This window comes from Neoarius graeffei, chromosome 9 (genome assembly GCF_027579695.1).
Source record: "Neoarius graeffei isolate fNeoGra1 chromosome 9, fNeoGra1.pri, whole genome shotgun sequence".
Lineage (NCBI taxonomy): Eukaryota > Metazoa > Chordata > Actinopteri > Siluriformes > Ariidae > Neoarius > Neoarius graeffei.
In genome coordinates, this window is record NC_083577.1 from 90,863,499 (window position 1) to 90,935,587 (window position 72,089).

Here is a 72,089-nt window from a genome sequence, read left to right on the forward strand (position 1 = left end):
GTATCGGCAGGCCAGGCGTGCTGCAGCTCGGGCAGTTGCGGAGGCAAAAACTTGGAACTGGGAGGAGTTTGGGGAGGCCATGGAGAAGGACTATCGGTCAGCCTCGAAGAAATTCTGGCAAACCGTCCGGCGCCTCAGGAGGGGGAAGCAGTACCCTGCCAACACTGTTTACAGTGCGGGTGGGGAGCTGTTAACCTCGACTGGGGACATTGTCGGGCGGTGGAAGGAATACTTTGAGGATCTCCTCAATCCCACCATCATGTCTTCCACTGAGGAGACTGAGGCTGATGACTCAGAGGTGGACTTGTCCATTACCCAAGCTGAAGTCACTGAGGTGGTTTGCAAGCTCCTTGATGGCAAGGCACCAGGGGTGGATGAGATCCGCCCTGAGTATCTCAAGTCTCTGGATGTTGTGGGGCTGTCTTGGTTGACACGCCTCTGCAACATTGCGTGGCGGTCGGGGACAGTGCCTCTGGAGTGGCAGACTGGGGTGGTGGTCCCTCTTTTTAAGAAAGGGGACCGGAGAGTGTGCTCCAATTATAGGGGAATCACACTTCTCAGCCTCCCAGGGAAGGTTTACTCCAGGGCACTGGAGAGGAGAATTCGAACGATAGTCGAACCTCGGATCCAGGAGGAACAATGCGGTTTTCGTCCTGGTCGCAGAACACTGGACCAGCTCTATACCCTTCATAGGGTGCTCGAGGGTTCATGGGAGTTTGCAACCAGTCCACATGTGCTTTGTGGATCTGGAGAAGGCATTCGACCGTGTCCCCCATGGTATTCTGTGGGGGGTGCTTCGGGGCTCTTTGCTAAGGGCTGTCCAGTCCCTGTACGAACGGAGCAGGAGTCTAGTTCGCATTGCCGGCAGTAAGTCAGACCTGTTCCCAGTGCCCGTTGGACTCCGGCAGGGCTGCCCTTTGTCACCGGTTCTGTTCATAATTTTTATGGACAGAATTTCTAGGCGCAGCCAGGGGCCAGAAGGAATCCTGTTTGGGAACCACAGGATTTCATCTCTGCTTTTTGCAGATGATGTTGTCCTGTTGGCTTCTTCAAACCAGGACCTTCAGCATGCACTGGGGCGGTTTGCAGTCGAGTGTGAAGCGGCTGGGATGAGAATCAGCACCTCCAAGTCCAAGGCCATGGTTCTCAACCGGAAAAGGGTGGCTTGCCCTCTCCAGGTTGGTGGAGAAGTCCTGCCTCAAGTGGAGGAGTTTAAGTATCTCGGGATCTTGTTCACGAGTGAGGGAAGGATGGAGCGCGAGATCGACAGGCGGATCGGTGCAGCCTCCGCAGTGATGGTCGCTTTACCGGTCCGTCGTGGTGAAGAAGGAGCTGAGCCAAAAGGCGAAGCTCTCAATTTACCGGTCGATCTACATTCCGACTCTCACCTATGGTCATGAGCTTTGGGTAATGACCGAAAGAACAAGATCACGGATACAAGTGGCAGAAATGAGTTTCCTTCGCAGGGTGGCTGGGCGCTCCCTTAGAGATAGGGTGAGAAGCACAGTCACTCGGGAGGAGCTCGGAGTAGAGCCGCTGCTCCTCCACATCGAGAGGAATCAGCTGAGGTGGCTCGGGCATCTTTTTCGGATGCCTCCTGGACGCCTCCCTGGGGAGGTGTTCCAGGCATGTCCCCCCAGGAAGAGGCCCTGGGGAAGACCCAGGACACGCTGGAGTGACTATGTCTCTCGGCTGGCCTGGGAACACCTCGGTGTTCTTCCCGAGGAGTTGGCCGAGGTGTCTGGGGAAAGGGAAGTTTGGGCTTCCATGCTTAGACTGCTGCCTCCACAACCCGGTCCCGGATAAACGGAAGAAGATGAGATGAGACGAGATCTATGTTCTATTCTGAATAAAATATGGAATTTTGAAACTTCCACATCATTGCATTCCATTTTTATTTACAACTTGTACTTTGTCCCAACTTTTTTGGAATCGGGGTTGTAGTTCATCCTACAGTATTGCAAAGCCTCTTCTCAGGTCATCTTCTCCATGGTCAACGTGATGTTTTGCAATTTGTAGCCATTTGAGTTAGATGAAATGATAGATGAACCAGATGACCAGGTAGGTGAGTTAAATGACAAGATATATGAGCTAGATGACTAAGACTATGTTCACACTGCAAGGCTTAATGCTCAATTCCGATTTTTTTGTGAAATCCGATTTTTTTGTGAGGTCGTTCACATTAACAAATATATGCGACTTGTATGTGATCCTCAGTATGAACGAAAAGCGACCTAAAAGTGTTCCGCATGCGCATTGCAGGATACGACAATGTCACACGCAGTGAGCATGGCCAGTGTTTATGGAAGTAACCTAAAGTTTCCTGTGTATGACAGTAGCCAGCATGGAGTACCTGGCGATGATGCAGTTGTTGTTGCGATGGAGCCAGAACATGCACAATAGCCTGATGTTAAGGAGGAGGTTGAGAAGGGAGAGGGCAAGGGTTTTGGCTCAGGCGTTCTGCGGGGTAGTGACTGAAACCTCCGTTCAAAGGCACATCAAAGCCATGTTGTTGTAACTTTTTTTGAGAGACCCGCCGCCTACTTCAGCGCAGAATAGTGACGTTTGTGGCTTGTTGATGATGTGTAAGTCAGATGAATGCGACCTGGTGGTTCAGACTGAAGTCACATATGAAAAGATCGGATAGGAATCAGAATTAGGACCACATATCCAAACGGCCTGGGTCGGATTTGAAAAAATCGGATCTGTGTCGTTCATATTGTCAATAAAAGATCGGATACAGGTCACATATGGGCGAAAAAATCGTATTTGAGTCACTTCAGCCTGCAGTGTGAACGTAGTGTAAGTAGGTGAGTGAGATGAAATGGTAGATGAACCAGATGACTTGTCATTTGAGTCAGTAGTTACCATATGTGAATGATCCTACATGGAAGTAGGAATTAAATAACAATTTAATCTCTGCTCTGAGTTCTGTAAATCTTCATGTCTCTGTCAGCTCAGCTCACATTTTCCAAATCCTAGCTCAAAAGTTATTTAAACTTATTTAAAATACATGCAAAATAAGACCAAATCATTCAAACTGAGAGAAAATGGACCAAAAAAGCATAAACCTTAAACAGTGCTAAAGAGATTAAGTGCTCAACTCTAGTGCCCTCTTGTCATGTCCGGCTTCATCACCACACTCTAGGAGTAGGGATATCAGGGTTAAATGGGCCAATGCAGAGTCACAGTTCAGACAAAATTGGACAAAGCAGTGCAAATTAATATCTGGTATATAAAGTTGGTCAGAATTCAGGTGAGGGTGATCTTCAATGGACAGTGTGGGTAGTATGAGTAATGACTATTAAAGTTAAACAAAACCAAAAAAAAACCCCACCATTTCGCAACTGCCCTGATGTGCCCTCCGCACATTTAAAAATAAAACTTTGTAACAATTTATCCACTATAAAAGTTATAATTATGATATTACTAAAATTAGGCTAACCTGGACACATCCATTTGCACTGAACCTCGGAGAGAGTGAGATGGCAGCACCCAGGGACATTGTTTTTCTTTTAAAATATAATCTGGACACAATATACAGATATAAATATGAACAAGTCAACACTTGAACATGTCTTATATGGATATTATTGGTCAGTATGAAGGAGTTTATTTTTGGATTTTGTTAATCTTTAAAGACCAACCTCTTGAGGTGCAGCTCTTGATGTGTTTTTAAAGTGCAACATAGGTCATTTCCCAGGATGAGGGGCAGGGCAATTTGGATGATCCCTTGGTTACGTTGAGGTCTAGTACAGTGTCTTGCAAAAGTATTCATCCCCTTGATGTTTGTCCTGTTTTGTCGCATTACAAGCTGGAATTAAAATATATATTTGGAGAGTTAGCACAATTTGATTTACACATGCTTTGGGGAGTTAGCACCATTTGATTTACACAACTTTAAAGATGCAATTATTTTATTGTGAATAACAAAAATTAAGATGAATGTGATGTGTGCATAGGTATCCCCCCCCCCAAGTCAATACTTTGTAGAGGCACCTTTTGCTGCAATTACAGCTGCAAGTCTCTTGGGGGTATGTCTCGATTAACTTGGCACATCTAGCCACTGGGATTTTTGCCCATTCCTCAAGGAAAAACTGCTCCAACTCCTTCAAAGTTAGATGGGTTGTGTTGGTGTACAGCAAATCTTCAAGTTATGCCACAGATTCTCAATTGGATTGAGGTCTGGGCTTTGACGAGGCCATTCCAAGACATTTAAACGTTCCCCTTTAAACCACTCCAGTGTACTGTAGCTTTAGCAGTATGTTTAGGCTCATTGTCCTGCTAGAATGTCAACTTTTGTCCCAGTCTCAATCCTCTGGCTGACTCAAACATGTTTTCCTCCAGAATTGCCCTGTATTCAGTGCCATCCATATTTCCTTCAGTCCCGACCAGCATTCCTGTCGCTGCAGATGAAAAACATCCCCAAAGCATGATGCCGCCACCACCCTGCTTCACTGTAGGAATGGTGTTCTCAGGGTGATGGGAAGTGTTGGGTTTGTGCCACACATGGCATTTCCCATGATGGCCAAAAAGATCAGTTTTAATCTCATCTGACCAGAGAATCATCTTCCATGTGTTTGGGGAGTATGTCACATGCTGTTGGGCAAACTCCAAACATGTTTCCTTAAGCAATTACTTTTTCGAGCCACTCTTCCATAAAGTCCCGCTCTGTGGAATATACAGCTGTGTATAATATACAGTTAATATACAGTTGTGCTTGAAAGTTTGTGGACCCTTTAGAATTTTCTATAGTTCTGCATAAATATGACCTAAAACATCAGATTTTCACACAAGTCCTAAAAGTAGATAAAGAGAACCCAGTTAAACAAATGAGACAAATATTACACTTGGTCATTTATTAATTGAGGAAAATGATCCAATATTACATATCTGAGAGTGGCAAAAGTATGTGTACCTTTGCTTTCAGTATCTGGTGTGACTCCCTTGTGCAGCAATAACTACAACTAAACAGTTCTGGTAACTGTTAATCAGTCCTGCACACCAGCTTGGAGGAATTTTAGCCCATTCCTCCGTACAGAACAGCTTCAACTCTGGGATGTTGGTGGGTTTCCTCACATGAACTGCTCGCTTCAGGTCCTTCCACAACATTTCCATTGGATTAAGGTCAGGACTTTGACTTGGCCATTCCAATAACATTAACTTTATTCTTCTTTAACCATTCTTTGGTAGAACAACTTGTGTGCTTAGGGTCGTCATCTTGCTGCATGACCCACCTTCTCTTGAGATTCAGTTCATGGACAGATGTCCTGAAATTTTCCTTTAGAATTCGCTGGTATAATTCACAATTCATTGTTCCATCAATGATAGCAAGCCGTCCTGGCCCAGATGCAGCAAAACAGGCCTAAACCATGATACTACCACCACCATGTTTCACAGATGGGATAAGGTTCTTATGCTGGAATGCAGTGTTTTCCTTTCTCCAAACATAACACTTCTCATTTCAACCAAAAAGTTCTATTTTGGTCTCATCCGTCCACGAAACATTTTTCCAATAGCCTTCTGGCTTGTCCATGTGATCTTTAGCAAACTGTAGATGAACAGCAATGTTCTTTTTGGAGAGCAGTGGCTTTCTCCTTGCAACCCTGCCATGCACACAATTGCTGTTCAGTGTTCTCCTGATGGTGGACTCATGAACATTAGCCGATGTGAGAGAGGCCTTCAGTTGCTTAGAAGTTACCCTGGGGGGTCCTTTGTGACCTCGCCAACTATTACACGCCTTGCTCTTGGAGTGATCTTTGTTGGCCGACCACATCTGGGGAGGGTAACAATGGTCTTGAATTTCCTCCATTTGTACACAATGTCTGACTGTGGATTGGTGGAGTCCAAACTCTTTTGAGATGGTTTTGTAACCTTTTCCAGCCTGATGAGCATCAACAACGCTTTTTCTGGGGTCCTCAGAAATCTCCTTTATTCGTGCTATGATACACTTCCACAAACGTGTTGTGAAGATCAGACTTTGATAGATCCCTGTTCTTTAAATAAAACAGGGTGCCCACTCACACCTGATTGTCATCCCATTGATTGAAGACATCGGACTAATTTCACCTTCAAATTAACTGCTAGTCATAGAGGTTCACATACTTTTGCCACTCACAGATATGTAATATTGTATCATTTTCCTCAATAAATAAATGACCAAGTATAATATTTTTCTCTCATTTGTTTAACTGGGTTCTCTTTATCTACTTTTAGGACTTGTGTGAAAATCTGATATTTTTGGTCATATTTATGCAGAAATATAGAAAATTCTAAAGGGCTCACAAACTTTCAAGCACCACTGTGCTTCCATCTCTCCTGTGGATCTTTGCAGCTCCTTCAGTGTTCTCTTTGGTGTCTTTGTTGCATCTCTGATTAATGCCCTCCTTGCCTGGTCTATGAGTTTTGGTGGGCGGGGTCTTCTCGTCAGGTTTGTAGTGGTGCCATATTCTTTCCATTTTGCTATAATGGATTTAATGGTGCTCCATGGGATATTCAAAGTTTGGGATATTTTTATCACCCAATCCTGATCTATACTTCTCCACAACTTTGTCTCTGACCTGTTTGGAGGTTCCTTGTTTTCCATGTTGCTTGTTTAGTAGCGCTGCAGAGTCAGGGTCCTTCCAGAACAGGTTGCTTTATACAGACATCATATGACAGATCAAGTGACACTTTGATTGCACACAAGTGGATCTTAATTACGTATATGACTTTTGAATTGAACTGGTTGGACCAGCTCTTATTTAGGGGTTTCATATGACAAGGTGTGAATACCTATGCACACTCCAGATTTCTGTTTTTTCATCTTAATTATTGTTTGTGTCACAATAAAACAACAATATCCACATTTAAAGTGGTAGGCATGTTGTGTAAATCAAATGGTGCTAACCACCAAAAATCCACTTTTATTCCAGCTTGTAGTGTGACAAAACAGGACAAACACCAAGGGGGAAGAATACTTTTGCAAGACACTATAGTAGGACAAGATACAGATATATTAAGCTTGATTTAGAAAATATATAACATAATTTGAAGCAATTTGTAGATGCATAACACTGGAACAATTTGTTATAATACAGTATCAGTCAGGATTTAGACCTCATCAGAGCACAGAGAGAGAACTTGTTAAAGTAGTAAACGACCTACTTTTGGCGTCTGATTAGGGGTGTGTCTCACTGCTTGTGTTGCTTGCCCTTAGTGCAGCATTTGATACCACTGATTATTCCATTCTTCTGGATAGACTAGAAAATGTTGTGGGAGTTAAGGGAACGGCCCTCTCCTGGCTCAGCTCTTATTTAACTGATCGCTATCAGCATGTTGAAGTAAATGGTTAATTTTCTCGACATACTGAAATAAAGTTTGTTCTTACACTTTTTTTTTTCTTTTAGATATATGTTACCTCTGGCTGATATTTGTATGCATGGTAATAGTTTCCGCTGTTATGCTGATGACACACAGTTGTATGTTTCTGAAAAACCAGATGAGAGACACTGGATTAATAGAATTGAGGAATGTGTAAAGGATATTAGACACTGGATGCTTATTAACTTCCTTCTGCTTAACTCTGACAAGACCGAAGTACTTGTACTAGGACCACATGCAGCTAGAACTAGGTTTTCTGATTACATCGTAACTCTGGATGACCTTTCTGTTTCTTCACGTGCAGCAGTGAAAGACCTCGGAGTGATTATTGACCCCAGTCTTTCATTCAAAACTCACATCGATAACATTACCCGGATAGCTTTCTTTCATCTCAGAAATATTGCTCGGATAAGAAATTTAATGTCACTACATGACACATAAAAACCAGTTCATGCTTTTATTCCCTCCAGGTTGGATTATTGTAATGCCTTACTGTCTGGATGTACCAATAAGTGCATAAACAAGCTCCAGTTAGTTCAAAATGCAGCAGGAAGAGTCCTTACTAGAACTAGAAGATATGACCCCATCACCCCTGTGTTATCCACACTGCATTTGCTCCCAATCAAATTTCATACTGTTTATAAAATACTACTATTGACTTTTAAAGCACTGAATGGTCTCGCGCCACAGTACTGGAGCAAACTTCTGGTCCTTTATGACCCACCACGCCTACTTACCGGTAGATCAAAAGGTGCAGGCTATCTACTGGTACCTCATATAGTGAAGGCTACATCGGGGGCAGAGCCTTTTTCTTTACAAAGCCCCACAGTTATAGAACAGCCTTCCATGTTGTGTTCGGGATTCAGACACAGTCTCAGCCTTTAAGTCTTGGCTGAAAACATATCTGTTTAGTCAAGCCTTTTGTTAATAGTTTTTTTTTTAAGTAAAGAAGTAGATCTGGAGGGTTGTGGCAGCAGGGGCATGGTCAAGTGGGAAAGGTGAGTAGCAAAGTGGAAGCACCTGCTGTAAATGAATGTGCTGTCTGTGTGTGTGTGTGTGTGTGTGTAGTGAGAAGGAGCAGATAAAAGGGGAGAGGAGTAGAGAGGGAGGAGCTGTTCTGCTGGCTGAAATCACATTTATGCAGTGGCACACCAAAGTTTATTTTGAAACTGCTGAAAAGTGTGTTGTGTGTTAACCATTAAAAAATAAAAACAAAAGTCACTTTGATCCCACCTGCCTGTTTCAGTGCCTTCTGTACTAGGGAAGCCATTACAAGGGTCCTCAGGCATCGAGTGTTTGGTAAACTGGGATGTATGGATGCTGTCAGTCCCCCACTTGCTTGCTCACTCGAGTTTGTTGACAGTGTAGTGGCTGCTGCTTTATGTCCCGGGGCTCCCTCATGCCTGTGTTACCTTCTGGCTCTCCCCTTTTAGTTATGCTGTCATCGTTAGTTTTGCCGAAGTCCCTCCTTGCACTTACTGCAAAATGTATACTGTTCCTACTCATCGGGTGACATTGGGCATACCTAACAATCTGTGTTCTCTCTCTTCCCCCTTCACTCTGTTGGTCCACCTGAGCTACATATCAATCTTGAGATCAAGGGGGGGCGGAGCCTGTAGGCAATGGAGTAGGTCAAGTTTTGTTTGAGTTCTCGTTGAACTTGTTTTAAGTTAATAAGCGTTTTTCATAAAATACTGGTAAACCTGCTTCAAACACATTCTTTAAGTTAAAATGTACGTGTATGCATGTAGATGGTGGCAAATCTGCGTAAATATAAATTTGCCGAGTTAACTAAAACTAGGCCCAACACTGCCTCATCCACGAGTTTTACCATCTCTCTGGGCCTGAAGCCCCCGCCCCTGCCAAACAGCCAAGAGATGGATGTTGAAACCCTGAAGTCAGATATCCTGCTTTCACTAAGGACTGACATTGCAGCAGTAATAAAAACTGAGCTGAAAGGTGCACTTGCATTCTTAAGAATGAGTTGCAAGCGGTGAAAGTAAAGAACACAGCCGCAATTCACTCCGAAATTGACCAGATGAAAGCTACAATTAAAAGAGGTGGAAGGTGGGCTAACGACCTGGTCGGACGAGGGGGCAGTTTTACAGACTACGGCGAGTGACCTGGCAGCAGAGGTGGCTGGACTCAGAAATAAGTGTGAGGACATGGAGGGAAGTCTGAGGAGATGTAACATCAGGATCCTGGGGGTGGTGGAAATAAACGGATCAAGCTCTACAACATTGGTCTCAAAGCTACTGAGAGAAGCGCTGCAGATGGATAGAGATGTGCTTGTGGACTGCTCTCACAGAAGTCTGGGTCCTGAAAGGAAGGATGGGAAACCACATGCCATCATAGCCAAACTCCACTACCAGGACTGCGTCGAGGTACTGAGCCGGGCACACTCCAGAGCCCCACGCCGGCTCAATGGTGTGGCAATTGCTATCTTTCCTGATTATACTATGAGTGTCACTAAGGCCAGGACAGCATTTAATGAGGTCAGGAAGCTGCTCTGTAACTGGCAGGGGGTCTGATATGGCATCCTGTTCCCAGCCTGTCTCCGCATCACGTTCAACGGAGAAAGAGTTCACAGATGCAAGCAAAGTGATGAGCTACGTCAAGAAGAATATCATCTCTAGAGTTGAGGGTTGAGTGAGTAATATAGCCCTAGATAAATCATTGTCTCTGAACTTTGACTGGACAATATTTGTTTAAACAGACTTTTGAAGTAGAATGATCAACACTGCTGTTTAATATTTGTTATATATGGACTGATGAGAGGAGTTTTCCAGGCCTTCATTTTATTTTTTATACAGTAATGTATGGACATGCAGTTGTTTTCATTTATACAGTTATAAGGCCTTGGCACAGTCTTGGATTTAACTTGGGTTGTACAGTATTTACATGAACATCGTGGCTTCATTTATTTTCTATTTGGGCTATTGGTTGGGAATTTTCCAGGCCCTATTTCATATGCAGCAGGTTATTTTTGAAGTGACTTTTTGAAGTGATTTTTGTTTATAGTTATTCTCATCCACATTATTGGTTCATGTGCTGCTGCTAGTTGTTTTGTGATAGGATGCACTTTTTGAATTTACTTTCTATATCAGGGGTTCGACGGGAGCCATAGGCTCTATAGAATTTCTCCACACAAGCACTAAATGTGCGGATTTGTTTTGGAAGGGTACGGTGTGCACCTTGTTCCTGTAGGTGCTGAGGGGGGGTGGGATGGGTGTGGGTTTATGGGGAGGGTGTACCAGACTGTTGTTTATTACACTTAACTTACCAGAAATCTGTTTTATGGCTCATCTGCTGTCATGTTGGGCTCCCTGTAGGGCTCAGATATTCAACTTTTTCCCCTCACTATGTCTGATATCAATAGTCTCAGAGAGTCAGATGGTAGTATGGTTAACTTCGTGAGCTGGAATGTCAAGTCACTTAATCATCCTTTAAAGCAAAAAAAAAAAGTATTTACACATCTGAAGCAGCTTAATATAAACATTGCATTTCTTCAGTGTTACGGCATGGCTCGTAAACTCGCCGCAGCATAAAAAGGGAGACCACACAAAAGGTTATGGATTGAATTGTAAACTTTTATTTATAATTACCAGTTTTCCAAACGTCTAGGGTAAATATATGTGGTGCAAAGTATGGCATGGACTGTGTGGATGAGTGAAGGTGTATGTCATGTGGTCAATATAGAGGGAAAGAAAGAGGGGGGGAAGAAAGTAAGAGAGAGTGCAGATAAAATTACTGTGCATCCACACACACAGCCAGTAGGTGCCTGCCTGAGGGAGAGCAAAGCTCCACCTTATATTCCAGGTACGCCACCCAGGTGTAACGAATGATATTAATTATCCCGCCTGACACCAGCCTTGCCCGTGCACTGGCGAGCTGATGCCAGGAGGGGGCTCAGGATGTAACACCTCCATCCCTAAGAGATTTGTTCCAGACAAATCTAAAACAAAAAATCTTGTGTTTCCTTAAAAACACTCCCATCCTCCTTCATCCCAGTACCAAGGAGAAGACAACAGGACTAGAGGGGAAAAAAACAAACACAAAACACTATACCCTAGAGACAAAAAGATAAAACTAAGTCCTGGTCAGGGCATCCGCTTTAATATTATCCTTACCCCTGATGTGTTTAATATGGAGCAGATAGCGCTGCAGGATTAGACTCCAACGCATAATGCGTTGATTCTGATTTCTCATACGATCAATAAAAACCAAAGGATTGTGGTCTGTGTAAACAACAATTGGAACAGAGGAAGACCCCAAATACACTTCAACGTGTTGAATGGCAAGAATCAACACAAGGGCCTCTCGTTCCACAGTAGAATAAGCTTGTTGTTGTTGGTTAAATTTCTTTGAGAAATAACACACCAGATGTTCTATGTCCTCTGACTCAGTCTGTAGCAAGACGGCACCAACACTGCCCTCACTGGCATTGACTGCAAGGCAAAAAGGTATGTTAAAGTTTGGGGCTTGCAATACAGGTGAGGTAGCTAACAGGAACTTCGCATTGTCAAAGGCTTCCTGACAGTTACTGGACCACAGGTAGGGGGCCTTAGGACTGAGGAGCCGAGTTAAGGGTGCCACAACAGAGGCAAAGTTCTTACAAAATGCCCTATAATAACCAGCCATTCCCAAAAATCTCCTCAGCTCCCGACGGGTACCTGGTACAGGAAAGTTACATATGGATTTGATCTTTGCCTGAACAGGCCTAACCTCTCCACCCCCGACAACCTTACCCAAATATGTCACTCTTGCCTTACTGAACTCACACTTTGCGAGATTTATTGTTAAACTAGCAGCAGACAACCGGGTAAACAACTCCCTTATCTGGGTCAGATGTTCAGTCCAGGTAGCACTATGGATAATCAGATCATCAAGATAGACATCACAACCCTGCATCCCTGCTAAAACACGGTTGACCAGCCTTTGAAATGTAGCAGGTGCATTTCTAACACCAAAAGGCATAACGTGATACTGTAAGAAATTGTCAGGTGTAACAAACACAGACAGTTCTTTTGCTCTAGGTCAGGGGTGTCAAACCTGATCCATAAAGGGCCTTGTGGCTGCAGGTTTTCATTCCAGCCATGCAGCAGCACACCTGACTTGGCTCATTCAATCAACTGAACTGTCTTCACACAGTCAAATACTTGCAGCCACACCCACCCTTGATTAAAGGGTGGGTGTGTCAGTTGATTGAATAAGCCAAATCAGGGTGCTGCTGCATGGCTGGAATGAAAACCTGCAGCCACACGGCCCTTTATGGATCAGGTTTGACACCCCTGCTCTAGGTGTTAAAGGGATTTGCCAATAACCTTTTAACAAATCAAATTTACTAACAAATGTTGCAGCACCCACACGATCTACACAATCATCACACTGTGGAAGGGGGAAACAATCAGGTTTTGTTACAGAGTTGAGCTTCCTGTAATCGGTACAGAAACGATGTGTGCCATCTGGCTTATCAACCAACAGACAGGGAGAGCTCCAGGCAATGAAACTAGGTTCTGCAAGATTATTAGCCAACAAGTAACTCACTTCTTTCTGTAACAACTCCCTCTTCCTTGGGTTGACTCGGTAAACATGCTGTTTAATGGGCGTCGCCCCTGCCACGTCAATATCATGTTCAACAAGGGAGGTACGAGTTGGTATGTCTGAGAATAATGAGGGAAAACACTGTATTAACTCAACAATGTCATTTTTCTCCTTACTAGAGAGATGAGAAAGAAATGATGGCAGATCTGCCAGAAGCTCAGAGTTTCTAAGACGCCCCACCACAATTTCCACCGGTGGCGCACCAACTCCCTCCTCAGAATCCTCACTACCAAAACCCAGACCATTCTCACCTACCACAGAAGAAACAGCAACAGCACAATCACCAGAATTTTCAACAGGCTTAATAGCCTTCAACCCAAGTGGTTTAGATGGAAAATATGGCTTCAACAAATTGATATGGCAAACCTGCACCTTTTTACACTGGTCAGGAGTGTTCAACAAATAGTTGTGGTCTGGTAAGCATTTAGCAATTTCATAAGGACCACTAAACTTAGCCTAGAAAGGACTACTCAACAAAGGCAACAATGCCAAAACCTGGTCACCAGGTTGAAACTGATGGTACTCTGCTTTACGATTAAACAGGGACTGCATCCTAGCCTGGGATTTCCCCAAGTGGCGCCTAGCAGCAGCCCTGGCCTCAAACAGACGATACCTAAAGCCAGACACATAATCCAACACATTTACCGGTGGTTCAGCAGCACACCACTCATCTGCCAAAACTGCCATCGGACCCATCACTGTATGCCCAAAAACAAGTTCATTAGGACTAAAGCCTGTGCTCTCTTGCACCACCTCACGAATAGCCAACAACAACCAGGGTAACCCCTCCTCCCAATCTGCTCCAAGCACAACACAATAAGACCTTAGAAGGGATTTCAAGGTTTGATGGAAACGCTCAAGAGCACCCTGGCTTTGAGGATGGTATGCACTAGAGATGTTATGTTTCGATCTTAACTGTTGCAGAGCACGGGCAAACTGCTTGGACATAAAGTTCGAGCCTTGGTCACTTTGAACAACTTTGGGAATACCAAACGTAGACATAAAAGTAGCGAGGGCCTTCAAAACAGACTTGGTCATAATAGACCTAAGAGGGTATGCTGCAGGGTATCTTGTAGATTGACACATTACAGTTAACAGGTAACAATAACCAGATTTGGATCGAGGCAATGGTCCCACACAATCAACAATTAAATGCTCAAATGGACTACTCACAACTGGTATAGGTCACAATGGGGCTACTGGAATCTTCTGGTTAGGTTTTCCTATTAACTGACATACATGACAAGATTTCACAAAAGATGCCACATCTCGCTTTAACCCTGGCCAGAAGAACCGGCGCACCACCCAGTCATATGTTTTCCTAACCCCAGTATGTCCTGCCAGTCCATTATGATGTGGGTGCAATCAGTTAATTATTGAAATTAAGTGATCAATCTCATTACATCAGTCTCATTAAATTTGAAGGTTAATAATTAAAATGAATCAATCCCATTGAATCATTTAATTTGACTCATTTGAATTGAATCATACCATAGATTCAGTCTCATTTGAAGTGAATCATTCAGTGAATCATTTAGTGAATCGTTCAATGAATCATTTAGTGAATCATACCATTGAATCATTTAGTGAATCATACCATTAATCCTGGATAAATTACCAAACAGCTAGATTATGGTATATTTCCAAATTATTATTGATCACTTACCATATTACATAACTTATATGCACCTTTTTGAATTCTTTGAGAGATTGGGGACTTCAGATATTGTTCACCAACAAGATGAATACACACAGCTTTGATAATAAATGGATTTATTATAACAAGGATAAAAATGGATAATCAATATATACAAATATGATATGGTGTGTGTGTGTGTGTGTGTATGGCCTAGCTTGTTGCTAGCTAAAACAAAGGAATGTTATCTAAATAGAACAAAGGATTAGCTCTGTTGCTAATGTGTGTGTGTGTGTGGGAAGGACTTGACCATGTGTTTAGCCTCGTGTAGCTAACTACACATGGTGGAGGCCTAGATTAGCCTTGTGTTGCTAGTGTGTGTTTGTGAAAGGCCCTATGGCCTAGCTAAAGTGTGTTTGTTAGGCCTGGTGAGGCCTACTGAGCACATGGTAGGCCTTGATTAGCTTTGTGTTGCTAAGCAGACAAAGGGAAGCTGTAGCTAACCCACTAGCTCATAACCATACTGAATCCACTGAAATCTTGATGAGATCAAGATGTATAATAATGAAATTAAAATGCTAGTAAGAATAATAAGAGAGAGACATGCACAGCCTATTAAAACAATTGAGATTAAAACAAAACAGAACAATTCAACATGCTGCATGTTTAACAGTGAAACAGATAAACCTGGGTTTAAATTCACACTATTTCAATAAAGCTAAATTCCTAAGACTATCTTAATTATGCCCAAATGCCAAAATCTTACTTAATCCTGCCTTTAGCAAGATATGAAGAAATATTCGCCGTTGTAGTTTCGGGCCTCGCCGTTGGAGCACGTGAGCCGCTCGTGATGGAGGCGTAGAGAACTTTCTGGTCCAGCGGAGCACTTGGGTGGTTCCCGTGGAAAGCAGAGGATTCTTGGTCCGAACTTCAGCGTTCGTGAGGAAAAGTCTCTGATCAGAATAAGATGCACAGCGCTTTTGAGTTAAAAAGGATTCAATCGCTTCTTAACTTTTAACTGCCTGGGCTGCAGTCATGACGTCACTTCTAATACGAATAAACCGGTTGTAACTCAGGTTGAGTTTAAAGATCGCGCTATTCTGGACTTTTACCTTGGCCAGTGGTAAGAAATTGCGCTGAATGATGGATCTTGCAAGAAAAAGGTGTTTTCGGGTTTGAGAGCATCTCTTTTGTGCGTCTAGATTCCTCGGAATCCGGACGCGAGAGACAAAGAGCAGAGCTTCCGCCTGGACTTATGCGCGCATGGTGGACTGACGTAGATGATCCCGCCCACGCATGACGTAGGTCACGCGGAAGAGGACTGGGCGTTGTAGTTCTTAGACACAGAATGGCGGCATGATACCTACAATGACATAACTCCAAAACAGCATTCCTAAATTTACATGGGACTACCACCTGTAACCCAGGGTTAGTAAATGTGTCACACAGTGGTGGCTCCTGAATTTTTTTTTTCGGGGGGGGCAATTTTCCCCCATTATGTCTACACGGACCGTAAATGTCCACAGGACTGAAGTAAATTGACCTAGGTAGCAAATCAACTGGCCGAACTTGTTTTTGCCTGGTAAATTCAGATATCAATATAGACAATATCTCTTCTCTCCACTAGGTAGCAACACAACAAGTTAAAGGTGGCAAACTAAGGTAACCTAGTAAACTAGACCCACCCGCCTAGCGGCCAAAAATATTTTTGCCTACGAGTGGCAAATATTCACATTTAGTCTGGCTTGCCAGGCTAAAACTAAGGAAGATTCATTGTGAAGCCTTCAAAGCAAAACATTTGGCATCACAATCAATTAATATTACATTACTCATTTATTTTCTCATATTATTCCAGTATTCTATAATAAGTAGACACAAATTCTTAATTATAAACATATTCTAATTTCTTTATTCTAAAGAATGCAATTAAAGTGGCAGGATATAAATCCAAAACAAGTGTTTAAATTTTGAAAAAGATGAAGAAAAGCATAACCATCAAACAAACATGTGCAGCTTATGTGTTTTTTTTTTTATGGAATTGCACCATTTTAACAACAAATAATAATTCTAAATAAATTCTGCAGTTTTTTTTCCCCAAGAATTCCTCCAGAAAGCCATGCCTTAAAAGGAAATTTAAAGTATTATAAGCATGTCAATGAACACAAAAGGCTTTAGTTATTTAGCTATATACACACAAGGTTACACAAGGTTTTGTAGTCAGTGCAACTTGGCTTAACAAGTTGGAAAAAAGGTAAGGTGCTGCTGGCTCCAATGAACACATACTGTACAATATATAAAAAGTGAAAATATGCTTAATTTACACCAAGTCAGAGAGAACTTGAGGCTACTGAAATATTCCAAGCATGGCAATGTTAAACTGCCATTGGTAAAACAAAAACATGGCAATGTTAAACTGCCATTGGTAACTAACACACACACACACACACACACACACACACACACACACACACACAAACAACTTTTGCCTAGTAAATTCAAATATCAGATATCACTGTACTGTCTGCTGTGCTACTTCCAGGGTGGAAGAGAACGCAAGGGTAGCAAAAAAAAAAGAGCATTGACTACATCACAGCCAGCTAGCCAAGTTTTCCGGTGGTACCAGTTCTTGTTAAAACCTCTTGAGTAGGTCTTCTCCCCCTTCGTAGACACTTGCTTGATGTTTAAATTCAGTCTAGGAGGTCCTAGCTGTTTGATTGCCGTTTTCTCCTCATTGGTACGACGACTAAAGGGAACTTCTTTCAGAGACGCTATCGTATTGTTGCACTCAACACTCACCATCTTCTTCATAGAATGTTCACACATTTCCCGCGTAAGTTGCGTTTTCCAGCCCAATATTATGTTCAAAACCCGCCCAATCTGGCAACACTTGCGCGGCGCAACAGGCGTATGATGTAAGCACGCTGCTTGTGTGAGCACATAAAACCTAATAGAAAATGCATTGGGAGCATGATTTTCGAAAAAAACGTACGTACCATTACTGTCAGTGGGAGATTTTGGGGCAAATCTGAACCTGACAGAAATCGCACCAAAAGGGCGTGGCTACACCAGGCGCGACCTTAGCCTGATTGGACAATGACATTACTGTTGCCGTGGTAGTAGGAGTAGATAAAAAAAAAAATCTCCCTCCCTGTTTGGGAGTGCGTCGCCCAAAACGCCCCTATTAACGAGCTGCCAGTGGTGTCACACTTAAATACCCAACGTCTACACAAAAGCCCATCCCAGATACAATATTGTGCTTGTGTATCACCAGCATCACGCTCAGCAATTGCTAAGGTTAACAAAGATTGGAGTGTGGAGTCAGCTGCCTGTTCCCTAATCAGTTCTTCTCGGGAAACTTTAAACAAATCAGACAGAAAACCAATGACCTTGTCAGAGTCCACTTCTGTATCTAGAAGTTTGCCACCACCCACTAGATTATCAGAAGGACCTACTTTTGGCTCAACTGCCACCTTTGAACCTTCTGAGAGACTGTCAGACTCAACATCACATGTCAGCTGTTCTTCTACTGGTGGCTTTGAGGGACTACAGTCTACCTTCTCAGGTGTACTGAAAAATGTGTCTTCCAACACTACATAGGTGTCAGGATTTCCACGCCTAGCCATGGCATGGGTAACAGCACATGCAGGAAAAACATCAGGATGTTTCCGATAGCATGGATCACATGTCTGTTTTAGTTCTGGCTCAAACACTACTATACAGTGGTGCTTGAAAGTTTGTGAACCATTTGGAATTTTCTATATTTCTGCATAAATATGGCCTAAAACATCATCAGATTTTCACACAAGTCCTAAAAGTAGATAAAAAGAACCCAGTTAAACAAATGAGACAAAAATATTATACTTGGTCATTTATTTATTGAGGAAAATGATCCAATATTACATATCTGTGAGTGGCAAAAGTATGTGAACCTCTAGGATTAAGCGTTAATTTGAAGGTGAAATTAGAGTCAGGTGTTTTCAATCAATGGGATGACAATCAGGTGTGAGTTGGCACCCTGTATTATTGAAAGAAGAGGGATCCATCAAAGTCTGATCTTCACAACACACATTTATGGAAGTGTATCATGGCATGAACAAAGGAGATTTCTGAGGACTTCAGAAAAAGCGTTGTTGATGCTCATCAGGCTCGAAAAGGTTACAAAACTATCTCTAAAGAGTTTGGACTCCACCAATCCACAGTCAGACAGATTGTGTACAAATGGAGGAAATTCAAGACCATTGTTACCCTCCCCAGGAGCGGTCGACCAACAAAGATCACTCCAAGAGCAAGGCGTGTAATAGTCGGCAAGGTCACAAAGGACCCCAGGGTAACTTCTAAGCAACTGAAAGCCTCTCTCATATTGGCTAATGTTAATGTTCATGAGTCCACCATCAGGAGAACACTGAACAACAATGGTGTGCATGGCAGGGCTGCAAGGAGAAAGCCACTGCTTTCCAAAAAGAACATTGCTGCTCATCTACAGTTTGCTAAAGATCGCGTGGACAAGCCAGAAGACTATTGGAAAAATGTTTTGTGGATGGATGAGACCAAAATAGAACTTTTTGGTTTAAATGAGAAGCATTAGGTTTGGAGAAAACACTGCATTCCAGCATAAGAACCTTATCCCATCTGTGAAACATGGTGGTGGTAGTATCATGGTTTGGGCCTGTTTTGCTGCATCTGGGCCAGGATGGCTTGCCATCATTGATGGAACAATGAATTCTGAATTATACCAGCGAATTCTAAAGGAACATGTCAGGACATCTGTCCATGAACTGAATCTCAAGAGAAGGTGGGTCATACAGCAAGACAACGACTCTAAGCACACACGTCGTTCTACCAAAGAATGGTTAAAGAAGAATAAAGTTAATGTTTTGGAATGGCCGAGTCAAAGTCCTGACCTTAATCCAATTGAAATGTTGTGGAAGGACCTGAAGCGAGCAGTTCATGTGAGGAAACCCACCAACATCCCAGAGTTGAAGCTGTTCTGTATGGAGGAATGGGCTAAAATTCCTCCAAATCAGTGTGCAGGACTGATCAACAGTTCCCAGAAACATTTAGTTGCAGTTATTGCTGCACAAGGGGGTCACACCAGATACTGAAAGCAAAGGTTCACATACTTCTACCACTCACAGATATGTAATATTGGCTCATTTTCCTCAATAAATAAGTGACCAAGTATAATATTTTTTGTCTCATTTGTTTCACTGGGTTCTCTTTATCTACTTTTAGGACTTGTGTGAAAATCTGATGATGTTTTAGGTCATATTTGTGCAGAAATATAGAAAATTCTAAAGGGTTCACAAACATTCAAGCACCACTGTAGGTGATGACACCACGTTAACATCACCCCACACCTTTCCCCCAGCTAGATCATTACCTAAAATAAAAGACACTCCCGGCACAGGAAGAGATGGTCGGACCCCTACAACCACATGGATCAGATATTAGATTAGAGGCTAGGTGGATGTGATGCAAAGGCACACTAAGGGGAGACATTTCAATACCTCTAAGACAAGTCCCAGTAGCTGTGTCATTAGACAGTGGCAAGACCCCAGCCAACAAAAATGACTGGGCAGCACCCGTATCCCACAATATGTGAACAGGCACACTCGGCTGTTCCCCTGGCAAAGGCACAAAACCATCTGTAATAAACGAGGTATAATTGCCACTCTTACCATCAGAAACTACAGTGGTTGTCCTCTCCCCCATACCAGACCAACTAGATGGACAGTGGGTAGCAGGAGAAATTAACCCAACCGATTTTACTGCTTTACTTTTCTTACATTATGACACCTTGTGCCCAACCTTCTTACAATAGAAGCATCTTATCTCACCCTTGTTACCAAGAAAATTATTAAAGTAATTAGAGGTAGGGGGCTGCTGCTGTGAGCCATTTCCACCGGTAGGAGGCGGTCTACCCCTTACAAAATCTCTTGTTCGATTATAATAGGCCGCATGCCGGCCATCAGGAACACATCTATGCATCAACACATATTTATCGGCAAGAACGGCAGCCGCATCTAAAGTCTTTACCTCTTGTTCATTTAAGTGCACTGCAACAGGTTGAGGGAGACAGTTTATAAAGTCTTCCAACAGGACTAACTGTTTCAATTCTTCCCTTTTCCCTGCTTTCTGAGCAGTTTACCAGCGATCAAATAAACACTCCTTATCTCGGGCAAACTCAACGAATGTCTGCTGGTCTTTTTTCTGGGGGTCTCTAAACTTCTGGCGATAAGCCTCAGGAACAAGCTCATATGCATGCAAGACTGTTTTTTTTTTACTATATCATACTCTTTAATGCATTAGAGATCAAACAGTAAATAGTAAATAATAAAAACAGTAAACAGCCCTATTCAAGTTGGCGGCACACATGAACACAACAGCTCGAGGCTTTCTATTACGGTGTACTATTCTTGTTCATCATGTTCTGTCATGGACATAAAACAATCGTCAGGCCCTGGTAGACATTGGACTACAGCTAAATACTGCAGTCACAAGTGTCTTTATTCAGACACACAACATCCTGTTGGAGATAGCAAGACCACTGGGATCTGCGTGGATTGTTATTGGGGCCAGCAGGTGATGAAGGTGGTGGAGAGAGAGGAAGCAGAAATGGAGATGTAGAGCTGGTGCTAGCTCGGCTAAGGAAGCAACCATTCAAACCTCAGCTACCATCCATCTTCACAAACACCAGATCCATTGCAAACAAAATGGATGAGATTGAACTATAAATCGCCTCAAACTGCCATCTCCATAAGAGCTGTCTGATGATTGTCACAGAAACCTGGCTGCACCTGTTAATCCTTGATGCTACAGTACAGCTAGCAGGCTGCACACTTCATTGCTATGATTGAAACAAAGCGTCCGGTAAGAGCAAGGGGGGGGGAGGATTGTATATGTGCACCAGTATGTACATGAAGACTGGTACCACAAACAGCAAAATAGACAGCCACTGCTCACCTGACCTAGAAGCCATGTCAGTTCAGTGCAGACCATTCTACCTACCACATAAGTTAACAGTAGTCAGAGTCATCACTGTTTACATCCCACCTGATGCTAATGTTAGCATGGCTCTCAGCCACATTCTGCACATCATAAACATCAGAGGGCTCATCCTGACAGCATCCACATCATCGCCAGGGACTTTAATCAAGCATGCTTAAAGACTGTGCTCTCCAATTTCCACCAGCATGTTAAGTGTTCTACCAGCACACACACATACCCCTATTCCAACATTAAGCATACTCATAGAGCAACTCCGTCTTGCCTTGGACAGTCTGATCACCTTTTGCTCATCCCAGCTTATACTCCCCTCAGAAGGCAGACAAAGCCAAGTACTCACACAATCAGGACCTGGCCTAAAAATGCACTCCCTTAACTACAGAACTACTTTGCATGTACAGATGAGTGTATTTGAACAACAGAATCTGGAGGAATACACACACTGTCCTATTTTACAATAAGAGCTGCATGGAGACTGTCACAATAGACAAATGCATCTGGATTTTTCCCAACCAGAAACCCTGGATGACATGTGAAGTCCAGGCTCTAATTAGAGCATGCAACTCTGCCTTCAGGTCAGGAGACAGCTCACTGTACAGCACTGCAAGAACCAACCTGAGGAGAGGCATACAATGCACCAGGCACCTATAGGAAGAAGATTGAGGGCCATCTCACAGACAACAATCCATGTGAGCTGTGGCAGGGCATCCAGGCCATCACCAATTACAAAGGCCACACCCCAGCGCCATGCTAGCAGAGGAGCTGAGCAGCTTCTTTGCCCGCTTTGAGGTTCACAGACATGCAAACACACTGCCTCCCTCCAACCACAACACCCACATGCTCTCCCTTCAGGAACATGAAGTGAGATATTTATTGAGGACAGTGAACCCAAGGAAAGCTACTGGACCTGACAGCACCCTGGGGGAAGGTACTCAAAGCATGTGCATACCAGCTGTCAGGAATCCTCACCAAGATCTTCAACCTTTCCCTGACACACGTTGCCATCCCATCCTGCCCGAAGTTTGCCACCATCATCCCCATACCCAAGAAAACAGCCATCAACAGTCTTGGTGACTACAGACCCATAGCTCTCACATCTGTAGTCATGAAGTGCTTTGAGAGGCTGGTCTCAACACATCAGAGACTGCCCGCCTCCATCCTTTGACCTTCACCAGTTTGCTTACAGGGCAAACCAATCGACAGAGGACACCATTGCCATAGCACTTCACACAGTGCTGAGCCACCTAGAACATCAGAAGAGCTATATGAGGATGCTCTTTGTGGACTATAGCTCAGCCTTCAATACCATCATCCCAGACATATTAAATCAGCAAACTGTCTGAGCTACAAATCCCCTCTCCCACCTGTGCCTGGATAAAAGACTACCTCACCAACCAGCCACAATCGGTCAGACTTGGCCCCCACCTTTCCTCCACCCTCACACTCAGCATAGGCTCTCCACAGGGCTGTGTGTACTCTATGCACTTTACACATATGACTGCACTCCATCCCACCCCAACACCAAGTTTCCAGATGATACCACCATGATTGGGCCCATCTCCAATGGAAAGGAGACTGCATACAGAGACAAAGTGGAAAAATTGACTGCCTGGTGCTCAGGAAACAACCTTTTTGCATTATGGGTGCTGTGTTAGACAGCTGCCTCTCCAGTAGCTCTGTAGTTTTTAGCTCTTTAAACCTCTTTTTTTCCACCTTTTTTTGCTTTTCTTATGCAGACATGGTGTGTTTTACTTCTATAACATGGATATTTTTAACTTTAACACACAACCAGGAGCCAGTTTTCTCACTTATTCGAGAGAGGAGCTGCTGGCCCTGAAAACAATGGGACGAGCCGGTATACCACACCCCATCCTGGCGGAGCTGAGGAGGAAACCCAGGGGCTGCAAAGCTAGAGCTAAGCTAAAGGCTAGGCTAGTGGACAACCGGCGGTGCTACAAACCATCCATTCCCTCCGTCATCATGGAGAATGTGAACTCGCTGCCGAATAAAGTCGACGAGCTTTCCGCTCTGAACAACCAGTGGATTTACCGGGAGAGCAGCTTATCTTTACGGAGACATGGCTAACACACCTCATACCGGATGCTAACGTGGACCTGTGGGGATTCACTGCTGTGAGAGCCGACAGAGACATCAACACATGCAGGAAAAGCAAAGGTGGGGGACTCAATTTATGTTAACAACTGCTGGTGTAACCTAGGACATATCTCCGTAAAGACAGTTTTATGTTGCCTGGACTTGGAGCTGCTAGGCTGGGGCCATATTATCTGCTGAGGGAGTTCAGTCACGTGATCATCTGTGTTTACATCCCTCCGAGGGCAGATGCAGCTGCTGCATGTGAGAGGATTCACTCTGTCACAGCAAGGCTGCAGACACAGCACCCTGAGGCATTTATCATTATTTCTGGGGACTTTAACCACGCTACTTTGGACTCTACTTTGGCTGCTTTTTACCAGGCTGTGGATCGTCCAACAAGGAACAACAGGACAATTGACTTGCTGTATGCTAATGTGAGGGATGCATACAGAGCCACACCCCTTCCCCCACTAGGGAAGTCTGACCACAACCTGGTTCTTCTACAGCCAAAGTACACCCCCCTGGTTCAAAGGCAGCCTGCAACAACTAGCTCCATCAGGAGGTGGTCCCCTGAAATGGAAGATACCCTCAGGGACTGCTATGACATCACAGACTGGGATGTGTTGCTTAGCCCACACTGTTAGGACATACGGTAGAGGGGCTGACACATTGTCTGACCGATTACCTTAACTTCTGTGCAGACATGGTCTCCCCCGCTAAGACTGTATGGTGTTACCCTAATAACAAGCCATGGGTAACACAGGAAGTCAAAGCTGTCCTCAACAGGAAGAAGGCTGCCTTCAGGAGCAGGGATAGGGAGGTGATGAAAGCAGCACAGCAGGAGGTTAAATGCTGCATAAGGGAAGCTAAGGACAGCTACAAGAGAAAGGTGGAGCAGAAGCTGAAAGAGAACAGAATAAGGGAGGTCTGGAAAGGTGTGAAAACCATCACAGGCCACAGTACAAAGACCAGAGTCATTGAGAGGACACTGGAGAGGGTGAAGGAGTTAAATGACTTATTCAATCGGTTCAAACAGCCCACGTCCCCCCCACCCTCTCCCTCACTGCAGCCATCTCTCCTTCTTCCCTCAACACACCTCCCCCCAGTCATCACAGCAGCCCCCTCCTCCCCCACTTCAACACAGACTCCATGTATTACTGCAGACCAGGTCAGAGGTCAGCTGAGGAAGCTTCACCCCAGGAAAGCAGCAGGCCCGGACAAGGCGTGTCCCCGACTACTGAAGACCTGCACTGCTGAACTGGGTGAACCACTCCAATGCATCTTCAACCTCAGCCTGGAGCTGGGGAGAGTGCCAACCCTCTGGAAGACATGTATCGTTCCAGTTCCCAAAAAGAATCGGCCCACCAAGCTGAACGACTTCTGACCAGTGGCACTCACTTCACATCTGATGACATTGGAGCAGCTCTTCCTCTGCCTTCTCAGACACAAAATGCTCCAGACTGTCTGCAGTTTGCGTACCAGGCAGGTGTTGGTGTGGAAGACCCCATCCTCTACCTGCTACACCGAGCCCACTCGCATCTGGATAAGGGAAATGGCACAGTAAGGATGCTCTTCTTGGACTTCTCGAGTGCCTTCAACACCATCCAGCCCCTACTACTTCAGGACAAACTGAACAGGATGCAAATGGACCCCTGCCTGGTCACCTGTATCTCCAGCTACCTCACTGACAGGCCGCAGTATGTCAGGCTGAAGGACATCATGTCTGACACTGTGATTAGCAGCACTGGAGCACCCCAGGGCATGGTGCTGGCCCCTCTTCTCTTCACCCTATACACCACGGACTTCTGCTACAACTCAGAGCTGTCACACATTTAGAAGTTTGCTGATGACACAGCCATCATTGGGTGTATCAGTGACGACAGAGAGGAGGAGTAATAGGAGCCTGGTGAGGGACTTTGCTGTGTGGTGCAACAGGAACCATCTGCAGCTCAACACCTCGAAGACCAAGGAGTTGGTCATTGATTTTGGGAGCTACAGACCAAGGTCACGGCCAGTTCTGATCGATGGAGTCGAGGTAAAGGCTGTGGATTCCTACAAGTACCTCGGGCTGTGACTGGACAGCAAGCTGGACTGGACTTGCAACACCAAATCACTTATACAGGAAGGGACAGAGCAGGCTATACTTCCTTAGGAGGCTGCGGTCCTTTAACATCTGCAGGAAACTCCTGTGGATGTTCTATCAGTCTGTGGTTGCCAGTGTCCTGTTTTACACCATGGTGTGCTGGGGGGCAGCACATCTAAGAAGGACACATCCATGCTGGACAAACTGATCAGGCAGGCCGGCTCTGTGGTCGGCATGAAGCTGGACTCTCTGGTGATGGTGGCAGAGAAGAGGTCTATGGACAAACTGTTGAACATCATGGATGATGCCAGTCACCCTCTGCACACCATCATCAGCAACCAGAGGAGCCTGTTCAGTGACAGAATACTCCTTCCCAAGTGCAGGACGAACAGACTCAAAAACTCCTTTGTCCCTTATGCCATCAGACTGTACAACTCCTCTCTGGGTGGGAGGAGGGGTAACAGGAGGACAGAGGATGGGAAGGAGCAGTAGCCTAGCCTAACAATAAGCAATACCAGACAATGTGCAATATAAAGTACAATATCTCTCCTCCCCCTCCCTCTCTTCCCCATATCTTATTCTTTTTATATTTGTATATGTAAATAATTTAATTTATCTAGAAGTTTTCTTTTATTTCTTTTCTCTGTTTATCTGTAATGATGCTGCTGGAATCTTAATTTCCCTGAGGGAACCCTCCCAAAGGGATCAATAAAGTTTTATCTAATCTAATCTTTGACTGAACATCAATAAAACAAAGGAAATCACTGACTTCAGGAAGAGCAGAACAGACCCTGCCCCTCTCTTCATCAATGGAGAATGTGTGGAAATGGTTAGCTCATTCAAGTTCCTGGGCACCCACATCTCCGGTGACCTTTCCTGGACTATTAACACCACAGCTGTCGTGAAGAAGGCACAGCAGTGGCTGTATTTCCTGCATGTGCTCAGAGAAAACAACCTGGAAAAGAAGATAGTGTTGGCTTTCTACCACTCCTCTGTGGAGACTGCTCACATACTGTGTGTATCGTATACAGGCTGCACAGCAAAGGACAGGAAAGCCCTACAGAGAGTGATAGACATGGCACCCCCACCCCCAAATTAGCTGCTCTCTGCCATCCCTGGATGATCTCAATGTTTGGCTGCCTCAGAAGGGTTGACTCAATAACCTCAGACCCCTCACATCCAGCCCATCACCTGTTTAGCCCATTGCCCTCTGGAAAGCACTACAGGTTAATCAAATCCCACACCACTAGACTTGAATAGTTTCTTGCCCTGGACCATAAACAATTACTGACACCTCCCCCCCAATTCAGTTCACTCACATGCACTCCTTCACCTGCTTCAAGGACTATTGCACCATTTTAAGAACTTTTTTATTGAAAGTTTTAACTTGTATTGCACATTTGAAAATGCCACCTTTTTATATGTTGTATTTTTTATTATTGTTTGACATATTGTTTCTGTACACTGTTTTGGGTAGAGCTCCCACAATTTTGTTGTACCCCACTGTGCAATGACAATAAAAAGTCTGTTCTATTCAACACCACAACTATAGTAATCCAGATTATGTTAAGAACTGAACAATTAAGTAAAAAATGACATCCATCATTACTTTCAGACCTGAAGGGACTTTTAGAAAAAGGAGGAAGGAAAAAAAGAGACTCCTGGGTGGTACAGTGGTTAGTACTGTTGCCTCACAGCAAGAAGGTTCTGGGTTTGAGCCCAGTGACTGATGGGGGGCCTTTCTGTATGGCTATTCTTCAGGTGCTCTGGTTTCCCCCACAGTCCAAAAGACATGCAGTTAGGTTAACGTGGAGCAGCCATGGCCTGAAGTTGGGCTGAAGTGCCCTTGAGCAAGGCACCCAACCCCCAACTGCTCCCTGGGTGCTGTAGCATAGCTAATAGAGCTGTAGTATCTGCTCTGGGTACGTGTGTTCACTGCTTCAGATAGGTTAAATGCAGAGGAGGAATTTCACTGTGTGCTGAAGTCTGACCTTGAGTGTGTGTGACGAATAAAGGCTTCATCACACATATACTTAAGCACAGTGAAATTCCTCTCTGCATTTAACCCATCTGAAGCAGTGAACACACATGCACACACATACCCAGAGCAGTGGGCAGCTATACCACAGCACCCAGGGAGCAGTTGGGGGTTATGTGCCTTGCTCAAGGGCACCTCAACCCAATGCCACTCCATGTTAACTGGGGAGCACCTGGAGGAAACCCACACAGACCCGGGGAGAACATGCAAACTTCCCATAGAAAGGCCCCTGTCAGCCATTGGACTTGAACCCAGAACCTTCTTGCTGTGAGGCAACAGTGCTAACCATGACACCACTGTGCTGCCAATTTCTTTAATTTTACTTAATAAAAGTAAATAAACATTGAATTAGAAGGTGTGTACAAACTTTTGTCTGGTACTGTATATCTTTCCAACTCACAAAATGTCCACCAAATATTGTTCTCCATCACCCATTACTTAAAAGTGTTTATTTTAATTTTATTTATTGTAAAAAAAAAGGCTATAAATTAGTATTAAGTTTGCAGATGACACGACTATGGTGGGTCTCCTCAACAATGGCGATGAGACAATCTACAGGAGTGAGGTGAGCCACTTGGCCATGTGGTGCAAGGACAACAATCTCTGCCTGAACATGGAGAAGACAGAGATTGTTGTGGACTTCAGGAGAGAGCACACCCAGCATGCTCCACTAACTATTGACGATGTTGCAGTGGAGAGGGTGAGCAGCACCAAGTTTCTGGGTGTGCACATCTCTGAAGACCTGTCCTGGAACAACACCACCACATCACTGGCCAAAAAAGCCCAACAGCATCTGTACTTCCTCCGCAAACTGAGGAGAGCAAGAGCCCCAGCACCCATCATGCACACATTCTACAGAGGCACCATCGAGAAACATCCTGACCCCACCCACCCATCTCACAGCCTCTTCACCCTGCTGCTGTCAGGGAGGAGACTGCGGACTCTCCGGGCCAAAACCAGCAGGCTCAAGAACAGTTTCTTTCACCAGGCAGTCAGGAGGCTCAACTCCTTCCCTGTTCTACCCCTCCTCCACCACAGATTCTGCCTGTACACCCCCCTGCCCCCCCCTTCAGCATTTGACATGTCACCCTCACAGTCCCCCCCAAACACACACTCAACGTTCATTAACACACAACTCAGGGACTGCACATTTCACTTTACCTCGCTCATTTACACTATTCCGCAATACCTCACCTTAACAGATATTAGTTTATTGTTTATACTGCTTATTTCATGTTTACCTCCTATACTTCAAGTGCCCTTGACTTATTTTAAGTCCCATTGCTCATTCATATATATATATATATACACACGCGAGTGTTTAGTCTATGTCTATTTCTTATCTAGAGTGTTTATATTGTTTGTTATTCTATTTTTATTTATTGCATTGCCTGTTTGCACCATGGGTCAGAGAGGATTGAAATTACATCTGTGCTGTATGTCAAGCATGTATAGCATATGACAATAAAGTTGACTTGACTATTAAATGTCAGAGTGAAACAATAGTGTGATTTTAAACAAGAAAGAACATTTCAATCATGCTACAAGACTCAAGTCAAGTTTATTTGTATAGCGCTTTTAACAATAAACATTGTCACAAAGCAGCTTTACAGAATTTGAATGACTTAAAACATAAGCTAATTTTGTCCCTAATCTATCCCCAATGATGAAGCCTGTGGCGACGGTGGCAAGGAAAAACTCCCTCAGACGACATGAAGAAACCTCGAGAGGAACCAGACTCAAAAGGGAACACATCCTCATTTGGGCAACAACAGACAGCATGACTATAACATTAACAGTTTTAACATGAAGTCAGTTTCGTTGATGTTATAAACTCTTCATTGATGGACACTTGAGTGCAATACTGTTCATGACAACTGCAATCCTAAAGTTAGCAAGTCAACTGTAGTCCTCAGCCATAAAAGCATGACTGTAAGAATCGAGAGCTTCCTCCAGGTATAACCATCAACTGTCCTCATGGGGCTGTCCTCCACAGGAGCGATGCGATAAAACTCCGACCAGACACAGGGCACCAGGATGGATCAAGCAAGTCCGAGGGGCAGAAGAGGCCAGCATCTCAATCCCAGGACCAACATGTAACTCAGAGGGACAGATGGGGGGGGGGGGGGGGAAGAGAAAGAAAACACAGGTTGTTAGGTATGCCCTAAAAATTACACGGATTAAATCTGTGTGGTAGGCTCGCTGAGACAAGTCTCTTGACATCAGGCATAACACACAACACTCGCATGTTAATATGGTTAAAAAATATCATGACCTGCTCTGGCTGGATGCTTGACTGGGTGATGGGAGCACACTCCTCAGCAATGATGAGATGCTGATGGGACCCTTAGGGCTGGCCAAGACAAATCAGTTATGTTTCACCGGGCCTGGGACATGCGACTGACGGCCAATTCCCTGCAGGCTACGAGAGCCAGTCGAGGTCTCCACCCTCTCCACCAAAATATTTTCTGTTGACTCCATGTAACTCAGAGGGACAGATCTTTTTTTGGGGGGGAGGGAAAGAAAAAGCAGGTGGTAAGGTATGCCCAGTGTCACCTGAATAAGTAGGAACAGTATACATATTGCACTGAGTACAAGCAGGGACTCCGGCAACTAACTATGACAGCATAACTAAAAGGGGAGAGCCAGAAGGTAACACAGGCATGAGGGAGCCCCGGGACATAAAGCAGCCAGCCACTACACCGTCAACAAACTCGAGTGAGCAAGCGAGTGGGGACTGACAGCATCCATACATCCCAGTTTACCAAAACACTATGTCTGAGGACCCTCCAGATCTACTCCTTTACCTCATAAACACCATTAACAAAAGGCTGGACTAAAATGTTTTCAGCCTAGACTTAAATGCTGAGACTGTGTCTGATTCCTGAACATTACTTGGAAGGCTGTTCCATAATTGTGGAGCTTTGTAAGAAAAGGCTCTGCCCCCTGATGTAGCCTTCACTATACGAGGTACTAGCAGATAGCCTGCACCTTTTGATCTAAGTAGGCGTGGCGGGTCATAGAGGAGCAGAAGTTCACTCAGGTACTGTGGTGCGACACCATTTAGTGCTTTAAAGGTCAATAGTAGTATTTTATAATCAATACGAAATTTGATTGGGAGCCAATGCAGTGTGGATAAGACAGGCATGATGGGGTCATATTTTTTAGTTCTAGTAAGGACTCGCTGCTGCATTTTGAACTAACTGGAGCTTGTTTATGCACTTATCGGAACATCCAGACAGTAAGGCATTACAATAATCCAACCTGGATGTAACAAAAGCATGGACTAGGTTTTCTGCGTCATGCAATGACATTAAATTTCTTATCTTTGCAACATTTATGAGATGAAAGAAAGCTATCCGGGTAATGTTATCAATGTGAGTTTTGAATGAAACACTGGGGTCAATAATCACTCCGAGGTCTTTTACTGCTGCACATGAAGAAACAAAGGCCATCCAGAGTTACTGTGTAAGCAAGTTTTCTGATTCTAGCTGTATGTGGTCCGAGTACAAGTACTTCAGTCTTGTCAGAGTTAAGCAGAAGGAAGTTAATAAGCATCCAGTGTCTAATGTCCTTTACACATTCCTCAATTCTATTAAGCTGGTGTCTCTCATCAGGTTTTGCAGAGACTTACAACTGTGTGTCAGCATAACAGTGGAAACTAATACCATGTTTACGAATAATATCACCCAGAGGTAACATATATATAGAAAAAAGCAGTGGACCCAAGACAGAACCTTGTGGAACACCAAACTTTACCTCAGTACGTCTAGAAATATCACCATTTATATCAACATACTGATAACGATCAGTTAGATAAGACCTGAGCCAGGAGAGGGCCGTTCCCTTAACTCCCACAATGTTTTCTAGTCTATCCAGAAGAATGGAATGATCAATGTTATCAAATGCTGCACTAAGGTCAAGCAACACAAGTAGCGAGACACAGCCCTGATCAGACGCCAACAGTAGGTCATTTACTACTTTAACCAGTGCTGTCTCTGTGCTATGATGAGGTCTAAATCCTGACTGATACATTTCATGGATGTTATTCCTATGTACCGGTACATGAGCATAACTGTTGTGCCACAGCTTTTTCAAGGATCTTGGAGATAAAGGGGAGGTTTGATATTGGCCGATAATTGGACAGCTGACAGGGATCAAGGTTAGGTTTTTTAATCAGGGGTTTGATAACTGCTAGTTTAAAGGATTTGGGTACATAGCCAATCGTAAGAGAAGAAGTTATTTTTAGAAGCGGTTCAATTACTTCAGGTATTATCTGTTTGAATAGATGTGTCGGTAAGGGATCTAGTACGCAAGCTGAGACTTTTGATGCCGAGATTAATGAAAGTAATTCAGTTTCTTTAAGGGGAGTAAAACATTCTAACTGATGATCTGATAGTTATATAGTTAGCTACAAGGTCACTTTCATTGACCTTAAATTAGTAGTTTGAATTTGTCGGATATTCTCAATTTTGTCATTAAAAAAAAAATCATGAAGTCGTTGCTACTACATACTGCAGGTGTGCATGTGTCTATAGTGGACTTGCTCCTCATTAATTTTGCTACAGTATTAAATAGGAATCTAGGATTATTTTTGTTATCTTCTATTAGGGAGGAGAAATATATTGATCTCGCAGCACTAAGCTTTTCTATACTTCAGGAAGCTCTCCTTCCATGCTAATTTGAACACTACCAGTTTTGTTTGACGCCATTTACGTTCCAATTTTCGAGTGGTCTGTTTTAAAGTGTGAGTGTCATTATACCAGGGTGCTAATTTTTTGTCTCTGACCATTTTCTTTTTTAGAGGAGCTACATTATCTAAGGTATGGCGGAATGTTGACTAAGCATTCAGTTGCCTGATCAAGTTCTACAGGGGCTGACAGTGACCCAATCAAAGTTGATAACTCTGAGATCATTTATAAAGCTCTGTGCAGTAGTTGATGTGAAAGTACGTTTAATATAGTAGCGTGGTGAGGTGCATATATTATTACTCAGTTTGAATGAGATGAGATAATGAGCTGAGATAACTTCAGACTGTGGAAGTATGACTATATTTTCTACGTTTAATCTGAATGTTAGTATTAGATCAAGGGTGTGACCACCATTATGGGTCAGTCCTATGACATTCTGATTAATCCCTACTGAATCTAAGATGGACACAAACGCTGTTTTTAAAGGGTCTTCTGGGTTATTGAAGTGAATATTAAAATCTCAGACAACTAATGCTTTGTCTAAGGAAATAACCAGATCTGAGATAAAATCTGCAAATTCAGAAAGAAACTCAGAATATGGCCCCGGGGGCCTGTAAATAATAAGCAATGGAATTAACTGGGTAGACTTATTTTTCGAGGCTACATGCATTATATGAGTATGAAGAACTTCAAATGTATTAAATTTATAACCAGGTTTTTGTGTTACACCTAGATAATAGTTATAAATAACCGCAACGCCTCCTCCTCTGCCAGCTAGACGAGGCTGGTGTATATAACTGTATCCAGGAGGACTCACTTCATTTAATGTTATATTCTCGTCTCGTCTCGTCTTCTTCCGCTTATCCAGGACCGGGTCGCGGAGGCAGCAGTCTAAGCATGGAAGCCCAAACTTCCCTTTCCCCAGACACCTCGGCCAGCTCCTCGGGAAGAACACCGAGGCGTTCCCAGGCCAGCCGAGAGACATAGTCCCTCCAGCGTGTCCTGGGTCTTCCCCGGGGCCTCCTCCCGGGGGGACATGCCTGGAACACCTCCCCAGGGAGGCGTCCAGGAGGCATCCGAAAAAGATGCCCGAGCCACCTCAGCTGGTTCCTCTCGATGTGGAGGAGCAGCGGCTCTACTCCGAGCTCCTCCCGAGTGACTGTGCTTCTCACCCTATCTCTAAGGGAGCGCCCAGCCACCCTGCGAAGGAAACTCATTTCAGCCGCTTGTATCCGCGATCTTGTTCTTTCTGTCATTACCCAAAGCTCATGACCATAGGTGAGAGTCGGAACGTAGATCGACCGGTAAATTGAGAGCTTCGCCTTTTGGCTCAGCTCCTTCTTCACCACGACGGACCGGTAAAGCGACCGCATCACTGCGGAGGCTGCACCGATCCGCCTGTCGATCTCACGCTCCATCCTTCCCTCACTCGTGAACAAGATCCCGAGATACTTAAACTCCTCCACTTGAGGCAGGACTTCTCCACCAACCTGGAGAGGGCAAGCCACCCTTTTCCGGTCGAGAACCATGGCCTCGGACTTGGAGGTGCTGATTCTCATCCCAGCCGCTTCACACTCGACTGCAAACCGCCCCAGTGCATGCTGAAGGTCCTGGTTTGAAGAAGCCAACAGGACAACATCATCCGCAAAAAGCAGAGATGAAATCCTGTGGTTCCCAAACAGGATTCCTTCCGGCCCCTGGCTGCGCCTAGAAATTCTGTCCATAAAAATTATGAACAGAACCGGTGACAAAGGGCAGCCCTGACGGAGTCCAACATGCACTGGGAACAGGTCTGACTTACTGCCGGCAATGCGAACCAGACTCCTGCTCCGTTCGTACAGGGACCGGACAGCCCTTAGCAAAGAGCCCCGAACCCCATACTCCCGAAGCACCCCCCACAGAATACCACGGGGGACACGGTCGAATGCCTAATGTTATATTCATTTGGCTTAATCCATGTTTCAGTTAAACAAAGTACATTAAACTCCTGATCAGTAATGAGTTCATTAACCATTAGTGCTTTAGATGTAAGAGATCTAATATTTAATAGCCCCACCTTTAGATCAAAGGTGCTGGCAGCAGCTGTACAGTCAGTATGATCTAATTTTATATTGATTAGGTTACTGGAACAAACTCTGAAAATTTCTACCTTTTTGTTGAGCTCGGGGAACAGACACAGTCTCAATGTAGTGGACCCTGAGTGACGACTCTGTGTAGCTAGCAGACAGTCGGTTTAGCCTGTTGGTCTGCTCCCTGGCCTTGGCTCAGGATTGTCAGAAATTAACTAGGCCTGTTCTGAGACTATGACCTATGCTGCAGGAAATGAGAGCAGCACCTTCCCGAGTGGGATGGATACCGTCCCACCCTAACAGGCCAGCAGTGCCCTCAAAATTAGCCCAATTATCTATAAAGCCCACACTTTTCAGAGCACCACCTGGACAACCAGCAGTTCGGCGACCATAACCTGCTGTAAGCTACATCGCCACGCTGCATTGGGATGGGGCCAGAGCATACTACAGCATCGGACATTGCCTTCGCTAATTTAAACACCTCTACAAAGTTACTCTTAGTAACCTCAGACTGACGAAGGCATATATCATTAGCTCCTGCAGGGATAACTATCTTTGAGAACCTGTGCTTGCCGGACCCTAAGATTACCTGCTATGTCCGGCACCCTGGCTCCCGGTATACACCTGACTAAAGTTGCTGGTGCCCCTAAAGGCTGAGCTAATTTCACGTGCCGTATGATAGAGTCCCCTATAACCAGAGCTCTTTCAGGTTTCTCAGTGGGTGCATCACTAAGGAGAGCAAACCTGTTCGGCACATGATGTGTAGAGGAGTGGTGCTCCTATGGGCAAGCCTCAGCGGTAGCTTTGGCTTGATGCTTATGCCGCCGAGCCGTCACCCGTTCGCCCCACTGTAAGGGCTCTATTGCCAGAGTTGGGGGATTACTAACTCCACCTAGGGCATCCAGACTTTCCCCTACAGAAACTACACTGTTCTCACGCTCACTAACCTTCTCTAAAGCCTGGACTAACCTTCACGCTCACTAACCTTCTCTAAAGTAATCTTCTCCGTCAGAGAGCTAACTTATCACACTTATCACTAATAAAGCTATCACTAGTGACGGAGGAAGAATGACTAAACATCCTGCACTCAGCACACTGAACAGGCTGAAGGTGTGCCATGATGAAAAGATTCATGTACCTTCATCGAAGATCTGTTTATATTAAAGCAGATCCGATGTGGATGGCCTCCGCTTGTGGTCTTTACACAGGAGGAGAGAAAAAGAAAGCTTCCAGTCTCGGTGTTCTTCTGAAAAAAGAGAGAGAAAGAAAAAAAATGGAAAAAAGTAAAAAAGTACAAAAAGGAAAGTGACAGTACAAGAGAGCGCCAATGACCCACAGATCACCATAATGACCCTCTAGGCTGCCAACACCATTCAGACCCAGCCTCCAGTGACCACAACAACCTACAGGATGGCTGAGAGGGTCAACGACCCATATGACCTCAACGACTCTCCTTAGGGTTGCTTTTGGTCCACTAGAGGATAAATACCTGGAACTCCCCACTAGTCAGACAGAACTAAAGAAGCCTTTAAGATGAGAGGTGAAACATCTTCAAAGGTTGCAAGCAAGTCCAGTTGCCTTCTTTCGCACCTATTGTTCATGATTACTTGGATGACTGAGAAACTTCACAGACATATGCTGCAAGACTAACTAAAAATTAATTTAAAACAATTTGTAATTTAGATTTAATTATCATGTCAAAACATGATTGGGGTAATGTTAAACATATGTATGGCTGTGATGATTAGCATATGTGAACGTAGCATAGCATACGAGTAGCAGCTATGTGAATGCAAAATGAAAAATACCATGAAACTACATGATTACATTGAACCTTGCCATTGTACTTAACCAAAACATCTAGCCTATGGACCAAATGATATAGTTTGACAAATCATAAGCTTTGCAACAAAAGAATGTTCATTTTCATAATGATCACACATTGGAAATTTATTGTCATACGCTGTATTTCGCTCTTCTCACCAATACATTGGTATTCCATCCTACCAGCTATCACAGTGCAGGCACTTATAGACGTATGCACAGAAGAGGAGCGTAGCACAAACAATGAAAAAGCCAAAATGTGACACGAGAATCAGAGTCAAGGGACTAGTGATGGTCAGGCAAACAAGAGAAGCAAAAGGTCAGAAGCCCAAGACTCAGCCAGCAGAAATGAGGCTTGGTATAAACTGAGAACAGAAGAATACTTCACAAAGAAGTGGTGTGAGAGTGAGGTTTAAATAGGCAGAGGGACTAATTAGAGTGACAGCTGTGGTTAATAGTCAGGAGACAGAGGGTGCTGTGAGTTCTGGGAAGTGTAGTTCAAGGAGTCTATGTTTGTAGTTTGGACGATATCAGCAGGTTTACTGACACCAATGGAATGGAAATTGACTTGAGACATTTTCAGTCAGTATAAACAAATGAATTATTTTCATGCTGCAAGTCTGTTATTAGATCAGTCAGGACACTGTTGGATTTCCATTTGTAGAGCATTGTGACTCTGGCTCCATACACACATACAGTTTAGCTTTAAAATGTATTGCTTTTGTTATGTTTCCACCTGACACCCATATTACTCTAGAGTTTTTCAGCCTGAAATTTGAAAACACTGGGGTTGTGTTTTGGTCTGGATGGGGCAGAAACTGGGACATTTGGAAATGATGACACATAGTAAAACACTGTACATAACTGACAATTATAATATTTAAACTTAGTAGGTTAGTGTGGCACTCACAGCTGTAGCAGGATGAACACAGACACACACAACCCAGGGTTTAGTGCAATAGCTTGAGGATTTTTAATGAAAACAGGGAGGGGAAGTGTAGCGGAAATGAAGCGTGAAATCAGTGTAAGCACCAGAGAGCCGAAGCTGACCAGTGGTGATGTCACAGGCAGGGGCTGGCTGTGTCTGGGTCTTTCTGCAATTACCCAGAGGCAATGAAGGTGGCCAGGTGTGGCAGTGGAGAAAGGAAGGCTCTCCATAGACTTTGGTGTCAGCAAGGTACCATAGACAAGGAGGCAGAGGGGAAATAGGCAAACATGGGCTATTTTTACAATCCAGTTCTTTCTCTCTTTAGCCCAGGTAAGATGTTTGATGTTGTCTCTGGATCAGGAGTGTCTTGATATTAGGAATGTGACAATTGTAGCCCCTTTCCTGAAGATATCTGTGCATGGTGGCTCTTGATGCACTGACACGAGCCTCAGTCCACTCCTTGTGAAGCTCTCCCAAGTTCTTGAATCGATTTTCTTGGCAATCCTCTCAAGGCTACACTCATCCCTGTTACTTGTGCACCTTCTCCAGTCAGCCTTTTCAGCAGTGACCTCCTGTGGTTTATCCTTCTTGTGGAAAGTGCCAATGATTGTCTTATAGACAACTGTCAAGTCAGCAGTCTACCCCAGGATTGTGGTTGTGTGTATTGAACTACACCAAGAGACACACAGGCTACGTTTACATTAGACCATATCTGTCTCGTTTTCTTCGCGGATGCACTGTCCTGTCCGTTTACATTAAACCGCCTGGAAACGCCGGGAAACAGGAATCCGCCAGCGTCCACATATTCAATCCAGATCGTATCAGCTCCGGTGCTGTGTAAACATTCAGAATATGCGGATACGCTGTGCTGAGCTCTAGCTGGCATCTCATTGGACAACGTCACTGTGACATCCACCTTCCTGATTCGCTGGCGTTGGTCATGTGACGCGACTGCTGAAAAACGGCGCAGACTTCCGCCTTGTATCACCTTTCATTAAAGAGTATAAAAGTATGAAAATACTGCAAATACTGATGCAAATACTGCCCATTGTGTAGTTATGATTGTCTTTAGGCTTGCCATCCTTCCACTTGCAAGTAGTAAGTGATATGCGCTGGGATCACACACACAGCGGCTCAGTCCCGAATCGTGGCTTGTGCACTTCACTCGCGCGCTGTGTGAGCTGCGCAGGGCCGGAGTGCGCACCCTCCAGAGGGCACTCGCTGTTCAGGGTGGAGTGATTTGGAGCGCAGGATGCCTGCGGAGCCGAGCGTATCCGTGTATTGGCGTTGCTGTGTGCACGCAAATCGTGTATTGGTGTTGCTGTGTGCACACTCATCATTTTAAAAACGTTAATCTGATGATCCGCTGATACGGTCTAATGTAAACATGGGCACAGTATTTATACTGTTTTACTCAAACTCCAAATGAAATACTCTAATATTGAGATACTGGATTTCTGGTTTTCATGAAATATATATATATATATATATATATATATATATATATATATATATATATATATATATATATATATATATATAATTCTGTTCAGAAGAGTTGGCCAATATCCAACCAGATTTTTTTTCAGAAGCTCATTGATGGCTACTAAATGTGTCTGGTCAGGATGAAACTTTTCAAGGGACATTTAACCAAATATTAGGACTGCTGTATCTATATTTTTGTCCTGGTGTTGATTTCAGAAAACCCAAAATAATATAAGTCTTGTGTACCTTTCTTTTTTTTTTTATTAATGCAGAGAAGATTATGTTTGTGTTTTGGTGACTGATCATCCAGATGTCCTAAACCCCCACTGGTGAGACATTACCATGGTATCTGCTCATGCTATTTCTCTTATTGTATCTTCACTTTGGGACTCAAATCTTACAAAGATTCACCTAGAAACTTCAGCTCCAAGCAGCTTGCATATGCTCTCAAGATACCCCTCATGTGATGCTGTACACAGTCAGGATCTTGAATGTGGACCCATGGAGTTCAAAACAGCAAATTGGACTGCAAGGACTTTTCTAGAAAGAACAATGGCCATTCTCTCTCATTAACTCTACTCAAATTCAAAACATCTTGGGACTACTATGGTTCCATTCGCATGAACTATAATCTCATAGCCGAGGAGAGAATTAACCTTTTGGAAGCCTTTTGCTGTTTTTCAATTCCTGGGTGTCACTTCCCTATCTGGACACTTCTGTACAAAGTCCACAAGTAACAATCAACTCTAACACACCAGAGGAATATCATGACCTCATTTAAGTATTTAATTATTTAAAAAAAATCCCTATTACCACCATATCACCCAGTGACCATTATAGAGCTCTTAGAAAGGGTGAATCCTCCTCGAAGATTATTATTCCTATTATTGTTTCTTCTTTATTATTCCTATTATTATTGAAACCAGGATTATGGAAGTCTATATTCATGAGGCCTTAAAACTAGACATTATTCATCCGTCCACCATCCCCACCTCACCCAGATCCTTTTTTGTTCAAAAGAAGAATGATTATCATGGGATCAATGCTGTAAGATAAAAATCCATGTAACCATTGCCAGTAGTATCTTCAGCCCTAGAAATCAAAAGACAATAAGTGCTACAGAAAAAAGAACTTGAGAAACACCTACAACTTCAGAGTACACGAAGGTAATGAAGAGAAAATGGCTTTTGGTACCACTAGGGGACACCATGAATATTAGACGTGAGCTTACCAATTATCTTTCAATTCAGTTCGATTCAATTTTATTTGTCTAGCACTTTTAGTAATGGACCTTGTGGCTCACAAAGCAGCTTTACATAAATATATAAAATCCAGATATAAATTTTATATTTATGAATTTCTCCCTCAACTTTCCAATTATTCATTAACGAGGTACTATGAGACATGATCAAATAGGTATTGTGTCAGTGCCATATTCGATGCTGGACTCCATTTCCCAGAATATACTGCAGCCTACAAACATTGCTGCCACTGACTACACTTCCCAATTCATAGGCCCATTGTCAGGTTTACAGTCACTGGACTTCTAATCATGCACACCTGCTCCCAGTCACACCTCCATTGTTATGAATAACTCACACTCAGTCTCTGCAAAGTAATGCTCATGTCTCATTTCAACACAGTTCTGTTTGGTGTCCTTTATTCTGTATAATATATGCAATATACATTCTAGTATTCAACACAAGGAAATGCATTTCTTTACAGATGGATCAAAGAACTATTGCACCACATGTAGCCATGAGTGAGAAGCTAGTTTTGTCCATTTTCCACCATCCAATCATTTGAAATATGCACATGGAACATTACAGAGACATAAACAAGACCAAACACATGACGACAAATAAGATTAAAAATAAAATTAAAAGACTTAGATTCACAAGATGTTAAAATAGCTAAATTATTTTTTTAAATGTACAATAACAGAACTATCAACATAATATTCAAACAACTGAATTAAAGGAAATAGGCTCCAGCTTGCCTGCGACCCTGTAGAACAGGATAAAGCAGCTAGAGATAATGAGATGAGATGAGAGCATGTTAGCCAAGCTAATTTATTTTTCCAATGTTAATGTCATAAAGTGCGTACCGTACCAAAAGCCGCTGCAAAAGCTCTAGATTTTGTGCATACTCCAGGCAAGTTCCAGACAATAGATAGATAGATAGATAGATAGATAGATAGATAGATAGGATATTAAAAAAGTGTACACACCCGATTAAAATGATCGGTTTTTCTGATGTAAAAAAAAAAATGGGACCACGATAAATAATTTAAAAACTTTTCCCACCTTTAATGTGACCTATAACCTGTACAGTTCAATTGAAAAACAAACAAATCTGTTGTGGGGGGGGGGGGGGGGGGGAGGTACCATAAGCTGGTTGCATAAGTGTGTGCACCCTTAAACTAATCCTTTGTTGAAGCACCTTTTGATTTAATTGCAGCATTCAGTCTTTTTGGGTTCACACCTGCCCTCAATTAAAATTACTCTGATTAACCCCAAATGAAGTTCAGCTGTCCTAGTAGGATTTTCCTAACATTTACTCAGTTGCATCCTCCAGCAAAAGCAATGGTTTGCAGAGAGCTTACAAAGCATCAAAAGTATCTCATTGTTGAAAGGTATCAGTCAGGAGAAGGGTACAAAAACATTTCCACAGCATTAGATATACCATGGAGCACAATGAAGACAGTCATCAAGAAGTGGAGAAAATATGGGACAACAGTGACATTACCAAGAACTGGACATCCCTTCAAAATTGATGAAAAGACAAAACAAAAACTGGTCAGGGAGGCTGCCAAGAGGCCTACAGCAACACTGAAGGAGCTGCAGGAATTTCTGGCTTCCAAGTAGTGTTGGGGAATCAGCCACAGTCTCAGTGTTTAAGTCTAGGCTGAAAACATATCTGTTTAGTCAAGCCTTTTGTTAATGGTGTTTATGAGGTAAAGGTGTAGATCTGGAGGGTCCTCAGACAGTGTTTTGTAAACTGGGATGTATGGATGCTGTCAGTCCCCACTCGCTTGCTCACTCAAGTTTGTTGACAAACTTGTCCCGGGGCTACCTCATGCCTGTGTTACCTTCTGGCTCTCCCCTTTTAGTTATGCTGTCATAGTTAGTTGCCGGAGTCCCTGCTTGTACTCAGTGCAATATGTACTGTATAATGTTCCTACTTATTCAGTTGACATTGGGCATACCTAACAACCTGTATTTTCATTCCCCCCCCCCCCCCCCAAATCTGTCCCTCTGAGTTAGATGTCAGTCGTAGGAGCGAGACGCTGACCTCTTCTGCTCGTTGGACCTACCTGATCCATCCTGGTGCCCGGTGTCTGGTTGGAGTCTCATCGCATCGCTCCTGTGGAGGGTGGCCCCATGTGGACAGTTGGGGGTCATGCCTGGAGGATGCTCGGACTCTTGCAGTGGTGCTTTTGTGGCTGGGGACTGCAGTTGACTTGCTGACTTTAGGACTGCAGTTGACGTGAACAGTTTTGTGCTCAGGTTTCTGTTGGTGGGGGGTTATAGCATCAACTAAGCTGACTATGTTAGGACTGTTAATGTTATAGTCATGTTGTCGCCCGGATGGGGATGGGTTCCCTTTTGAGTCTGGTTCCTCTCAAGGTTTCTTCATGTCATCTGAGGGAGTTTTTCCTTGCCACCGTCACCACAGGCGTGCTCATTAGGGATAGATTAGGGATAAAATTAGCTCATATTTTAAGTCATTCATATTCTGTAAAGCTGCTTTGTGACAATGTTTATTTTTAAAAGTGCTATACCTACAAACTTGACTTGGTTGTGTACTACATGTGACAACAATTTCCCATATTCTCCATATGTCTGGACTATGGGGTAGTGTCAAAGAAAAACATCCAGGCCTGGCTAAATTTTGCAAAAAAGTACATCTCTTCCAAAAGTGTGTGGGAAAATTGTTATGGTCTGATGAAACCAAGGTTGAACTTTTTGGCCACAATTCCAAAGGGTATGTTTGGCACAAAGACAACACTGCACATCGCCAAAAGAACACCATACCTACGGTGAAGTATGGTGGTGGCAGCATCATGTTTTGGGGTTGTTTTTCTTCAGCTGGAACAGGAGCTTTAGTCAAGGTGGAGGGAATTATGAACAGTTCTAAATACCAGTCAATTTTGGCCCCAAACCTTCAGGTGTCTGCTAGAAAGCTGAAAATGAATTTCATCTTTTAGCACAACAATGACCCCAAGCATACATCAAAATCAACAAAAGAATGGCTTCACCAGAAGAAAATTAAAGTTTTGGAATAGTCCAGCCAGAGCCCAGACCTAAATCCAATTGAAAATCTGTGAGCTGACCTGAAGAGGGCTGTGCAGAAGATATGCCCTCGCAATCTGACAGATTTGGAGCACTTTTGCAAGGAAGAACAGGCAAATATTACCAAGTCTAGATGTGGCAGGCTGATAGACTTCAACCCAAAAAGACTGAATGCTGTAATTAAATCAAAAGGTGCTTCAACAAAGTATTAGTTCAAGGGTGTGCATACCTATGTAACCAGCTTATTGTACTTTTTTAAATGTCCCCCCCCCAACAATTTGTTTTTCAATTGAATTGTACAGGTTATAAGTCATATTAAAGGTGGGAAAAGTTTTGAAATTATCTATTGTGGTCTCATTTTTTTTTTACATCAGAAAAACCTCTCATTTTAATGAGGTGTGTACACTTTATATCCACTGTAGATAGATAAAGTTAAGGAATTAATGGACTCACAAACATACACAGAGGTATCAGGTTATCATTTCCTGACTTACCAAGCCTTTTGTTTTTGTTCGTGCTATTCTGGTTCTTGACTGTTTGCTAACTGGCTTCACAGATTTGGATTTTGCCTGGTCTATGAGGTTTGCTGAATCCCTTTGTTACTGACTTTGACCTTTTTGGATTATTTGCCTGATATTAATAAATCTCACCTGCAACTGCCTCTGTCTCTGCTGCCTGACAATAGGTCACCTTTGTTAATGTTGACATCTTTGGAATTATTCTGCTCCACTCCCTGAACTGATTGATTGAACATATACAATTTTAAAAGGAATTTACAACACCAGTTGTACACCGAGACTTGATGATGCTGTAAAGTTGGAGGACAACATGGTCAGTGCAGTTTTCACTTGGCCAAGAGCATACAGATGCTCAAATTCATTTCTCCATGAAACAAACTACATTTCAATGTATTGTAGGCTATCAGTGTTTAGTCTTTCTATGGAGACCTTGCCAGATGAATGAGCTACTGGAGAGTTTTGGAAAAGGTTCATATCCAGCTATGACACTGTGGCAGTTCCTATGTATGGGCGGAGCACAGAAGACGGCAGGCCAGAACTGAGTTCACAAAAACTCTTTTTATTCAGCTTTTCAGCTTACTTAAACACTTTCACACACACATGCACACACATCAGCCGTCTGGTTTGGGAGAGAGCCCCTCTGCTCTCGCTCTCCCTCCTTAAGTAGGGCGCAGTCACTGGGAAGACACACAAACACAGGCTAATTGCTCTCAGGTGTAGTGATTCTGCCACTTACCTTCCCTGACTCCGCCCTCCTGTCACAGACCGGCGCTTGACCACACCCCCGCTGCCACATACCCCCACCGCCCGACTCAGGCTGGGCAGCCGTCTGGCCTGCAGCTGACTCCAGCCCCCCCTTGACGGGAGAGGAAGTCCGCCACGACCATCTGTGCCCCCAGCCTGTGAACCACCTTGAAATTAAAGGGTTGAAGTGCCAGATACCAACGGGTGATCTGTGCGTTGGCATCCTTCATGCGGTGGAGCCACTGGAGGGGCGTGTGGTCCGAACAGAGGGTGAAAGGGTGCCCCAGCAGGTAGTACCGGAGGGCAAGGACCGCCCACTTGATGGCCAGACACTCTTTCTCTGTGGTGCTGTAGTGACCCTCACGCACCGACAGCTTCCTGCTGATGTACAGGACAGGGCGGTCCTCCACCTCCTGGGACAAAACCGCCCCCAGCCCTCTGTCTGACGCATCGGTCTGCAACACAAAGAGGAGAGAAAAGTCAGGGGAGTGTAAAAGTGGCCCCCCTCACAGTGCAGCCTTTACCTCAGAAAAAGCCCTCTGGCATTGCTCCGTCCACTGGACCGGATCTGGTGCCCCCTTTTTAGTGAGATCAGTCAGCGGGCTGGTGACGTCCAAATAATTAGGTATAAACCTACGATAATAGCCAGCCAGCCCTAGGAACTGTCTCACCCCCTTTTTGGTCTTGGGCCTCAGGCAGACTGCAATTGCTGCGGTCTTGTTAATTTGGGGACGCACCTGCCCATTGCCCAAGTGGAAGCCCAGATACCGTACTTCCACCCGCCCAATCGCACACTTCTTCGGGTTGGCTGTGAGACCCGCTCGCCTCAGCGAACTAAGGACAGCCCTTAGGTGTTCAAGGTGCCTCGGCCAGTCATTACTATATATGATGATGCCGTCGAGGTAGGCGGCCGCATAGGTGGCGTGGGGGCGGAGGACCCTGTCCATCAGCCACTGAAACGTAGCGGGCGCCCCAAACAGCCCAAACAGACGTGTGACAAATTGGTGTAAACCAAACGGTGTGGAAAAGGCCGTTTTTTCTTGGGATAGTGGAGTCAAGGGGATCTGCCAATATCCCTTTGTCAAATCCAGTGTCGAATAAAAGTGAGCCGTGCCGAGTCGATCGAGCAACTCATCAATACGAGGCATTGGGTACGCGTCGAATTTAGACACCGCATTGACTTTTATATAGTCCACACAGAATCGGACCGACCCGTCGGCCTTGGGTACCAAGACCACCGGGCTGCTCCAGTCACTGTGGGACTCCTCGACAATGCTCATTTTGAGCATGGTCTTAAGTTCTTCCTGAACCACCTTTTTTTTGTGTTCGGGTAGCCTGTAAGGGTGGCTATGCACTACCACCCCCGGGGGTGTCTCTATGTGGTGCTCTATGAGGTTAGTGCGACCAGGCAGGGGCGAGAACACATCCAAAAACTCGGTCTGCAACTGGGTGACCTCTGTGAGTTGGGTTGGGGAGAGGTGGTCTCCACAGGGGACCGGAGAGGTACGTGATGCCAATGCCCCTTTTTGAACCTTTGGCCCCAGCTCTGCCTTCTCCGGAACCACCGACACCAATGCCACGGGGACCTCCTCATTCCAGAGTTTAAGCAGATTGAGGTGGTAACCCCACCCCTGTCCATTTGCTTCATGTCATAGTCAACGTCCCCGACTTGCCATGTGACCTCAAAGGGTCTTTGCCACTTGGCGATCAATTTGGAGCTCGACGTGGGCAATAGTACGAGTACCTTATCTCCCGGTGTGAACTCCCTAAGGCGCGTACCCTTGTTGTACAGGCGGGCTTGCCATTCTTGGGCCTGCCTCAAATTCTCCTGGGTTAGGTGGGTGAGCGTGTGGAGTTTTGCGTGCAGGTCCATAATGTATTGAATTTCATTTTTGCTTTGTGAAGGTCCCTCTTCCCAATTTTCCCGCAGCACATCTAGAATGCCGTGCGGCTTACGCCCATATAATAATTCGAATGGGGAGAACCCCGTGGAGGCTTGGGGGACCTCTCGCACTGAAAACAGCAAGGAATCGAGCCACTTATCCCAATTACGTGCATCCTCACTTACGAATTTTTTAATTATATTCTTAAGGGTGCAATTGAACCGTTCCACTAAACCGTCCGTTTGTGGGTGATACACGCTGGTGTGGATCGGCTTAATCCCCAATAACCCATACAGTTTGCGCAGTGTCCGTGACATAAACGTGGTGCCTTGATCAGTCAGAATCTCTTTCGGGATTCCAACTCAGGAGATAACGCGGAAGTGCGCCTCCGCAATACTGCGTGCTGAGATATTGCGCAGAATCACTGCTTCCGGGTATCGCGTTGCATAGTCCACCAGAACTAACATAAAGCGGTACCCTCATGCTGACCGATCTAGTGGCCCGACGAGATCCATCCCAACTCTTTCAAACGGGGTCTCAATTAATGGAAGAGGGTGCAAAGGCGTTTTTGGAATGGCTGCTGGATTCACTAACTGGCATTCGCGGCACTCTGTACACCACCTACGGACATCCCCGCGAATCCCCGGCCAATAGAATCGGGCCATTATTCGGGCTAGTGTTTTATCCTGCCCTAGGTGTCCAGCCATGGGATTAAAGTGAGCCACCTGGAATACCAATTCCCGGCGGCTCTTCGGAATTAAAAGCTGCGTGACTCGCTCTTTAGTTTGAGTGTCCTGCGTCACTCGGTATAATCTATCCTTCATAATCGTGAAGTAGGGGAAGGACGGGGTGGCGTTTGGCTGGAGCGTTTGACCATCGATTACTCTCACTTGGTCAAACGCATGTTGCAGAGTCTCATCTCGCGACTGCTCTAATGGGAAATCTGCGAGGGATTCCCCAATAGAGAGAGGAGGGGCCGGCGGCTCCTCACTCTGACGCGGAGATGACGTAGATGGCTCTGTGACAGCTGCTCCCGCCAAAGCGACACCGGGACCTCCCCCTGTCAAATGGCAGGACCCACTCTCTACTAAGCGTATCATTAAACCCCGAAATCCTGGCCAATCAGTCCCCAAAATTAAAGAGTGGGTAAGGCGAGGATTAACCGCCGCCTTCACTATAAATTTTTCCCCTCGGAAAAAAATGTGGACTGACACCAAAGGGTAGCTGTGAACGTCCCCGTGCACACACAACACCTTCACCCCCTGTGCACCCCCCAATGCCTCGTGTTGCACCAGGCTTTGGTGAATTGAGGTCTGATTACAACCAGAATCCACCAACACCTGATATGTATCCCCTTGGATACTCACCAGTATGCGATACGCTCCGGCCCGATCGAGGGCGGCTTCTGGCGCATCGGGGATCCGAACCACCGCGCCCACCTCCCTTGCTGTGCACTGCTGTTGGAGGTGGCCCAGTTCCCCGCAGCGCCAGCAAACCGGCCCGGGCTTCCTCTCTGCACCGGTGTTCTGGGGCTCACTCACCTGAGGGGGGGAGAGACAGACACAGAAGGGCGAAATGGGAGGGCACCGTGGGTGCGGCGGGCCGGCTGAGGTAGTGCAGGCCCCTGCCTCCGCGGTGGGGGAATGGGGTGAGGACGCGACACAGAAGGAGGGGGAGAGAGAGAAGAGAAGAGAAGAGAAGAGAAGAGACTGTCTGCTGTCCTGCTGCCAGAACAGCCGCCAAATGGTCCTCCGCCAGCTCGATGGCCTGATCCAGCGACGCCAGGCGGTGGCACTGGACCCACTCCGTGGTTCCTGTGGGCAAGCGTGCGATGAACTGCTCCAGCAACACCTGATCAACGATCTCCTCGGTGTCGCGGTTGTTGGCCCTCAGCCACCGCCAGCAGGCGTCCGGAGTTGCTGGCCAAATGCGAACGAGCGACCGACTTCCTTCAAGCGCAGAGCGCGGAAGCGCTGGCGCTGCGGTTCGGCGGTGCGCCCCACACGCTGGAGGATGGCCCGGCAAAGGTCCGCGTAGGCCAGCCGGCGGTCGGCGGGGAGCTGTAGCGCGGCCAGCTGCACCTCCCCCGTTAGCAGGGGGAGGAGGCGCTCTGCGCTGATCCATCGGCCACCCCGAGGTCTCCGCGACTTGCTCAAAGAGCATGATGAAAGCCTCAGGGTCATCCTGCGGGCCCATCTTTGTCAGGGTGGGGGGGGGACAGGCCCGTGGTGGAAGTGTCGATTGTCCCCGCCGACGCGAGGAGGTGCCGGAACACCTGTTGGTCCTCTTACTGGGCCAACACCAGGGCCTCGAAGCGCTGCTCCTGCTCCTTACAGAGCGTGATGAGCACCTGGTGCTGGCTTTGCTGGGCCGTGGCGAGGGCGTGGACCAGGTTGGCGAACGGGGAAGACTCCATGGGGTGGTTCAGCATTCTGTGGTCCAGATCCCGGGTTTCGGTACCACTGTGGCAGTTCCTATGTATGGGCAGAGCACAGAAGACAGCAAGCCAGAACTGAGTTCACAAAAACTCTTTTTATTCAGCTTTTCAGCTTACTTAAACACTCTCACACACACACATCAGCCGTCTGGTTCGGGAGAGAGACCCTCTGCTCTCGCTCTCTCTCCTTAAGTAGGGCGCGGTCACTGGGAAGACACACAAACACAGGTTAATTGCTCTCAGGTGTAGTGATTCTGCCACTTACCTTCCCTGACTCCGCCCTCCTGTCTCAGACCGGCGCTTGACCATGCCCCCACTGCCACAGACACATTTCAACACAGAAGCAGCAAGCTGATTTTGCCACAGACATGAAAGCTTTTTTTTTTAAACCTGTAACATCTGTATACACCTTACTTCCAAAAGAGCCAAGTTTGATATATTAGACACTTAAAGTGAAATAGAAGTAGAAAATAGAAAAATCACACCAGTCACTTACTGATTATTGCTCTCTCCTGATTACCACCACTGGAAGAACATTTCCCCTTCCTATCCCCAACCTACTGAGCACAAACTCTGCTGAATTCCAGAAGAGCAAGGCAATTACATCATATGGACTGGGAAGGTTATGGTCCTGAAAAGTCGTTGTGGATTGCTGTCTGAGACATACAGGGTCTTGCAAAAATATTCATCCCTCTTGGTGTTTGTCCTGTTTTATCACATTCTGAGCTGGAATTAAAATGCATTTTTGGGAGGTTAGGACCATTTAATTTACACAACATGCCTACCACTTTAAAGGTGCAATTTTTTTTGTGAAAAAAATAACTATACTTCAAAAAAGAGCTATAAGAATAATTCATAGTGCTGGTTACCAAGATCATACTAATTCACTATTCTTAAATTCAAAATGTTTAAAATTCAAGGATATTATAGAATATAAAACTTCCTTAATAATGTACAAAGTAAGGAATTATAAAGTACCAAGAAATATCCAAACAATGTTCTCCGATAGAGAGAGGGGGCTATAATTTTAGGGGGAAATTGAAATTTAAAATTCGCAGTGCTAGGACAACGTTAAAAATATTCAGTATTTCTATTTGTGGAGTAAAGCTATGGAACAGTTTGAATGTGGAGCTCATGAAATGTACAACTATAAACCAGTTCAAAAAAAGGTATAAGGAACAGATCTTTATGAGATATAGGGAGGAGGAATTACAATAACATTCAATTGATAATATAAAAGTGTATATATGTGGGCATGGGTATGTACGGATATATATATTCATATCATAATGAGTATTGTGTGTATATATGTGTATGTATGTATGTATATATGTATATGCATAATTGTATATAATATATATGCATAATTATGATATTACGGGTGTCTGTGTGTATGGATGTGTATAGTTATAGGTATGTGTATATGTATGTACTGTAATATATATATATATATATATATATATATATATATATATATATATATATATATATATAACAGATATATATGCACACACACACACACACACACACACGTATTGTATGTGTGTATATATGTATAACATAAGTATCTGTAGATATGATTTGATCGATATTATACCATATTGGTATGTTTTCTTTTTTGTTTGTTGCTTTTATTTTCTTTTGTATATGTAGTTTATTATGGCAGAAAGTGACGTTTGATTAGCGGTGGTGTAGAGGGTTAGGATTTGATAAGTTATTTACTTCTTCCTCATCCTTTCTGAACATTATTATGTTACTGCCTTGTGGCTACACTATTCTGTTTGACGATGTTTTGATTCTTGCATTTTTAATTTTTTTTATATCTTTCTTCTTTACTATGTAGTGGAAGTTCATTATGTCTGACTATTTAAGTATTTTTAAGTTCGTTTCTTAGACAAGGATTTTAAGATCGTTACCTTGTTAACAGTTTCAGCGTGAATCTTCCGCCTTCCTCAGAACTGAGGAAGAGAACTGAGTTCTGAGGAAGGCGGAAGATTCACGCTGAAACTGTTAACAAGGTAACGATCTTAAAATCCTTGTCTAAGAAACGAACTTAAAAATATTTCTTCTCTACTGTTCGGAATAAAGCAATCAATCAAGATCCACTTGTGTGCAATCAAAGTGTCACATGATCTGTCACATGATGTCTGTATAAATCACCCTGTTCTGGAAGGACCCTGACTCTGCTACACTACTAAGCAAGCAAAATGAAAACCAAGGAGCCTCCAAACAGGTCAGAGACAAAGTTGTGGAAAAGTATAGATCAGGGTTGGTTTATTTAAAAAAAAAATCCCAAACATTGAATATCCCAGGGAGCACCATTAAATCCATTATAGCAAAATGGAAAGAATACGGCACCAGTACACACCTGACACAAAAGAGAATACTGAAGAAGCTACAAAGATCCACAGCAGAGATGGGAGTATCTGTCCATAGGACGACTTTAAACCATACACCCCACAGAGCAGGGCTTTATGGAAGAGTGGCCAGAAAAAAGCCACTGCTTAAGAAAACACATTTGGAGTTTGCCCAACAGCATGTGGCAGACTCCCCAAACACATGGAAGATTCTCTGGTCAAATGAGACTAAAATTGATCTTTTTGGCCATCATGGGAAATGCCATGTGTGGCGCAAACCCAACACCCCGAGAACACCATTCCAACAGGTAAACATGGTGGTGGCAGCATCATGCTGTAGGGATGTTTTTCATCTGCAGGGACAGGAAAGCTGGTCAGGACTGAAGGAAAGATAGATGGCACTAAATACAGGGCAATTCTGGAGGAAAACCTGTTTGAGTCGGCCAGAGGTTTGAAACTGGGATGAAGGTTCATGTTCCAGCATGACAGTGATCCTCAAAATACATCTAAAGCTACACTGGAGTGGTTTAAAGGGAAACATTTAAATGTCTTGGAATGGCCTAATCAAAGCCCAGACCTCAATCCAATTGAGAATCTATGGCGTAACTTGAAGATTGCTGTACACCAATGCAACCAATCTAACTTGGAGTTGGAGCAGTTTTGCCTTGAGGAATGGGCAAAAATCCCAGTGGTTAGTTGTGCTAAGCTAATAGAAACATACCCCAAGAGACTTGCAGCAGCTGTAAGTGCAGCAAAAGGTGGCTCTACAAAGTATTGACTTTGGGGGTAAATACCTACTGGGGAAAAAAAATTGCACCTTTAAAGTGGTAGGCATCTTGTGTAAATCAAATGGTGCTAACCACTGGCGGCTCGTTAATAGGGGCGATTTGGGCGACACACTCCCAAACAGGGAGGGAGTTTTTTTTTTTTTATCACTCCTACTACCACAGCAACAGTAATGTCATTGTCCAATCAGGCTAAGGTTGCGCCTGGTGTAGCCACGCCCTTTTGGGGCGATTTCTGTCAGGTTCAGATTTGCCCCAAAATCTCCCATTGACACTAATGGTATGTACATTTTTTTTCGAAAATCATGCTCCCAATGCATTTTCTATTAGGTTTTATGTGCTCGCACAAGCAGCGTGCTTACGTCATACGCCTGTTGTGCCGCGCAAGTGTTGCCAGATTGGACTTTTTTAAGTGCATTTTGGTGGGTTTTGAACATAATTTTGGGCTGGAAAACGAACTTGCGCGGGAAATGTGTGAACATTCTATGAAGATGGCGGTGAGTGTTGAGTGCAACAATACGATAGTGTCTCTGAAAGAAGTTCCCTTTAGTCGTCGTACCACATCACATCACATCACATTATCTCTAGCCGCTTTATCCTTCTACAGGGTCGCAGGCAAGCTGGAGCCTATCCCAGCTGACTATGGGCGAAAGGCGGGGTACACCCTGGACAAGTCGCCAGGTCATCACAGGGCTGACACATAGACACAGACAACCATTCACACTCACATTCACACCTACGGTCAATTTAGAGTCACCAGTTAACCTAACCTGCATGTCTTTGGACTGTGGGGGAAACCGGAGTACCCGGAGGAAACCCACGCGGACACGGGGAGAACATGCAAACTCCGCACAGAAAGGCCCTCGCCGGCCCCGGGGCTCGAACCCAGGACCTTCTTGCTGTGAGGCGACAGCGCTAACCACTACACCACCGTGCCGCCGTCGTCGTACCAATGAGGAGAAAATGGCAATCAAACAGCTAGGACCTCCTAGACCGAATTTAAACATCAAGCAAGTGTCTACAAAGGGTGAGAAGACCTACTCAAGAGGTTTTAACAAGAACTGGTACCACCGGAAAACTTGGCTAGCTGGCTGTGATGTAGTCAATGCTCTTTTTTGCTACCCTTGCGTTCTCTTCCACCCTGGAAGTAGCACAGCAGACGGTACAGTGATATCTGATATTTGAATTTACTCGGTAAAAGTTGTTTTTGTGTGTGTGTGTGTTAACAATGGCAGTTTAACATTGCCATGTTTTTGTTTTACCAATGGCAGTTTAACATTGCCATGCTTGGAATATTTCAGTAGCCTCAAGTTCTCTCTGACTTGGTGTAAATTAAGCATATTTTCAGTTTTTATATATTGTACAGTGGGCGGCACGGTGGTGTAGTGGTTAGCGCTGTCGCCTCACAGCAAGAAGGTTCTGGGTTCGAGCCCCGGGGCCGGCGAGGGCCTTTCTGTGTGGAGTTTGCATGTTCTCCCCGTGTCCGCGTGGGTTTCCTCCGGGTGCTCCGGTTTCCCCCACAGTCCAAAGACATGCAGGTTAGGTTAACTGGTGACTCTAAATTGAGCGTAGGTGTGAATGTGAGTGTGAATGGTTGTCTGTGTCTATGTGTCAGCCCTGTGATGACCTGGCGACTTGTCCAGGGTGTACCCCGCCTTTCGCCTGTAGTCAGCTGGGATAGGCTCCAGCTTGCCTGCGACCCTGTAGAAGGATAAAGCGGCTAGAGATAATGAGATGAGATGAGATATATTGTACAGTATGTGTTCATTGGAGCCAGCAGCACCTTACCTTTTTTCCAACTTGTTAAGCCAAGTTGCACTGACTACAAAACCTTGTGTAACCTTGTGTGTATATAGCTAAATAACTAAAGCCTTTTGTGTTCATTGACATGCTTGTAATACTTTAAATTTCCTTTTAAGGCATGGCTTTCTGGAGGAATTCTTGGGAAAAAAACTGCAGAATTTATTTAGAATTATTTGTTGTTAAAATGGTGCAATTCCATATAAAAAAAACCACATAATTAAGCTGCACATGTTTGTTTGATGGTTATGCTTTTCTTCATCTTTTTCAAAACTTAAATAAACACTTGTTTTGGATTTATATCCTGCCACTTTAATTGCATTCTTTAGAATTGAAGAAATTAGAATATGTTTATAATTAAGAATTTGTGTCTACTTATTATAGAATACTGGAATAATATGAGAAAATAAATGAGTAATGTAATATTAATTGATTGTGATGCCAAATGTTTTGCTTTGAAGGCTTCACAATGAATCTTCCTTAGTTTTAGCCTGGCAAGCCAGACTAAATGTGAATATTTGCCACTCGTAGGTAAAAATATTTTTGGCCGCTAGGCGAGTGGGTCTAGTTTACTAGGTTACCTTAGTTTGCCACCTTTAACTTGTTCAGTGTTGCCACCTAGTGGAGAGAAGAGATATTGTCTATATTGATATCTGAATTTACCAGGCAAAAACAAGTTCGGCCAGTTGATTTGCTACCTAGGTAAATTTACTTCAGTCCTGTGGACATTTACGGTCCGTGTAGACATAACGGGGGAAAATTGCCCCCCCTGAAAAAAAATTCAGGAGCCGCCACTGGTGCTAAACCCCCCAAAATCCATTTTAATTCCATCTTGTAATGCAACAAACAGGACAAATACCAAGGGGGGTAAATACTTTTGCAAGACACTGTAAATGACTATCATCCATTAACTTCTGGGCATGTGCACACCACAGCCAATTTGGAATCAGCTTTAGGTGTTTGTGATGGTGATGTGTTCTGTAAGAAAATGTGAGCATTTCTTTTCAGAAGTGCTGTCTCCATGTGTGTGTGTGTGCGCACGTGTGTGTCTGTGTTGCAGTTCAGATGAATTGAAGATGGGGGAATTTGTCACTGTGGCTGAGTAGTCCATTTTTTGAGAGTTGATGTCTCCTGACAGCTGTATCTGTGTGAAGTGAAAAGCCTGTTATAAACAGCTGCATATCTCAAAAACACACACACTGCACTTTTAATCCCCAAACTTTTGCTTCCTTTTTCTTTTAATATCTCCAGCCCTCTTTTCCAGACTAAAAGTTTTAGCAGTGGATATTAAGAACAATGGACGAGTTTTATTTTTTCATCCATTTTCTACATTCATACATACTGTACATAGAAATGCAATTCAAAATTTGACTTGCTAAAAACTTGCTAAATACAATAAATATCTGAAACTCTTTTTAAAATGTAGGAATAAAGCACTCGACTGCTAACCTTACCCAAAGCCACACAATATGGGAGCAGAGGATGAGGGGGTAAAAAAAGTCACTGAGAATGCCCCATGATGGTTGGAATAAACCTTTTTAATGGTCAAACCACTGATTGTTCTAAATGATTAATATGCAACTTGTGGCTCATTGTGTTCCAATGAGATCCAATAACATAAGGATGTGACGATATCCAGACTCATGAGCAGTCAGTGAGGTACTTGTCTCTGAAGCCAGACTTCAGCAGCAGTACAAATACAGGTAATTAATATATACCATATGGTCAAAAGAATGTGGACACCTGACCACCATATCCACCTTAATTGGAACACCAACTGCATGCCAGGTGACCTCATCTGGAATGAGTGCCCAATCTGTACTGAGCATGTGTGTTATTCACAACTAGCCCAAAAATCAAATGGTGCTACAAATTACTTAACTAGATCACACTCTAGAATCTCTCTTGGGACCGGTCTCCAGGTTCAATACAGCAGTTCCTGATGCTACTGTACACTACCATTCATTAACCATTGAAACTTTCCTTTTTTTCTGTCATACAGAGAGCTGCACCTACAGGTTTTTTTTTTTACCTTTGCATCAAAGATCAATCAATAAATACAGTGTCTTGCAAAAGTATTCATCCCCCTTGGTGCTTGTCCTGTTTTGTTGCATTACAAGCTGAAAATAAAATGGATTTTTGGGGAGTTAGTACCACTTGATTTACACAACATGCCTACCACTTTAAAGTTGCAAATTTTCTTTTCTTTTTTGTGTGAGGCAAACAATAATTACGGTGAAAAAACAGAAATCTGGAGTATGCATAGATATTCGTTTCCCAAAGTCAATACTTTCTAAAGCCACTTTTTGCTACAATTACAACTGCAAGTCTCTTGGGGTATGTCTCTATTAGCTTAGCACATCTAGCCACTGAGATTTTTGCCCATTCCTCAAGTCAAAACTGCTCCAACTCCTTCAAGTTAGATGGGTTGCGTTAGTGTACAGCAATCTTCAAGTTATGACACAGATTCTCAATTGGATTGAGGTCTGGGCTTTGATTTGGCCATTCCAAGACATTTAAATGTTTCCCTTTAAACTATTCCATTGTGGCTTTAGGAGTATTTTTTAGGTTCAGTCGGGTCACAGCGGGAAGGTTCTGGGTTCGAGCCCAGCAGCTGATGGGGGCCTTTCTGTGTGGAGTTTGCATGTTCTTCCTGCATCTGTGTGGGTTTCCTTCAGGTGCCCCAGTTTCCCCCATGGTTAAAAAAAACATGCAGTTAGGTTAACTGGCTACTCTAAATTTTTTGAGTGTGTAGAAAGGAACTGGCCACCCTCCTGCTGCAATTCTGGCCAAGTCAACCAAACATGGTTCACCTCAAGTCCAGATCAGGTTCAGCAGTGATAATGATGATGATGTTTGTATCTTTGTCAACGACATGTGGTGTTCAGACATAAAGACCATCTGCAAACTGTTCATCTGATATAGAACTGTTATTAGTGACATGTAAACCTTTATCTACTGAGGGAGTTTCCTGCTGTTTATACTGGCTGTTTACATTCCGGCACAGAGATATACCACTCAATATACCACCTAGATGTGTAATTTCCAAAGAGAGGGAAAAAAAAAAACATCCTCAATCATATTTACAGCAACATGAGGGGTGCTTACAAGGCAGTGCTTCAGATGCTTTGGGTGATCCCCAAGTATGCCTAAGGATTACTCTTGGTGAATTACAAGTAAAATATTGGGGTTTCCAAGCCTCAAAAACACCATCATACTCCACCTCTATGCCAACAGGTTATTTGGAAACTCTGCAAGAATAAAGCCTTTTTTGTCAGTTAGCCACAAACTACTTTTTCAAACCTGAAATGGAACCACACCTTTGACTGAAACCGTGTTCTCTGGTCTGATGGAACAAAAATTGAGCTTTTTGTCAATAAACACACAAGCTGAGTTTGGTGTAAAAAGATGGATGGCTATAATGGAAAGAACCTGATCCCAACTGTAAAATATGGTGGAGGCTCTGATGTTTTGGGGCTGTTTTTCCTCCAAAGGCCCTGGAAACCTTATTAGGGTCCATGGCATCATGGACTCCATGAAATACCAGGGCATTTTAAATCAGAATCTGGCTCCTCTGCCAGGAAACTAAAACTGGGTCATCACTGGATCTTCCAGCAGGACAATGATCCAAAGCATATGACCAAATCAACACAATAATGGTTCACGGAGCACAGAATCAAGATTCTGCCCTGGCCATCTCAGTCCCCTGAGCTGATTGGAGGTTATAGAAAGTATTAAATGGAGTTGTACCAATAATAGTAGCATATGTTCTTTACAAGAGGTGCCAATAATCATGGCGGGAACTGGATTGTTACCACTGGTCAATAACAGCATTATTTTTATACAGTCCAGTGCCCAATGCCTCTTTAACTATACATGTTTACTATCATTGTTCTTTATTAATATTTTAATTGCACTATAGCCTACCTACTTAACATATGTGCTTGTATACATGCTGATTATAATACACTGTATATCATACTCAATCCTGCAGTGCAATTTATAACACTTTGTTACTGATGGTGATAGAAAGGAATGCAGAGTAAAAAGTATAACTTTTTTTGTGCAGATAACAATAAACTCCTGAGGACATTATCAGGGAATCAGAGAGATAAGAGGATGCTAAACCATCAGGAGATTAAAAAAAAACTCATAAAATGTTACTATCAGTTCTGTAGGAAACAACCAGACAGTGGAGTGATGTTAAAACTGGTCTAATATGAATTTGTTTTCTTGTGTTAATATCCTTACTGCTGCATTTTACTCAAGTTGTAGTTTATTCATTGTAGAAGTAGGGAGTCTTGTGAGCCATGCTGTCACAGTCTTCTGTTTTTCCATTTCCCTTTCCTGTGTCCTCTCTCTCTCTCTCTCTCTCTCTCTCTCTGTCTGTCTACCTGTTTTTGTGTCTGTGTTGGAAATGGTGCTCCACAGTTTCCCGGATTTCCTGGTTATGGATCAGCCAGCACACCTGACATCCATCAACTCATAAACCCCAGCAGCATAAATACCCCAGTTTCCCAGCAACTTGCCCCTATTTTGTTGTTTCTCCCAATGTGATAGACTATGTTCTCAGGCACTTAGAATGCCCAGTCTAAGGGTTTTTGGGTATCTAGTATATACAGTAGTTGTCTTAAGAAAGCCATGTAATAAAACAAAAAAGACAATCAATGTAAAGGTACAGAGAAAGAATAAAGCACCATTATCCTAGATGTGTGAAAAGGAAGCTCTATAGTCCTTCATAGAAAGGAATGGACTCAACAAGCCTCAGTGGGTAGAATGTTTTATTCTTTTATGTTTTGAAGACGAAATCTGCAGGGTCTGGTGGCTGCTATGATGTGACTGGGGAAGATGACTGATCATATGGAGATATTCAGCTGTGTATACTGAACAAACTCTCAACATTGTGGACCACAATGGAAACAAGTTTTTATGCTTTTTTGTGTCATCCCTGCCACACCTGTACCGTTTTTATTGTACGTTTATGGCAAAAATAAACAAAACAAAAACGTGTGACTGATCATGATTGTCAACTCCAGCACTGAAGCTTTGTCAGAAAGTTCTGCTTTATCAGTTTCCAATGATTCCTCATTGAGGGAGAGATCAGGGTGGATGGACAACTAAACAAGTAAAAAATGTCATCAGTGTATTGTGGGATCTGATCACTGAACCCAGTGACTTAGTCTGTAAAATGGGTGAACTGAGCTCTGCAGAAGGTTGTGTGTAAACTTTGGACCATGATCACAAGCTTTATTGCACAACTCAGATTTTTTTTTTTCTGAGCATTCAAATTCATAACCAAGTGACTGATATGTCTTTAAAATAAATGCACCTGTCTCCCAAACACAATGCCTTCTTAGGCAGTTGCTTCTGTAATGACTTTCTGTATTCCTTCAAGTTTTGCTTGAATTGGTTCTCCAAATAATACACTTTGCTGTCTTTCTGATTCATAGACTCGGTCACTTTCTGTCCTTCATTGTTTTGCTGAGACTGGATGATAGACATGGGCTCATGTATGACCTGTGGCCTAAAGGTTAGAGAAGCAGCTTTGGGACCAAAAAGTCACCAGTTTATTCCCTGGACCAGCAGGAATGGCCAAAGTGTCCTTGAGCAAGACCAACCCTAGGCTGCTCTGGGTATGTTATCTGGATACAAGCATCTAAGTGCCTGTAATGTAACAATGGCTCAGGTCTGATCCGATTTTGGTGTCCATATAGTCCTGTGTCACAGTAAGACAGGAAGTTAGATTCATGTCACTTCACTCTGCTAATGTGAACCATTATAATGTGCACTTCAAGAGTGGTGGGTTATTTAGGCTAATCCATGTTAGGCTAAACAATATTCCATCAGTTTCTATCACTGGATAATTATCAAACATGTGATGGCCACAGCTGCACAGAGTAAGATTATCCTATATTCTACCTTTGCACCTTACTAGTTTGCTGCACAGTCTATCCTTTAGTCATCTATATGATCATACTCAAATAATTGACAAGTTTGTTTGACTTGCAATTTACTTGCTTTAACCATACATTTTTATATGGAGTGCACACATTAAACTGTAGGGTTGCAAAAGTGATATTTGTCACTAATCATGTATTTCTTTGAGTTATCTTGAGCATTGGGGGTGGTTCCTTCCTGGTTGGGCAGAAGGTGTGGTGAAGGGCTGAGGAGACTTAAATCTTGGAGCCTGCTTGTTAAGCCTTACCATGTATCACCATGTGCCCGAGGGGGGAATTTTGGCTTTAGTTTTGCTTTCAGTTTGTAGTGTGTTTATTTTTGTTTACCCTTTCTGTGTTTGGTTTGGCCAAGCCACTATATCTGTTCCCTTTTTTCACTGTGGAAAATCAGTTTTGTTCAGTTGTCATGGTAGATGTTTGTCTTGGGTCAAGTTATAATTTCACCTTTTTATCAGCCTAATTATTAACTTTGTTTTTTGTGAGCTTTTTTTTTGAGTAAATAAAACCCTGCCTTTTGAACCAAAAACTCCTGTCCTTTTTCCTCGCTGTTTGGTCCCTGATAATTGTGATAATTGAAGGGGGAACTTTGGATTTTTTTTTTTTTAATAACCTGGGCCCACTTTTCCCATTACTGTGGGTCTAAATGTTTAGTAAAGACAAACAATTGAAGTTGCTTCAGTATTGTTATAACTCTATAACCAGCAGCCACAAAACGGCAGTACAATGTACAGTGGGGCAAAAAAATATTTAGTCAGCCACGAATTGTGCAAGTTCTCCCACTTAAAAAGATGAGAGAGGCCTGCAATTTTCATGATAGGTATACCTCAACTACGAGAGACAAAATGGGGGGAAAGAATCCAGGAAATCACATTGTAGGATTTTTAATGAATTAATTGGTAAATTCCTTGGTAAAATAAGTGTTTGGTCACCTACAAACAAGCAAGATTTCTGGCTCTCACAGACCTGTAACAACTTCTTTAAGAGGCTCTTCTGTCCTCCACTCATTACCTGTATTAATGGCACCTGTTTGAACTCGTTATCAGTATAAAAAGACACCTGTCCACAACCTCAATCAATCACACTCCAAACTCCACTATGGCCAAGACCAAAGAGCTGTCAAAGGACACCAGAAACAAAATTGTAGACCTGCACCAGGCTGGGAAGACTGAATCTGCAATAGGTAAGCAGCTTGGTGTGAAGAAATCAACTGTGGGAGCAATTATTAGAAAATGGAAGACATACAAGACCACTGATGATCTCCCTCAATCTCGGGCTCCATGCAAGATCTCACCCCATGGGGTCAAAATGATCACAAGAACGGTGAGCAAAAATCCCAGAAGCACACGGGGGGACCTAGTGAATGACCTGCGGAGAGCTGGGACCAAAGTAACAAAGGCTACCATCAGTAACACACTACGCTGCCAGGGACTCAAATCCTGCAGTGCCAGACGTGTCCCCCTGCTTAAGCCAGTACATGTCCAGGCCCGTCTGAAGTTTTCTAGAGAGCATTTGGATGATCCAGAAGAGGACTGGGAGAATGTCATATGGTCAGATGAAACCAAAACAGAACTTTTTGGTAAAAACTCAACTTGTCGTGTTTGGAGGAGAAAGAATGCTGAGTTGCATCCAAAAAACACCATACCTACTGTGAAGCATGGGGGTGGAAACATCATGCTTTGGGGCTGTTTTTCTGCAAAGGGACCAGGACGACTGATCCATGTAAAGGAAAGAATGAATGGGGCCATGTATCGTGAGATTTTGAGTGAAAACCTCCCTCCATCAGCAAGGGCATTGAAGATGAAATGTGGCTGGGTCTTTCAGCATGACAATGATCCCAAACACACCGCCCAGGCAACGAAGGAGTGGCTTCGTAAGAACTATTTCAAGGTCCTGGAGTGGCCTATCCAGTCTCCAGATCTCAACCCCATAGAAAATTTTTGGAGGGAGTTGAAAGTCCGTGTTGCCCAGTGACAGCCCCAAAACATCACTGCTCTAGAGGAGATCTGCATGGAGGAATGGGCCAAAATACCAGCAACAGTGTGTGAAAGCCTTGTGAAGACTTACAGAAAACGTTTGACCTCTGTCATTGCCAACAAAGGGTATATAACAAAGTATTGAGATGAACTTTTGTTATTGACCAAATACTTATTTTCCACCATAATTTGCAAATAAATTCTTTAAAAATCAGACAATGTGATTTTTCTGGATTTTTTTTCTCATTTTGTCTCTCATAGTTGCGGTATACCCATGATGAAAATTACAGGCCTCTCTCATCTTTTTAAGTGGGAGAACTTGCACAATTGGTGACTGACTAAATACTTTTTTGCCCCACTGTATTTCTACAGGGAAGCTATTTGTATCAAAGTAAACTGCTTGTTTTGGTCACTGACCGACTCTGTGTCAAGTCTGACAATATGGAAAGATCCCTACAGAGATGCATCTGCATGTGTTTACCTCAATAACTGTAAAGAAACTGTAGAAAATGACTGATTGTTTCTACACCTTGTTTTATTTCTCTTCAGATCACAGACGCAGGGAGTCATTCAGTGCCTGTGATTATCACACAAGGGCCATGTTCTGACCTTTACAGAAGTAATGAATGATTTTGTGGAGTCTACTTCCAAAGTCATGCCTGAATATCTAGTTGGTAATGGGATCAAGTGTCCTTTTTGTAAACATCAGAAAACAGCACTGTGTGCTAATCAATGACAGGCACTGAATGGGTGCTGTGTCACAAACTGGAAGAAGAGAAAGGTGATATTGATGTTTTGACCCATAGAATTACAATCTACCACTATTTTGTGGTTGACAGTGTTTTAACTTGATACTTGAAATTGTTCCATTGTTTTTTTTTTTTTTTTTACTAGTAAAAATTTGAACCCAAAAAGGTGGGGGGAATAGGTCTCAGGTTAAAAAAAAAATCCAGAAGTTTCCCTTTAATGTTGTACTGTCCTTACAGATAAAACTTGGTTAGCTGAATATCAGCAAAGGTCCTCTCTTCACTGTCAGTTGGAGATATTAAAACTGAATGGTTCTGATGGCACACTGCAGTAATTAACAGCTCCATGTGGCTTATCAGGCTGTGCGTGTTTTATGAGTGTTTCTGTAGTTAACATTCATTTTTTTAAAGTACTACTTATCAGAGGTTAATTATCCTTACCATTCTAACTGACTCATTAATTAAAAACTAAAAATAATGAGTAGAATCTTGATGCCTACATTTGGCTAATCAGCAATGTCATAAAATAATGAAATAATCATAATGCACAACATGGAAGATAGAATTGTGGCTTGGATTTAAGAGCTAAAACAGTTAACTTTTTTTTTTAATTTTCCAAAATTGAATCTAAGAATTAAACATTCAAAACAATGTGTTCCACCATTTTAAGGAACAATCTAACTTTACAAGTTTTATTTACTGCATTTTGCTCTTAAATGAGTAACAGGGTTGGGTTTTTAGTATAGAAATGGCAAATACAAAAAAGGTGGTGAACTAGCATCTGCTAACGATTAGATCAAATTCTAATTTACTGAAAATGTGTCCTAGTAATTTACCTTTAATCTAGTTTGGGTAACAGACTGAGGTCACTCTGAAAATACAGCCCGATCACAATATTATTGATACAATGAGATGGGGTCACTATGAACTTTTGAAACAGAGTGAAATTTTCAGATTCACCTTTCTGACTGTGATTCTGGATTTCTCATGAGGTGAATGTGTTCAGGTAACAGGGCTGTGTGAATAATGAAGAGATCCATATATTTAACATGGAGAAAACAAAAGTCTTGGCAAAATCCATTGGCTAACCTACTGTACCATCAAGCTGGAGGGAAACACTAGAAGTAGTGGATGATTTCCAACACCTTGGTGCTTTTGTGAACGATATTCTCCATGATTTCAAGCACTATAGGGCTAAAGCATAGTCAGCCTTTTGGAAGCTTAAACATCTGGAAATCCAAAGCTCACTTCAGCCTCAAAGTAAAGCTCTTTAACACTTCTATTCTCAGTGTCTTCTTGTACAATACAGAATTGTATATAATCAAGGAGTCCCTTGAGAAGATCAGTGTCTTCTGAACTCAATGTCTCTGAATAATTCTGAACATCAAATATATATATATATATATATATATATATATATATATAAAGCAAACAGGAATGAATCCCCAGATAGAGACAGTAATTCATTGTCAGCTGTCTTTTATTGGTCACTAAATCAGGAGGAATGAATGCAATCTCATCCAGCAGTACTGTCTGTGTGGGCCATCTCATGGCCATTTGAAGCAGAAGAAGACCAAATTCAAACTCCTTGCAATATTTTGCAAAACTTCTAAGCAACAATGTTATGCTGGATGAGAGGGAAGTGCGGATTGCTGCCAAGGATCAGGTCTTATGGAGGTCAAAATTTAAAGCCGCCTCATATTTTTCTAGCACAAGATGAGACTGAGCCAACCAAGAGTCTATCCATATTCACTGGATATGAGCAATCACGCGCTCTGTTTGGCTACTGTACTATGAGGATATCAGGTCATATACCATGAGTAGAGAAAAACGAAATGGCAGAGCGCATCAAGTCAGATATATCACTTTATCAAGTATTTAAAAGAAACAGAGCAAAATAAAAGAATATAGGGTTTTTAATTTTCCCCCACAATCGCTCCTGTTCCACACTCCAGCCCAGCTGGTGGCAGTAATGCACCTTTAAGTTGGTTTGCTAACTGCCACCCTCCCCTCCCCTCAAAAAAATGGCAGAGCGTGTTACTGAACCAACTGAGGACTAAATATAAAAAATCTACTTGAAAATAAAACTCCAAAAAAGCAACAAAATATGGAATAAAATTATTTGTTGGTAAGAACAGATTTTAATTTTTCAAGAATTATTGCATTTTTCACAAATTGATCCTGTAATTTTCAAGTTTGTTTACATTCTAAGCAGAAACGATTTTGTTGGACATTTTGTATAAAGTTTTTTTTTTATTTATTTGCAAAAAATGCAAATAAAAATGCTCCATTTCTCAAAACCCAGTGAATGTGGATAGAATAAGTTATTCCACTCAATGTCATTGTACATGGCTTATAGACAACTCAGTGCTACATGAATCGTCGGCTATCAGCTCATGTATGACTCTTTCAGGGATAAATATACTACTACTCATGAAAAAGGATGTCTCAAGCATGAAAAATATCAATGTAAAAACAGAGCTATTATGTATTTTATTGATTATTTTTGAAGATAAAGTGGAGTTACACTGGCCTGGTATGAAAAGATTTTTTTTATTGATTTATCTGAAACAGGCACTCAAGTCAAGTTTATTTGTATAGCGCTTTTAACAATGAACATTGTCATAAAGCAGCTTTACAGAATTTGAACTACTTAAAACATGAGCTAATTTTATCCCTAATCTATCCCCAATGAGCAAGCCTGTGGCAAGGAAAAACTCCCTCAGATGACATGAGGAAGAAACCTTGAGAGGAAACAGACTCAAAAGGGAACCCATCCTCATTTGGGCAACAACAGACAACATGACTATAACATTTAACAGTTTTAACATAAAGTCAGTTCTGTTAATGTTATAACTCTTCATTGATGGAAACTTGAGTGCAAAACTGTTCATGACAACTTCAGTCCTTAAGTTAGCAAGTCAACTGTAGTCCTCAGCCAAACATTACTGTAAGTGTCCAGAGCATCCTCGAGGTGTGATTTTCAACTGTCCACATGGGGCCGTCCTCCACAGGAGCAATGCGATAAGACTCCAACAAGACACAGGGCACCAGGATGGATCAAGCAGGTCCGAGGGTCAGAAGAGGTCAGCATCTCGATCCCAGGACCAACATGTAACTCAGAGGGACAGATTTTTTTTTTTTTTTGCGGGGGAGAAAACACAGGTTGTTAGGTATGCCCAATGTCACCTGAATAAGTCGGAACAGTATACATATTGCACTGAGTACAAGCAGGGACTCCAGCAAAACTAACGATGACAGCATAACTAAAAAGGGAGAGCCAGAAGGTAACACAGGCATGAGGGAACCCCAGGACATAAAGCAGCCAGCCACTACACCGTCAACAAACTTGAGTGAGCAAACGAGTGGGGACTGACAGCATCCATACATCCCAGTTTACTAAAACACTATGTGTGACAACCCTTCAGATCTACACCTTTACCTCATAAACAACATTAACACAAGGCTTGACTAAACATATGTTTTCAGCCTAGACTTAAATGCTGAGACTGTGTCTGATTCCCAAACATTACTTGGAAGGCTGTTCCATAACTGTGGGGCTTTGTAAGAAAAGGCTCTGCCCCCTGATGTAGCCTTCACTATACGAGGTACCAGCAGATAGCCTGCACCTTTTGATCTAAGTAGGCGTGGCGGGTCATAGAGGAGCAGAAGTTCACTCAGGTACTGTGGTGCGAGACCATTTAGTGCTTTAAAGGTCAATAGTAGTACTTTATAATCAATACGAAATTTGATTGGGAGCTAATGCAGTGTGGATAAGACAGGGGTGATGTGGTCATATTTTCTAGTTCTAGTAAGGACTCTTGCTGCTGCATTTTGAACTAACTGGAGCTTGTTTATGCACTTATTGGAACATCCAGACAGTAAGGCGTTACAATAATCCAACCTGGAGGTAACGAAAGCATGAACTAGTTTTTCCGCGTCATGTAGTGACATTAAATTTCTTATCTTAGCAATATTTCTGAGATGAAAGAAAGCTATCCGGGTAATGTTATCAATGTGAGTTTCGAATGAAAGACTGGGGTCAATAATCACCCTGAGGTTTTTTACTACTGCACGTGAAGAAACAAAGGCCATCCAGAGTTACTGTGTAATCAGAAAACTTACTTCTAGCTATATGTGGTCCTAGTACAAGTACTTCAGTCTTGTCAGATTAAGCAGAAGGAAATTAATGAGCATCCAGTGTCTAATGTCCTTAACACATTCCTCAATTCTATTAAGCTGGTGTCTCTCATCAGGTTTTGCAGAAACATGCAACTGTGTCATCAGCATAACAGTGGAAACTAATACAATGTTTATGAATAATATCACCCAGGGGTAACATGTATTCATAAATTAAAATTGTGACCACAGCAGGAACCCATAGGCTTCAGGTTCTGTTCCTCTTCTTCTTCTGTTCCTCTTCCAGCCACCTCCACCAGCTCTTCCAGGGAAATACCAAGGCATTCCCAGGCCAGCTGAGATATGTAATCTCTCCAGTGTGTCCTGCGTCTGCCCCGGGGTCTCCTCCTAGTGGGGCATGCCCAGAAAACCTCCCTTGGGAGGCTTCCAGGGGGCATCCTAACAAGGTGTCTGAACCATCTCAACTGATTCTTTTCAATGTGGAGGAGCAGCGGTTCTATGCTGAGTCTCTCCCGAATGACCAAGCTCTCATCCTGTCTCTAAGGGAGAGCCCAGCCACCCTGTGGAGAAAACTCATTTCTATTGCTTGTATCTGCAATCTCATTCCTTCGGTCACTACCCATAGCTCGTGACCATAGGTGAGAGTGGGAACGTAGATGGACCAGTAAATTGAGAGCTTTGCCTTTTGGCTCAGCTCTCTCTCTACCACAACAGACCAGTTTAGCATCTGCATGACTGCTGACGCTGCTCTGATCTTTCTGTCCAAAAAAAGAGTAACACCACTGAGTGGAGCATATTTGAACATCTTGACCTACAGGAGCACACAGAGACTGTTCTGTTCTACATAAAGAACAGCACTGACAGTGTTACTGTGGTGAAGCGCATCCGGATCTACCCCAACCAAAAACCATGCATGACCTCGGATGTCCGGACACTCCTGAGAACCCGAAACTCTGCCTTCAAGTCAGGTGACAGAGAACAGTATAGCGTGGTGAGGGCAGAGCTGCGGAGAGGCATCAAAGCTGCTAAGACTGCTCATAAGAGGAAAGTGGAGGACCATCTCACCAACAATAACCCGAGGCTGGTGTGGCAGGGGCTACAGAGCATCACCAGCTACAAAGGCTCCACACCAGTCACTACCATCGCTGATGCATCGCTGGCTGAGGAATTAAACAGTTTCTTCTCCTGCTTCGAAGCAGAGGCTCCACACACAGCTCCACAACCACCACAGACCTCCAGTCACAGCACACTCACACTCCAGGAACACCAGGTGAGGCAGGTGCTGAAGACTGTGAACATAAGGAAAGCAGCTGGACCAGATGGTGTACTCGGAAAAGTACTCTGTGCCTGTGCTGACCAGCTAGGGGGAGTCCTGACCAGGTTGTTCAACCTCTCACTGTCACAGGCTACTACCCCCCAGTGCCTGAAATCAGCTGCCATCATCCCTGTCCCAAAGACTCCTGCCCCAAAGTGTCCCAATGACTACAGACCTATTGCCTTAACATCAGTAGTCATGAAATGCTTTGAGAGGCTCATCCTTCACCACATCAAGGACTGTCTCCGCTCAAACCTGGACCCACATCAGTTCACCTACAGAGCTAACAGATCGACAGAGGATGCCATTGCTATAGCTCTGCACACAGCACTCAGCCACCTCGAGCAGCCAGGGAACTACGTCAGGATGCTCTTCATAGACTTCAGCTCAGCATTTAACACCATTATTCCTGACATCTTGGTAGAAAAGCTGATTAACATCGCTCTCTCCACCTGTGCCTGGATCAAGGACTTCCTGACTGACCGCCCTCAAATGGTTAAGGTAGGCACCACCTACTCCTCCACCCTGACCCTCAGCACAGGATCTCCTCAGGGCTGTGTGCTGAGCCCTCTCCAGTATTCCCTGTATACTCATGACTGCACACCCATCCACCCCTCCAATACCATCATTAAATTTCCAGATGACACCACGGTCATTGGCCTTATCAGTGGAGGGGATGAGACTGTATACAGGGATGAGGTCAGCATGCTGGCAGGTTGGTGTTCTGCACACAACCTGCTGCTCAACACCAGTAAAACTAAGAGATGGTGATTGACTTCAGGAAACGCAGGGGGGATCCAGCCCCACTGAGCATCAATGGAGACTGTGTCCAGTGGGTGTCCTCCTTCAGGTTCCTTGGGACACATAGCTGAGGACGTCTCCTGGACTGCCAACACATCCATGGTGGTAAAGGTCCGACAGCGACTCCACTTCCTAAGGATACTCAGAAGGAACCATCTGGAGGAGAAACTGTTAGTGGCCTTTTACCACAGCACCATCAAGAGTGTCCTGACATACTGCATTACAACTTGGTACACCAACTGCTCTGTAGCAGAAAGAAAGAACCTTCAGAGGGTCATTAAAACTGCACAACACATCACTGGCAGTCCCCTACCCTCGCTAGAAGACATTGCTAGCACATGGTGTCTCAGGAGAGTGAGGGCAATCACTGCTGACCCCTCACACCCGGGACAGCACCTGTTTTACCCTCATGCCCTCTGGCAGGAGATACAGGTGCCTCAAAAGCAGGACAAACAAACTTAACAGTTTCTTTCCCTGGGCCATCAGGTCCCTGAACTCATAAGAGACTGTATGCTAGTGTAATGTGTAAATGATATAAGTTCGCGCCGAGTCCTTTTTCCCGCGAGTGCCGGCGTTAATTACTAATCCTTTTTTAACTTTTTTTCTATAAATAAATTTCCAGTATCCTCTTCATTTTTATTATACTGTCGCTTTAATTTTTGTACTTTTCACTTTCGCTTTCCTTTTTCCGTTTTTTTTTCCCCGTTTTTTTCTCTTTCTTTTTTCGGAAGAACGCCGAGACCGGAAGCTTTCTTTTTCTCTCCTCCTGTGTAAAGTCCACAAGCGGAGGCCATCTGATCTGCTTTAATATCAACAGATCTTCATTTAAGGTACGTGAATCTTTTCATCATGGCACACCTTCAGCCTGTTCAGTGTGCTGAGTGCAGGATGTTTAGTCATTCTTCCTCCGTCACTAGCGATAGCTCTATTAGCTTTACTTGTGATAAGTGCAGATTAGTTAGCTCTCTGACGGAGAAGATTTCAGTGCTAGAAGCGCGTGTCCAGGCTTTAGAGCAGGTTAGTGAGCGTGAGAACAGTGTAGTTTCTGTTAGGGAAAGTCTGGACGCCCTAGGTGGAGTTAGTAATCCCCCAACTCCGGCATTAGAGCCCTTACAGCGGGGCGAATGGGTGACAGCTCGGCGGCATAAGCGTAGAGCCAAAGCTACCGCTGAGGCTCGCCAACGGGAGCACCACTCCTCTCCGCGTCACGTGTCGAACAGGTTTGCTCTCCTTAGTGATGCACCCACTGAGAAACCTGAAAGAGCTCTGGTTATAGGGGACTCTATCATACGGCACGTGAAATTAGCTCAGCCTTTAGGGGCACCAGCAGCTTTAGTCAGGTGTATACCGGGAGCCAGGGCGCCGGACATAGCAGGTAATCTTAGGGTCCTAGGCAAGCACAGGTTCTCAAAGATAGTTATCCATGCAGGAGCTAATGATATACGCCTTCGTCAGTCTGAGGTTACTAAGAGTAACTTTGTAGAGGTGTTTAAATTAGCGAAGGCGATGTCCGATGCTGTAGTATGCTCTGGCCCCATCCCAATGCGGCGTGGCGATGTAGCTTACAGCAGGTTATGATCGCTGAACTGCTGGCTGTCCAGGTGGTGCTCTGAAAACAGTGTGGGCTTTATAGATAATTGGGCTAATTTTGAGGGCACTGCTGGCCTGTTAGGGCGGGACGGTATCCATCCCACTCGGGAAGGTGCTGCTCTCATTTCCTGCAGCATAGGTCATAGTCTCAGAACAGGCCTAGTTAATTTCTGACAATCCAGAGCCAAGGCCAGGGAGCAGACGAACAGGCTAAACCGACTGTCTGCTAGCTGCACAGAGTCGTCACTCAGGGCCCACTACATCGAGACTGTGTCTGTTCCCCGAGCTCAACAAAAAGGTAGAAATTTTCAGAGAGTTTGTTCCAGTAACCTAATCAATATAAAATTAGATCAGACTGACTGTACAGCTGCTGCCAGCACCTTTGATCTAAAGGTGGGGCTATTAAATATTAGATCTCTTACATCTAAAGCGCTAATGGTTAATGAACTCATTACTGATCAGGAGTTTAATGTACTGTGTTTAACAGAAACATGGATTAAGCCAAATGAATATAACATTAAATGAAGCGAGTCCTCCTGGATACAGTTATATACACCAGCCTCGTCTAATTGGCAGAGGAGGAGGCGTCGCGGTTATTTATAACGATTATCTAGGTGTAACACACAAACCTGGTTATAAATTTAATACATTTGAAGTTCTTCATACTCATATAATGTATGTAGCCTCGAAAAATAAGTCTACCCAGTTAATTCCATTGCTTATTATTTACAGGCCCCCGGGGCCATATTCTGAGTTTCTTTCTGAATTGGCAGATTTTATCTCAGATTTGGTTATTTCCTTAGACAAAGCTTTAGTTGTCGGAGATTTTAATATTCACTTCGATAACCCAGAAGACCCTTTAAAAACAGCGTTTGTGTCCATCTTAGATTCAGTCGGGATTAATCAGAATGTCATAGGACCGACCCATAATGGTGGTCACACCCTTGATCTAATACTAACATTCAGATTAAACGTAGACAATATAGTCATACTTCCACAGTCTGAAGTTATCTCAGATCATTGTCTCATCTCATTCAAAATATGTCTGAGTAATAATATATGCACCTCACCACGCTACTGTATTAAACGTACTTTCATGTCAACTACTGCACAGAGCTTTATAAATGATCTCCCAGAGCTGTCAACTTTGATTGGGTCACTGTCAGCCCCTGCAGAACTTGATCAGGCAACTGAATGCTTAGAGTCAACATTCCGCCATACTTTAGATAATGTAGCTCCTCTAAAAAGGAAAATGGTCAGAGACAAAAAATTAGCACCCTGGTATAATGATGACACTCGCACATTAAAACAGACCACTCGAAAATTGGAACGTAAATGGCGTCAAACAAAATTGGTAGTGTTCAAATTAGCTTGGAAGGAGAGCTTCCTGAAGTATAGAAAAGCTCTTAGTGCTGCGAGATCAACATATTTCTCCTCCCTAATAGAAGATAACAAAAATAATCCTAGATTCCTATTTAATACTGTAGCAAAATTAACCAGGAATAAGTCCACTATAGACACATGCACACCTGCAGTATGTAGTAGCAACGACTTCATGAATTTTTTTAATGACAAAATTGAGAATATCCGACAAAAAATTCAAACTACTAATTTAAGGTTAGACAATGAAAGTGACCTTGTAGTTAACAATATAACTGTATCAGATCATCAGTTAGAATGTTTTACTCCCCTAAAAGAAACTGAATTACTTTCATTAATCTCTACATCAAAAGCCTCAACTTGCGTACTAGATCCCTTACCTACACATCTATTCAAACAGATAATGCCTGGAGTAATTGAACCGCTTCTAAAAATAATAAATTCTTCTCTTATGATTGGCTATGTACCCAAATCCTTTAAACTAGCAGTTATCAAACCCCTGATTAAAAAACCTGACCTTGATCCCTGTCAGCTGTCCAATTATCGGCC